Source organism: Cyprinus carpio, chromosome A17, assembly GCF_018340385.1.
Source record: "Cyprinus carpio isolate SPL01 chromosome A17, ASM1834038v1, whole genome shotgun sequence".
NCBI classification, from domain to species: Eukaryota; Metazoa; Chordata; class Actinopteri; order Cypriniformes; family Cyprinidae; genus Cyprinus; species Cyprinus carpio.
In genome coordinates, this window is record NC_056588.1 from 20,486,031 (window position 1) to 20,556,376 (window position 70,346).

The 70,346-nt window shown below is 37.5% G+C and overlaps 2 protein-coding genes, 1 long non-coding RNA gene and 2 pseudogenes across 3 annotated transcripts; 2 read left to right on the plus strand and 3 right to left on the minus strand.

Moving 5' to 3' along the window:
• Positions 1-10,633: 10,633 nt before the first annotated feature.
• LOC109107267 (exocyst complex component 5) lies at positions 10,634-22,443 on the minus strand. The gene is made up of 18 exons (XM_042774574.1): positions 22,416-22,443; positions 21,974-22,067; positions 18,812-18,959; positions 18,454-18,648; positions 17,206-17,270; positions 16,197-16,225; positions 15,994-16,103; positions 15,840-15,884; positions 15,593-15,733; positions 14,914-14,996; positions 14,537-14,746; positions 14,258-14,405; positions 14,036-14,144; positions 13,546-13,666; positions 13,364-13,450; positions 13,132-13,240; positions 12,754-12,969; positions 10,634-11,467 (listed from the first exon to the last, which is right to left on the minus strand). Exons 1-18 carry the CDS (start codon positions 22,441-22,443, stop codon positions 11,279-11,281), a joined length of 2,127 nt encoding a protein of 708 aa, XP_042630508.1. The 3' UTR covers positions 10,634-11,278.
• Positions 22,442-27,103, plus strand: LOC122148234 (annotated as a pseudogene).
• Positions 27,104-30,875: 3,772 nt separating this feature from the next.
• On the plus strand, positions 30,876-36,852 carry LOC109107270 (N-alpha-acetyltransferase 30-like). The gene is made up of 4 exons (XM_042774384.1): positions 30,876-31,894; positions 33,385-33,508; positions 33,775-33,830; positions 36,283-36,852. Exons 1-4 carry the CDS (start codon positions 31,094-31,096, stop codon positions 36,418-36,420), a joined length of 1,119 nt encoding a protein of 372 aa, XP_042630318.1. The 5' UTR covers positions 30,876-31,093; the 3' UTR covers positions 36,421-36,852.
• Positions 36,853-42,904: 6,052 nt separating this feature from the next.
• On the minus strand, positions 42,905-43,903 carry LOC122148275. The gene is made up of 3 exons (XR_006162222.1): positions 43,754-43,903; positions 43,065-43,132; positions 42,905-42,984 (listed from the first exon to the last, which is right to left on the minus strand). It is a non-coding gene; the product is annotated as an uncharacterized LOC122148275 (long non-coding RNA).
• A 6,428-nt stretch (positions 43,904-50,331) lies between these two features.
• Positions 50,332-58,067, minus strand: LOC122148235 (annotated as a pseudogene).
• Between the last annotated feature and the right edge of the window lie 12,279 nt (positions 58,068-70,346).

Sequence of the window (70,346 nt, forward strand, 5' to 3'; positions counted from 1 at the left end):
TTCAACAGCACTATCAGTTGTACAGGAGAAGAGAGAGTCAAAGAATGGGAGAGTGAGAGCGAGGCTCTGGATTGAGATCTCTGGCCCGTCTCCTGCTGACACTCATGCAGGCAGATCACAGGCTCATCATGTCGCCCGTGTTTGCCCAGAGCCTCCTTCATCAAATGACACGTTTTCCACACGTTTATCTTTATCAGATCTGCAGAGAACCAGAGATGAGAGACGGTGAGGGGGAGCGGAGGACGAGAGCTATTGCCTCTCTCGCTTGCTCTCTTTGTACCCGCCATCGCCTGGGGGCCAATTACCTTCTCCTCTGACAGAAGCCCCCCTCCCCTCCTCTCTACCACTCTCCCTCGCTCTCCTGCGCTACAACACCAGAAACATCTGCCTCTGAATATGCAATCAGCTTGTCAAGGAATCAAGGAAACATATATACATACAAATGTAGCGGCAGGCATAAGGCTAATATTTACTGACATCAGATCTGTCCATACTTATTCGCCTCTCATCTCATGCTGGAGGGAGAGATCTTGAACTCCACCAGGACTGCAATTCTGAACCAGATGTCAAAACCTCCTCTTGTTCTCTATCCTCTATGGCTGTACTGTATTATCAAATCCAAAAAGCTTCACTGTTACCATTTCTCATACTTTTTGGTGAAACATAACAGTATTATGTGCCCTTCCAGAAATATCATAAGTCATATTTACAAGCAGGAAACTGAACAGAATTCTAGATGACACACGAGTGATGTCATAAAGGGTGTTGATTTGAAATATGTCAGAAAACATTTTTTTTTTTCATTTACAATTTTACATGCTGTACTGGCACGATATACAGAACAACTTATAGACAGTTAAGTGTACTATAAGTGTATCATCTCTTACTTTTCACAGTTTGCCTTTTGAAAAGTAAATTTTGTTACCGTTTTTGTTAGATACCATGTATGAGTGCTTATATTATCATTCTGATTTCAGGCTTATTTTCCTGATTTGAATCTGTGACGTCATAATAACATGGTGTTGTAGTAATGTAAAGATGCACTTGAAGGCATTATTATAGTTTAGTATATAACTCATTCCATACTGTTTGTTTTGAATAGTACCTTAAGTTGTGTGACTTGAAAAACAGAAAAATTTAACTCCTATTGAGAGACCAGAATATAGCAGAAAGTGTGCAATCAAGCAATCACTCAGCATCTACCTAAAAAACGCCCAAGCAAACACCTGTTTAAAGTTAACCAAACATGCTAAGCACTGGTTAAAGCCAGTTTCAACAAATTGTAAAATATCCACATTTTTTCCTGACGAGCCTTCTGCATTTTGAATTATGGGTGGCACTTACAGTTTGGGGAACTTCTGTTGAAACTAATCATTTCAGATCATAAGGTTGCCCTAAAAGATTATCCATCTGTTTGACTGAATGAGCTGTCAATATTCCTTCATGTTTTATTTTCAGACATCATGAGAATAACGTAAAGCTTGTTATTTTAACGTGAAATTTTATAACAAGAATATCTATGGCAAGTGCTCTTTTCAGTTGCTGCATTCTTTTCCTCATGATTATTTTCTTTTTTCCCATTGCATTCCGCTGTAATAGTATGCCAAAAGGACAACATAAACTGCACATTTGTGATCGGTTCTCCCAATTTAATTTATGATATATTCCATTAATAATTCACTGTAATACATCTGTCAAAATGACGGACATCACATTGAAATAGTATCATGCAATGCTGAAGTTAATTAACATTTTTGATTAAGGCAACAAATTTTACATAATACAAATATATATATTACAGTGATATTTCTGTTTTTGGTTTTTGATGTGTCAAGTACCTCAGCAAGTTCTCTGACAAGAATGACACTGCTTTAACAAGGCATAACAGGAAAAGGTTCTTCTATGACACTGCAAAAAATGTTGACCTGTCTATGACATCACAAAAAACGTACAAAGTTTGAACTATGGCATCAGGCTGTGAAACCTTTGGTTTTATTTTAAGGGTGTAGTTTTATTAAACCTACTCTGTTGAATGGCAAACTCTGAAAACTGGTCATTCTAGTGTTGATTTGGAAAACAAAAAGTTTTGTTAATACTGCATGCTATGTGAGCAGTGAGGAGCAACACAATGTGTTTAAGCGTGGAGCTTTTTCCAGCTGTCAGAGTGAAACTGAAGAGAGAGAGAGAGAGAGAGAAAAAAAAAGAGCGAAAAGAAAACAGACAGACACAGACATAGATGCAGATTATCCTCTCTCATTTCACATCCAGAGATTGCAGAAGCATCAGCACCTCAGAGAGAAAGAGAAAGAGAGAGAGAGAGAGAGTGAGAGAGAGAGAGAGAGAGTGAGAGAGAGAGAGAGAGAGAGAGAGAGAGAGAGAGAGAGAGGGAGGGCTGGGATGACAGGAACAAGCCGTGTTTTGACAGCTGTCTCTTTTATGGGACCCGTCACAATCTCATCCTGCTCTGAGATTAGAGAAACAGAGAGAAGGAGAGATGAGAAGAAACAGAGAATTCTATTCTCGTAAAGTGTATGAAGTTCAGGGACAAGTGAAGAAAAAAGACACACAAGGACATGCAGAATGATACACCATCCTGTGCTACTCCTATGGCTTTCGTTCAGAGAGCAGAATGAAAAAATAAGACACAGAAAGACTGAGAGAGGAAGACAGCAAGAGAGAAGATATAGAGAAGCATTTGCATAATGTCCTCCACCACAGTCGGACCCCGAGGCTAGCCGCCCAGGATAACAGAGGGCCAATACTCTTAATTCAATCTCGTTATTTTTTTCTAATACTTGAGAAATTAATCATTCTGGCCCCCGCCTCTGCAAACCACCATGAGCGCTGAGCATCACACAGCTGCCTAAGTTTGTAACTTTAACCCAAGCAATTGATGTGGGGAGGCCCTTCAGGCAGACCTACTAATGAATGGATTGCATGTGAGAGAGGGAAGTTAAAAGATGGTCTTTTATAAAGTAATTTAAGAAAATCCTGTTAGCTGGATCAAGTACAAGAGTTTAATTTCTCAAAATGGGGGAATAAGTGAAGGTTTTTTTCCCCCCATGTCTCCTTCAGACTCAAGAGATATGCTGTATAATGCACACACACACAACACAAGCGCACAGACTCAGTTTTAGTAAATAACAAATTGGGTAAGTGTTAATCTGTGTGGATGTGGAGAGTCTATGTAGAACTGAAACCACAGTCTAGTAAACACTGGATAAGTTACGGGAATTCAAAGCTTAGACAGATAATCATCAGATTAGATTCATCATACTTCCTACAGCATCTGCAAGACACTCACCTGCTCTCTCTCTGACACACACACTTACTCACTCACACTCTCACACAGTAACACACTCTCTCTGACACACACACACACACACACACACACATACTGAAAAGTGTCTCGTGCAATGTGTTGTCCTTCATGTAGGATACACACTGATTCAGTGTCATTTTCAGTTTATTCATCTTTTATTCCACTGTTCTTTGACCAAATATTATCCTAAATTAATAAATAAATATATAAATAAGCAAGCAATGTTAATTCTAATAATTGTGTATTTAACAATACTATGAATTAATTAATAGGTTATTATTAAATTATTTATTTATTTATTTATTTATTTTTACTATATTTGGTTTAATTCCATTGGTACTTTACCAAAGATAAATAAGTAATAAATACATAAATATATATGCAATATTAATTATAATAATTATGTAATTTTGTATTATTTAACAATATAATTATTCATATCATATGCTACATATACTACACTTACATTATATTCGCTTATATTTGACTGCAGATCATGTTCAATAAATAAATAAATAAAAATACAACATTAATTATTATTTTTTAGTATTATATAATATATTCTAATTATTATTTATATTGGCTATTATTACTTAATGATTACTGCATTATATTGGTTTTAATTTAATTGTTGTTTGACCAAATGTCATTACACATTAATAAACAAAAACATAATTATATATGTATATTTAAAATATTAAAATAACATTATTATTGTAGACTATATTATATTACTTATTTAATAGTTTTTTCTGATCTTTTCTTGGCCACAAAGGCATTTAACTGACATCTTTAAATAACGGATTATTTTAAATATAAATCTGCATTTATCATTCAAACTGCAGTGAACCTAAATGGATAAATCTGTCACACAACAAACTGTTCTGTCTGAATGACTGACCTTTTTGTTTGAATGTTTGGACTGTAAATGTTTGACCTTCTGTTTGATTGTTTGGACTGTAAATGTTTGACCTTCCCTTCGCACATAATGATATCATACAAAATTGCAAAAGTTTTCAATGTATGAAACCAAGACATGGCATATGACATTTTTTTGCGATGCATTGAGGAAGGCAGTTGAAAATATACACAGAAAATGAAGGTCAGATACTATTAGTTCTGCTGTTATGATTTCATTTTTTTTTTTTTTTTTTTTTTTTTATATTGTGTATTCAATGTTGTTTTCAGACTAACAGCCTTTAAAAAATTATTTTGCATGCTTTCTACTTTCAAGCTATAAAGTAGCCTTCACCTAATTTCCAAAGGTTACAATTGTGTTTTAAATCATAATTCGTCTGTCCTTTTTATTTGCAGGTGTCCTATGTCTTTCTACGTTGTTACCACAAATGACTCATTAATTAAGTTAATGCTAATTTAGCCTTTCTCCTCGTCTCTCTCGTCTGTGTGATGTGCCTTGGGATGCATCTTTAGAGCTGGAGGGCAATTGAGAGATACTGAAGTGGCTAGATGGCAAGGACTGACTTTGGTACACACACACACACACACACACACACACACACAGTCTCTCTCACACACAGTTATCCTCACTCCTGGCAGACATACACAAACATTCCCAATTTCTAATCTCTCTCTCTCTCTCTCTAATCTAATTTTCATCATTCTCTCCTTTGCTCTTTCTCTCTCTCTCCTCAGTGCCAGCCAACTCTCTTTTCTAAATTCTCTCTCCTCTCAGCTCTCTTTCTATCTCCTGTTTTCCTTTTTGTTCTCTCTCTCTCCCTCTCTTTTCCTCTCCTCTCTCTCTGCATCTCTTACAAAGGCAGCAGGCAGTATGCCTCCCCCGAAAATGAGGCCATGCACGGCAAGTATGCAAATGAAAGCAGTGCTGCTGGATTAGAATGGGACACCATATACCCTAAATCATGATTGTCAATCATGGTGAGGGATTAAGGGATACGGGCTTATAGACCTAAAAAAGCAACACTTCCCCCCGGGTGCGCTTCCATTGTGAAAGAGAGAGTGTGGGAGAGAGGGCTTGTTGGGGGGCTGCTTTAGTGCACTACTGCCCTCTGCCTTTCCATCAAGTTTACTGCAGCCTCCAGTTGTATGCGTTTCAGAGCAGCATTTGGGTTTTGGTTTTTCAGGCAGGGTTTGGCTCAGTGGTTTCCTGCTCAGTGCCAAGAACCTTAAAACATTTAATGTATTGTTTTATTTTAAGATCATAGAAACACATTATACAGGAAATGAAAATTTTGGTATTGGATGTGGATTGATCATTTGAAAGTCATTTCAGGCTATATTAAATGATGGAAAAAATAAATATATATTACTGAATGTATAAAAATACATTATATATTCTATATATATATATATATATATATATATATAGCCTATATATATATAGTATTATATAATAAATATATACTCTCAATGTGTAACAAATCTTAAATTATATACTGTATATGGTCACTGGTTAATTGCATTGATGCATATTAGATTATTTTTCATAAATACTTATAATACTAATATATAAATGAATAGAGGATTTTTATATTGTAATGCAGACATTTCTTAAAGAATAGGTTAGTTTAATCTTAAAAATCATATAACAATAATAATATTATATATATATATATATATATATATATATTATATATATATATATATATATATATATATATATATATATATATATATATAATTTGTTGAGCCTCTTATGTAAACAAAACTGTGTATATGATACTGTTGAACTTTCACAATATGTCATAGAAAATGAAAATAATAATTAGAAATAAAATAAAAATGCTGTCAGCATTACTATGTCTTCAAGTTTTAAATAGATAGTTTTGAATGCATGGAGACAAAAACTTGCAGACAGCACAGGTAAAATAAAATAACATAAGAAATAAATCCAAATCACCAACCCTGCGCAAGATTCATACCTGTATTCTGCTATTTTTACATATCCATTGTGTCCCTCACTTAGCATGGCACCATTGGTTCTTAGGACTTGGCATGGGATAAAGGGTGCAGAGATGGGTAAAACAGAGGGCAACATCTGCTTCACAACTGGAGACGGGGCTGCCACTGTATTACATTTGCATGCACAAAATAATAAAAAATAATGATGAAAAAAAGAAGAAGAATGCTGAAGAAAATGATGACAAAACCTGCAATCCAATCTGAGCTCACAAAATTAGAAAGAACATTCTAATTAAAAATTCAATTAAATTTATAACATATTTAATATTACATTTTCTAATGGCAAGAATTTGGCACTCTAATCTTTCTTCAAATTCCAAAGCAAGTGTTTTTTTTTTTAAATAAGAGAAGTAAGTGTACTGTACAGTGCACCTGAAACTCAAATACTGTAATGCACCAGAGCTTCACCTCAATACACTAACAAACAAACAAACAATCACTAATTGATACGAGTCTATCGACAGCCATAAGAGCAAAGGGCTAATCGTTCAGCATCATTAGGTGAAGATTTAGCTTAAAAGCTTTGAGCTGGCATTAAGCAAAGCTGCTGTTGACATGGATTGAGTGCTGTAATGCATATTGTCACTGCTCCAGGAGGCAGAGAGAGGGCGATTTGAGAGAGTGATGCGCTCAAGCTGGGATTTGTGGGCTGCCATAACACTGGAGGGCACTGGAGGCAGCGTGGACCAAACGAACGGTTGTGGGAGCTCTAATAACGCTGCGAACAATACTGGATTTACTATTTAATAACTAATTAAGTGTGTGTGGGTATAGGCTCTTGTAACCACAAGCTGCAGTAAAGTTGTTAGAATATGACCAAGGAACATCAAGATGGGTTTGAGCTTTTATGTTTCAGTTTGGGGCCCAGAAAAGTGAAGTGAAAAGTTAACTCTGAAAAACAGCAACATGAGGATGTGAGGTGTATACCTGGTTAATACAAAGCCTTAAACAATGATGTATCAGATTTGATACATATGTTTTTAAGGCCTCTAAAATATCAACATGATCAAAAATTGCTGGAAAATCTATTTTACAAAATCTACCAAATGTCTTCTGTTTTCTGTTTGATAATTCATACTTTCCAGCAAGTAAAATCTATTTTAGTATCATCCTAAAAATGTCCACTTTCAGGTACAGTGTTTCTTTTCTTTTTTTTTTTTTTGTGAAATTTGTAATTATTTTTATAAAGTAAACTCAAGTCAACTTACAGGACTGAAGCAGTTTATGTTTACTTGATTATCCAAACACAATTTTTTTTATCATGTTAAAATGTGAATTTATCAATTATATATTACACAACAAGCATTAGAGGAATGTTTATTTATACCTCTCTCAATCATCATTGTATTGCATTGCATTCTCACTTTTGCACCCACAATAAAAAAATACTACAGAGCTTTAATCATAAAACCGAGCATTTAAATATCATATTATTAAGACATATTATTAGGAGACATAGATGGACAACTGGTATTTATATTCATTTTATAGAAGTAGTCTGCTATACTGTGAAAGGACACATTACAAGCTATCAGAATTATAATGCATTTCATAAAATGTATATAAATATCATTTGTCCATCTAATTAATATATATGTTGGGGGCTTGACTGTAACAGAATTTTTAACAACTACTTTGTTATTTTGCACCTAGCATTTATATTTTAGAATTATATCGTTTCTGGTAAATAACCATTTTATCATATTACAGTATGATTTTAGTTTGCAAGACTGAATATGATACAATGTCCTCTGCAGTGAACATGTTTTTACTTGACACTATAATTTGCCCTTCAAAAAATTTTTAATTTCATTATTATTTAAAATTGTTATTTATTGCTAAAACCAGCAATATTCGAATTAGATGGTATGTATAACTAATGTTGCTCATGTTTATGTGCGATATTTAATAGCCTAAATCACGGAGCAAATGCGAATATATTTCATAAGAAAGTTTGGCTCGTTTGTTTAATGCAAGTTTTCTGTGCCAAAGATCTGAAACAGTAATTTACATAAAATGTAAATTAAAATTAGATTTAAGCACAGCTAATTCATATGTACACTAGACTGTGTACAAAAATTGAGGCTATTTCTTCCAGTCAATATCTCTTAAGGTAGTTTTATTTTTTAAAGTCAATTTATGTGAAAATATAGAAGGTAACATTCAACCAATATCTAACCACTGTTTTTGTATTTGTACAACTCGATAACATTTAACCATATACAACTTGTCCCACACAGACATTCACAGATAACACTCCTGTCCTTTGAAAATATTACATTGGTGACATTTGTCTAATTCCTTGCCACTGTTATTAAACACTATACAACTGTAACAGGTAACCCAAATGGCAAAAGAAAAAAGAAAAAAAAGAAAAAAAAAGGAAACTGCTGCTTGGGTCTCAGGGGATTAAAATACTAGTCTAATTTCAAAATTGATGCTAATGGAGAACTTTCCTGCAAAGATTGCTACATTTAACTATTGTACCCAAATGTGGGATAAAGTAGACTTGGACGTCTAACAACTTTTGGATACTGATCCACAACTGGAGAAAGATCACCATTCCTCCTGAGGAAACGTCTGTGAACGGTTTCCTTCCCCCAAACAAACCTTACCTCTTCAGATGTGTGTGAGAGTGAAATGCTAAAATGATGAGCTCTAATGAGCAGACTGAGGAGAGCTGCATCCAGCCTTCAGTGTCGACAGCACCGCTAATCCTCGCCACCTGCTCAAACACACAGGCCTCAATAAACAACAGCAGCGGTCCCCGTTCACACTCACCCTGAGTCAGCCGTTCCCTCTCAATGGTTATCGCCACGCAAAACAAATAGTTCTCAAATGTTTGGAAAAGGCCGCGCTGTTTGCACCGGGGCCTAACAAAATAATTTTTACAAGCTATCCAGTTGTGATTAGGGCTGAGAGAATTGAATTTTCCTGGCAGTAATCATATTCATATTAGCCTAATTAATAGTGCTGTTTAACTTTGCCTGTTTGCTATTGTAGAAACGGCACACTGTGGTGAAAACAGCTCGGAAGCGTTTCTATCTCTCTCGGCCTTGACGACCGCACACATCTTAAACACTGCTGGGCGGTTCAGCTGAGCAGTTTTCTCCCATTTTGTCTTTTAAGTCGCGGGAATCATTTTACTCCTTTGGGAAGAAGACATTACCCTAAATCTTCAAGGTCAAGAATACACGATGCGTCCTTAAGAACGGTCTATTTTTTTTTTCAAAGACTTATCAAGTCTGTTTCAAGAAGAACATATATTACATTCATTCTCCTCTCCTTCATGTACTTTGTTAATAATACTTGCCCATTTTTCACTTAAAACAATGGGTGAATAGATTGGAAAACGAATAACGATGCTCACATGAAATCTCTGAATGTGATCTTAAATCATTTTTAAAATCATGCTTTTATTCAGCATTGAAAAATAGACTAAAAATATTTATATATATACAATTTAACTGATTACCAATTACAACATTCTCAGAAAACTGAACAAATTCAAAAATGGCAACATCTGCTCAAACCAAAGTAGTGAAATTGTTTGAAATTCACCCATATGTTCACTTGATTATTTATATAAAGAAGTTTAATTATATTCTGGATCACGTTTTATCTAATTTATTAAGACATGATTCAGACATGAATATGTACGGCATAATAGTAAAAACCCACTGGCTTTGAAACCACCCTCAATAAAACATTTATTTTACTGTTTATTGTTTCACACATTTTATTTTTTTAAATAACTGATTATAATAAGCAGCTTGTACACAAGAATCAGCTCATACAGCATGATTTTGACATAAATTCATGTTTGAAATCAGTTCAGAATAACAGAATCAAGAATCAGACCATCTAATCCTTTCTAACAGTCTAACACACCAAAGTCAAAGATCTTGACCCCGGCCTCTTCAACAGAGGTTAAAGGTTAGAGTTCAACTAGTCATATGATATTACTGCATTCAGCTCATCCCTGTCAGATGAAAGTGTCTTGGATTAATGGTTTGTGACTGGTGGTAACGCCCACATTTCTGGTCACCAAGCTTCAGAATATCCATACAGAGTTAAGAATTAAAAAAGCAAAGTCCTTATTAAGAATCAGATCATCAGTCCTTAAGAAACAACAGTATGTGACCTGAGCCCTTTGAAACCTCATACAACACTCAAAACTAACCTTCAAAGCCAAACAATTTTTTTCATTAATTATGTGAATGTTATATGATTGTATGCAAATATCACTTTGATTTTTGTAAGCAGCAGGTTGTTATCACAGATGGAATATTTATCTTTTAAATCTCCAAAATAACATTGGAAAGGTCAGCTTTGCAGGTTGTAGGACAGTTTGGCAATTAAACTTTTTTAAAGAATTCCTTGTTAAACAGCTCTAAATGAATCTTAAATCAAGTGTGTTAATGTACTCGGTTTAAGAGTATGAAACGAATTTAGAACAAAATTACCTTTCAAAGCATGGCAACATTTGTATGACACCTGCATTGTTCAGCTCAAAACAGTAACTGTCTTCTCTTTGAGGCCCAATGTGTGCACAAGAGCCTGAGTGAAATGAGCTGGACAAACTCATTGATGCTTTTTTTCTTCCCACTAGAGTCACAGAGGATGGATTTGGCACAATCAAAATAAAAGTCTCTTGACCACCCAAGTCCAGTAGCAGAATCATTCTAACTGAGATGATCATCCTCTCTCCATTAGAAGCCAAAGACACAGCGAAAAAAAAAAAAATGTACAAAACAGCCCTCTACCTTCATTATACATCCTTTTAAAATTATATCATAAACCTGCATACAGAACAAAACGCGTAACTTAAAACTGAGCAACCTGGGAAGTGCTGGGCTTTAAAACAGCTGCAGTTTTGTTTGTTAAACACAAAGTTTAATTTCCACACTGAATCACAGACAAAAGCCACTCAAGATTGGCCACTTTTCTTTCTCGCAGCTCTGAATGGATGTCAGTTCTGCAGGCCGTGTGGTAATTGAGCAGGCCTGCCAGTCATTAGCTGAAATGCCGTCCCAGTCGGGCTGAGCGATAGTCTACTCTCAGTTGGACGAAAGCATGGAGGAGGTTCTTGTCAAGGTTGGTCAGCTGCTCTCCAGAGCACACCTGTTTGAGATTGTCCGGGGCAACAACCAGGAGGTTACACAGAGCATGAAGCGTGTCGAAGAGCTGGAGCACGAGAGGAACCTGTGGAGGATTTGGACGCAGCTTTTAAGTGCATACCTAATATATCTGGAGAAGTATAAATTGTTGAATTGATCCATTTCTCTATGAAAATACTTTAATTCACAATGCTGTTCAATAACACCACACACATGAATAACTTTCCTGCAGAGGTATAAGTACAGTTTATGTCAACTATTGAAGCAAGCTATTATGTCACTGTTATGAACCATTTTTTTTAATAATTGCTGGTTGGTTGTGGTGAGGAATGTATTAAATGTCTCTATTGGAAATTTACTTTTTTTTTTTTTTTTTTTTATAAAAAAGGCAGATTTTTCAGATTATTTGATGAACAAAGTTCAAAAGAACAATTATTTGAAATAGAAATCTTTTCTAACATTATGAAATCTCTTTACTGCCACGTTTGATTAATTTAAAGAATACTTACTACTGAATTAAACTAATAATTTCTTTAATTTATTTCTTTTTTAAATCTAAACCTATAGAATGATTGTGCAACACAAAAATATTAAGAGGCAAAAACTGTTTAAAATAATTAATTGTATAATAATTAATACACATTTTTCGGCAAATAACCATATAAATAGTTGACATTACAACCCCTTTATTCATCTAGTATTTTTTTTTTTATAAAGAAAAATAAAATGGTAAATACTAAAATAAGTGAATTAAGGCATCACCACACATGAAATCCGCTGTAGAAAAAGTATACTGCATTCCTAATCAACAAAGTGTAGTATTCAGAGCATTTTATCTCATTTTTCCATATATGAATTCATTTAAATTAAGATTTTCTCTCATAATCCATGCAGAAGACGCAAAAAACCTTCCCAGATTTGTGTGGATCTGGTTATAATACAAAACCAAAGACATCTCTTCTTGCATGTTATACAAGCATGTTTAAAGTTCCATTAGGTTCCTTTTTTTTTTTTTAAATGCTTTTATGTGAATAAAATGTAAAAAAAAAAAAAAATTACAATTTTTTTTTTCATCACATTCAAGTAATCTTGTCTCTTCAAAAGCATTTGAATCCATCCATTCAAACATATGACTTTTACAATGTCTTTATGCACCTTTTGAAGTGGTAAAGTTTTGAGAAAATTTAACGGAGGGAAAGAAATCTCTCAGGTTTCGTTAAGAATATCTTCATTTGTGTTTCAAAGATAGTTTTGAAAGTCTTATGGGTTTGGAACAAGATGAAGGTGCGTAATTGCTGACAGAATTTTTTTTGGGTGAAGACATTTTAAAATAAAATATACATAATGCCATGACCTTTGACCTCTCCTTACCCTGAAATCTTTGGCAGAGCGGCGGTATTCTGCCACATCACAGATGGCTAGCATACCACCCATGGAGCTGTAGCTGAACTGCTGCAGGTGCTCGTGGATCAGTCTATGGAACCGCACTCCCAGCTCAGTCAAGACCGTGTCCACATTCTTACCATCCATGGACCGCCGCACACGCTCCACCTGCTTGCTCACATAGGCACACACCTTTGAGCACGCCGAAGAAAGAGCACAGGAAAGATGACATGTTACACACAACAATATCAAGCAGGATGTGGCTACTAATACTAAAAATTCTTCTACAGAGTTAACAGTCTACAGAATCTTTTCACTGCACTGATACAAGTTTCACAAGACAATTACATGGTTTTAAGATCTTACTGTAGTGTACTGTATCATGACATTGTTTTCATCTTCTGGCTTGAAGTCGGTTTTCTTCTGTTCAGTCACCAGGATGTGCTTCATCTGGCCTACCATGCAATTTAGTGTCCTAAAAACAAGGAAACATAAGAAAAGGTCACAGAAATTGCATTTAATGGCAATGATGAAGTCAAGGATATACTTTGATAACGAAGCTCCATTAAACAGAGATTTCTGAGAGTTTTGAACCAACCGATCAATCCCGGTGTCCAGCTTCACCTCCATCTGTTCGATCACCTCTTTCTTCTTGTGCAGGCACTCCGTCAATTTAGGAGAGGAGCTACAGGGGTTAGAGTTCAAACAAATATCATGGTGAAGACACCAGTCAGCGGTCGCAGAGACAAAAGCTAGTGAAACAAAGTCGGTCAAACTCACCTAATAAGAGGCATAAGATTATCATTAAACTGCTTATCAAAGAGGTGAAAGATTGTGTTGGCCTGCTGAACCACATCCAAAAAGTAGAGGTTGGCATTTTTGGCATCTGCAGATGGGATGGCTGTGCAAGTCAAAAGACAAATAAAAGAGTATTGTCATGTAAAGTCCACTTCAGATGCATTCATGTGATTTGGTGCAAATGTGTCTGATTAGCAGTGGAGCTAATGCTGGCTTCAAGTCATGTAAGAATGATCATATTTACCACATGAACAGCATCACAATGTTGGAGTAAGGAACTGTAAATTAACTCTCATTGCCTCTCTTGGCTTGATTTTTGTGAATGCATTTATTTATGTCAGTTAAAAACTTTTTTTAAAATTAAATTTTCTACTTTTTCAGTTTAGTTTACGATAATAACCTTGATTTGAACAAACCCTTAATTACATTACAGTGCAACATTTTACTATCAACGGTTCCATGTTTTCCATACCTGACAGCCCAATCTCAAGCGCATAGTCTATATGGTCCACACACAGGTACTCCACCAAAAGCAGGAAAATGGAGAAGGCATTTTTCGGTAGATCTGCTGGGTCTGACAACTGCAACAAAGACAGAAAAAGGGTCTATCATGCTAATATCAGCCCACAACTTCCAACAGAAACAAAAGAGTAGAGGTGTTTTTGTACTAAAGTAGTGCTTAAAATTCTTATACCTTGTTGCATCTCTCAAAGGCATGCCGGGTTTCCTGCAACAGGTTGACTACAACCTCTTGTGAGAGGAAAGTCTCTCCATGTGTGTCAATACTGGGTCCCAGAGGCAGGTTAGTGCGTTGTCTGATCCTCTCTTTTAGCTCCTGGATACTGTCAAAATGAGGACAAGAGATGGCAGTAACGGTAAGAGATCTATTCAAGACATGTATCTGAAAAAACAGCTCTCTAACTCTGGAAAAAGAATGAGGGAAAAACAAACCAACCAACCAACAGTTCCTCACCTTCCAGTGCCTACGGCCCGTTTTTGGTGGTTCTTAGAGTCATAATAGCGCTGAAGAATCAAGCCACTGCGGTTTTGCAGATATTGTCGCTCCATGTCTATGTAGCTCTCCAGATAACAGGAGAATATATTTTTTATCAGTTTAGATAGAAAAGTGTGCTTGTCTGAGCCCAAGTTAAAGTCTGTGAGCTTAGCAGCCAGTGCCGTTGTCCTAAAAACAAATGGGATATGACAGTTCAAAGCTGGTGTTCAGTAGCAGTAAAGTAATTTGAAAAACATTTGAGACTTTAAACCATTTCAGACAAGACAAATAGATGGTTTTATGAGAGTAAAATGAACAATTGTAATAATTAATAATAATGAAATTCTGATTGATACCGTGAATAGAGGTCATAGAGGTTCTTGAGGTATTGCTCCACATCAGAGTGGCGTGTCTCCTCTAGTCTTTCTTTGACATGAGCCTAAAAGTCAATTCATGAGTCAATTAATATTGATAGGCAGCGGTTTTCAAATACTCTCACATGTATTTTCGTGCGCGCTCTGTAAGCACCATCAAAAGTTTCTGATTACAACATGTTTTGCAGTATATATTAGTATGGCAATATGTTTCAAAAGTTTTTCCATAGTACCAAACCTGGTACAGAAAACTGTGAAACTTTAATGATAATGGTACATACTACTGAAATTTTTTGTATTGTGACAACACTAAATAAGTAAAATAACAAAATGCTAGATTTAGAACTAGATTTTTTACATGTTCTGAAGTGGAACTTTAATGTTTATTGTTGATTCTGCAAAACTCAGAGCCATAATGCTTGACTATTGCTACGTGGTTGATACGGTGTTCTGGTTAGTTGTTTACTGGCCCTCCTCAAGTCTTTACTATAATCTGATCCTTACATATAGCTTATGTTCCTCCTTTAAATCTACAGTTTTGTTTTATTGCTCACCAGGGCAAAATTTCATTTGTTCATGCTTCTTATATAAAGCATGAGCAACAGCCTTAGCAAGGCCAATTACTGTATATCATTTGTTAATGTGTACATGTGTTACGTACCTGTATCTTATTCTCAAAGATGCTCTGAATGAGTTTAGCCATGACAGTCTCTGGACTGCAGAAAACCTCTCCCACCTGTTTATTAACCCGCTGACACAGAATGGCAATGTCTTCAAATACATCAATCCGCATGTACGCTCCCTACAAGCACCAAAAGACACCAGTGATATAACAGACAAACATTTGGCCTTTTGATAGATACGTAAAAAGAACAGAAACACTCTCAGTTTTAGATTCAGTCTGGTACCTCTTGGCATTGCTTGATGTAGACATCCACACAGTGGGCATAACCCTGTAATAAATAAGATAAGAAATAATAATGTCATATTATAAATGGAACAAATGTCCAAAATAAAAAGTATTATGATACCGAGTGCTCTTCGCTGTATCTCCCAACAAACCTTAAAATGTAGCAGGACTGCTGCCACCTCACGCATGCGCCCAATCTCTCCCCTTCGCTGAGCTGCTGTGAACTCCTGGATCAGCTGACGCTCAAGGTCATGATATTTACCTTTCAAATAAACACAGGTCTTATGTTAAACACTGCATATTTAAGCAGATGTGTAAATAACATTGCTGTCTTGTTTAGTCTACAGCTGCTTACTTGCTATCTTGGCCTTGACATCAGAAAATCTGAATTGGGACATAGCGAGGAAAACAAGCATGGAAAAGAGAGAAGAACAGAGGGAATTTTAAACAAATCTCTTTTCAGACCACTAGCAATGATCAGTGAGAAAATATCACAACAAGCATGTTTGAACTTTTGCTTAGATCTCAGACTCAGTCAAAACAAACTATGTGAAGGAAGAAATGTTCACTTGTTATGTCTCGGCCAATGCATTACCACATTTGTTTACTTTGAATTTTGCCTTAAAGTTAAAATATGAGCAAAGGCAGATGAGAGAAGTGTTTGGAAACCTGTTTGACTGCAAAATTGTTGCAATTCCATTCAGTGACGCTAGCGGTGCAGAACTTCCACTCTTCTACTTTGAAAGTATACTTTGACTTTTACATGTACGCTAGAGCATGCATGCAGTGCACATGCATTCATTTTTTCATCAAAATAGGACACGTGCAGTACGATTATTCAAGGTCTCTCAGGTTGAACATGCAAACATAATTTTTGTGCCATAATTATTTGTTCTGCAGAGATGGCAACATCGACCCGGGCTGTTGTTTCACAGTCGAAATGGTAGAAACAGAACAACAACAGGTACCAGAAACCACAGTAACAACAGAGGGCAGTGTTGACAAGTGCTTGTGTGAGAGGGTTAAGAGATACCTGCAATACTAGTTAAATCATGTACTTAGTCATTTTATTGATCATAATGGAGAGAAACAGCACAGATACTGGAGAAAGCTGAAACTTTCTACTTTGCATATGTTGAGCGCCTGTCTACGTGCATGCTATCAAATGGAGTATACTTTGAAAGGTTATGTGTTTGGTCTTATCCATACACTAAGCATATACGCATTAAAAACCAAAGTATACTATGGCCTTTAACGTGTCATCAATGCTGTTTATACGATCTCTTGTCACCAGCACAAGATTGTACACTGTTCCCCAAACCTCCAAGATGGCCTAGACTCCATCAGCAGGTCGCTTACGTTACCTATCAAACGGCAGCTCCTGAGCAATCAGGTGCAACTTCTGAATGATGTCTGCAGCTTCTTTTATCTGTTTGGGATGAAAACAGACCATGGTGAGAGAGGGAAAATGGTCACTACAGGACAGGCACCTTAATACACAAACATAGGCCAGAGGCAGCACCCTTAAATCTAGGGATCGGCTTACGGTAAATCTGTCCCACTCTTCTTGTCCACCATGAGGATGATAAGAGTTAGCTCAGCCTCTCACACCTGAACCTCATCATCATCAGACCTTAACTCCCGTCCATCAGCCGCTGCCCAGCCAACACCTTATGCTCACTCATGACTATTAAGAATGGACTAGGGCTAATCCCTCAGTAAATCACCTCCCATAATCTGTCCCCCACAGGCAGGTAGGAGGTCTGGGCAAAAACAGGACCCTGACAAGAACCCCCACCTCTCCCTTTAAACCCGATGGACGAGGAGAAGAAAAAGGCGATCCGAAAAGGCCATGCCGTCCACATATCCTCTTTTCCAACTCTACTTTTCCTGCCTGCCTCAGCTAACATCATTATTGTGCTCCCGTGAGGTGGATCCATCCCTTTTTCCGCTCTCCTCGTCGAGGTTTTCTAAGTATCTGTCCCCCAGCTAAGATTAGCTAAATCCCATGTAAGTGATGTAGCCGTCTCCCAGCAGTAGGGGGTTTTACCGGTGCTTGTCTCCTCGCTGCCTGGGCCCAGCCCTCCCTTTCACAGGGATTAACCCAGCCTTCATTCCTTCCATTTCCCTTCCCTCCACCCCCCCCAGCTATTCACCGGCAGCTCCTCTCACTTCCCCTCTTTTCTCTTCTGGAGGTGTGTACGTCTTGAGAAATACTGAAATGTCTGGCGGGTATATTCCCACATGGCTCTCTGGAAGCATGTTGGTGGCCTTATGCTAATAGCACTCAGAAGATGTAAGACTTGCCACATTACCGAGTGACTTGAGAGATTAATTTATAAAGTGGCATTTCCAATTAAGTTGGCGTACATCAACATCTGAGCAGGCCACATATATAGGCCTCAGGCATCCATTATGGTTGTATGCATCACAAAATTTTATCGGCTTTGGTTGCAACAGTTGTTTCAGGTACAACTTCAACATGGAACTCTGTCTAGAAAGTCCAGTCCCCCCCCCCCCCCCCAAAAAAAAAAAAAAATCTGTAATCTATAGGCAACACTGATATATACCCAAAGTTACTCATCTAACCCATTTACTCATCTAAATCTGACCTTGTCTGGATTGTTGAAGACATCACTGCGCAGTTCTCCATCCAGGAACTCGTTGAAGTATGTCATGAGTCTCTGAGCCTCCACTGCCCTCTGTCTTGGAGTATTGACTCCTTCTAGCTGATCTCCCAGATGACACACCTTGGTGGCCACGTAACTGATATGTTCGTCCAACTCCTGGAAGTGCTGGAAGGCTACCTTTGAAACAAGCATAACAAGAAAGTGAAGGTCCTACAGGGTACATTTATAGGCTCCTGTAATGTAATTCAGTATGAAGTAACATATGGCTACCCTAATGGTTCAAAGATCCCCTTGTCTTTTGACATCTTAAAATAAATGCTAAAATGTATAGGCCACTGACTTGGTTGCTTCTTTGCAGGTCTTGGACCTTGTGGGCAAACTCCTTGGCTTCACGGTGACATTGCTGCTCCAACTTCTCCACCTTCCTTTGAATCCTTTCATCCAGCTGTTTTAGTTCCTCAATGTGGTTCACAAACTCTTCCAGCAACCTGGAACCAAAGACATGACATTAAAGAACTGCAGGCAGCAAAGCACAATTTCAGTCTTGACAAGCATTTTAAAACACATTAAAGGGAATACAACACTACACATTTGTAGCCTTTAAATTTTCCTCCTGAAGTCCATTTATAATGTCATTCTTGGTGTCTTGCAGCACAAACCTAATTTAGTTTCACAACACCTTTGTATTCTAAAACTTGTAAGAGTATAGTACATGCAGTACATGCATAGCCTACATAATGATGCACCATTACCACTTATTAATAATTTATTATTACGTACTTGCCACATAAGCCTTGCAAATAGGCTTAAACATAACGGTATGTTGAAATTTGTTCATATATCCTACATGGATACTAGTTAACCAAAACGGAGGAGAATCGCTGACAACCAGAACTCTGGAGTAATTTTCACACATGAAAAGTACAGTAGAGCGGAGGCTTCGGTGAGCGTTCCAAAGAACACTCTTTGTGTCTGATTTGCGCGATGTAGGCTTACGTCGCAAATTAAGTTAGCTTGGCTAGCATGTAATCTGTGGGGAAATGTTATATAAAACCTGACCATCATCAAATGAAAAACGCCTGAAAGCTCTGTCCCCCCCCCAGATCCTGAAACCAGCTCAACAGCAGGGATCAGTATATGCTGGGCTGAGATTCATTTATCTTTCATGAATGCTTCTCCAAATAGATGCTGAAAAAATCTTAGAGACTGATCTCAAACTGTGGGAGCGAAAAAGCATCCAGGGAGAGCATCTTATTTGTCAAGATCACATAAGCACTTACCTCGGCAGCAAATCAGCTAATGGCCCCTCCTGTTACCATAAATTGTGGTACTTCATAAAAAGAGTCTTTCGGTGCAGTGTGCGCCGTACATTAAAACATCACGTATACAACCAAAAGCTTCGTCAGCTGCATTTTAAAGAACTTGTAGGACAGCAAAGTCAAAAGCTCCAACTCAGCAAGTTTGGATTCTCTGGGTGGTAGCAAAACATTCTGAAGTGATGAGTATATAATCTCATATCACCGTAATTCCCTAAACGCCGCTGGCAGCTTAAGTTCTTTTTCCTCTCCATCTTTTCCCCTCAAATTTGTTCTCTTCCATCATTTGTAAGTCAATGGTTTGCCCAGCTCACAACAGCCTCTTCATGGTGGGTTATTTGAGCGCTTGGTGTAAAATTTGGGGCGATGTTTTTGCTCTGGCAGTCAAAAAGCACTTTTGCTGTGTCCGTGTGTGTTAAAGTAAACTTTGTATCTTTTTTTATGCTTTTGTCTCTAACAGTGAAATGACTGTCAAACCTAGTCAAACTTCAACAACAAAATGATATGTTGTGATTACATCCACGCTATAAATTTATTAAAAAAGGATCTTTAAAAAGCTTTTGGACAATTTTTGAATTTCACTGCATTAGAAAATTAAATATATGTGGCAAAACAAGTGGCATTTGCAAATAAATCATTTATATGTTTCTCTCAAATAACTGTACTAAATGCACTCTTCTAGTTACTTTTAACCAATTGATGTCAAGGTGATTTTCAGCAGATATATGAAGTTAGTTAAGTTCACACAGGTGTCCTAATAGAGTCACCATAGTGAAACAATATTGTTTTATCTATTTAAACTTCTTTTATTTTACCTTAAAGGCTTTGTGCTATATTTCTTTAAAAGTATATTTTTATAAGGCAACTAGGCTACTTTATAAATACTGTAAGTATTTAAATGCTTTCTAAAGATGTGGTAGAGCATTGCATTAGCAGCGCAAAAACGTCATGGGGTTCTATTCCCAGGGAAACACACTTACATAATAATAAATGTATAGCCTGAATGCACTGTAAGTCACTTTGGATAAAAATATCTGCTAAATGCATAAATGTAAATGTACTTTCTTGGGCCACTGTATGCATAACTAGGCCCCAGAATATGCCAGATCTTTTCCTTTTGCATTTTCTGCTTTTTTATTTACAAAAAAATATATATTTAAATTGAATTTAAATAAAAATGTGCTAAATAGGGCTAAGACTATTAGGATCTTTTGGCTGTTTTATTTAATTAGCCACCATATTAAGACTGTGTCTTAACGAACTAGTTTGACCAACTAGCAGTTGCCAAGGGGCAATCAATCTTACTTTTCCAGCTGCAAATAAGAACAATCTATCTTTTCATACTGAATTTAAAAAAAAGTTATGACCAGTCTTGAAGAGAAAAAAGTAGGTGACTCAAACTTTTTAAGACTAGTTTAAACATTTTTATGCAACAGTCCCTGGTATCTAAAAGCATGAAAACGCAATTTGGTGTTTTTAATAAACAAACAGAAATCTGTTCTTAATGTGTACAAGTTAAAAATTACGATTTATATATTGCATACACAGCATGAATGCGCTTCACATATATTAAATGCATATAGTCTTCTTACGATTTTAAATAAAGCAATAGCTGCAGAGCTGAAAATGAATAAAATCTACAAAACTACACAACCAATCAAAAGCGTATGTGCATTAACTCCTACTTTATTCATATTTTTCCACATTGTAGAATAATATAGTATTAGTAAAGTAGAATCAAAACTATGAGATTCCATAACAATCATCTCTCTCTCAGTCTATTTCTGTGTCTATCAAAATGTGTTTATAACATGAAATAAAATGTTTTATATTTCAGCTTCTATAAGGTAGCTAATAATTACAACTGCACGCTCCGAGCTTCTCGTTACTAGTTTCATGAGGTTGCATCTTAAGATTATATTTGTACAGTATTTACAAGGGCTTGTCATCTACACCCACTGACACCCTTGTTTTCAATTAGAAGACAACTCAACAATTTCAAGAAGAAAATCATACATATGCAAAAGCTTGTTTGTTTAAAAAAAAAAAAAAACTAATTTAAAACATTTAAGCATAAGGCTTTAGATCAAATGGTATTTAATACAGATGATGATAAACATGCATTTAAAAGTCAAACGGCTTGTGGTGTATGTTTTTAAGACCTTTATAAATATTTTTGACTCAGCTTTTTTGGGTCAAATGCCTCTGCACCTCCTTTGGACCCTCCTCCAGGCGTTCTCCATGCCAGTCTCTCAATGTACTCATCAGCATCAAAGGTTCCTGTTAAGATCACAAAACAATAATGAATAATAAGCAAAATGTAATTGCTAATTGCATGCACAGAAAAATAAGCTTTAAAATATAAAAATCAGATGACCATCTGGACCGTTTATACAAAGGAGGTCTAGCAGAATCTGAACGAAGAGTTGCTGATCGTCTAAAAACCCAAAACCAGAACAGCCTTGGCAGAGTCTGGCTCCACGTGACAGCAATGCTAATCTACTGTCTGCGTGCAGCATGTCTTATATATCCAAAACTAAACAATGACAATACTGCATGAGAAAAACACACTTACTTACATGATCTAGACAGTTTGTCCCTGAGCTGTAACGCAAAAGAGAGACCTACCTCGAATAACTGAGCTGTCGTAAGCCATGATTTCAAAAGCGTCAGAAAAGCAAAATGGTAACTCCTTTTAAACGGCGTAACGTTAGTTCCGAGACTATGTTTTGCTCCTTGTTGTTTATATCTATTTTTGAAAACAGGTCGCTTCCTGCATCCAGCTGCTGCCATGAACTGCGGCCGGAAAATAGAAAGAAAGGAACGGGGTGAGGAGGAATAATGAGGGCTATGCGTTTGAGAGCAGGTCTGGGACATTTTGATATTCTACTCCAACGTGTTAAAAACAGCGTATTTTTTTACGACTGTAGGGGGTGTTTTTTAGGGGGGGACCTGATTTTTTTTTTTTTTCCTGCGTCAGCCCCGTCGCATCGGACCCCCTGTTTTTGGCCAACGCCCCAAAGTGTGTCACGTATCGTTTGGCAACAGGAAGCACAAACTGTCCACGGCTGGGAAGAACATGAAAGAGGGGCGAGTTCCTCTATTTAGCTTATCCTTTCTTCATTTCTTTGAACATGTATGTTAAGATCTCAAGGTTATATCGGTCACACAGTGTCGCACTGTGACAAAAACATAACTTACTAATAACAATCTTTCGTCATGACCGCGTGAGCTAACACAATTGGAACACTTCACTACATGGTTTTGGCATGTGAGACTAGTTCCCCACTCATCCAGAGGGCCGTGACCAGCAGCAGTGAGGGCATACGAGCACTATGGGTTGTCTCACACGAGAAAAGGGTGCAATCTGCGAAAAGTGCGGTTTTCCAGGTAGACATTTTCTGTGCAGGGATATTAGCGTACTGCGTACTGCCTACTGTGTGAAGTATGTACTGCTTACTGGCTTTTACTTTTAAGGCGGCTTTTAGATTACCCATATACTACTGTTTTTATTAATATTTTTCCCTGCATCTTGTACTGTATTTAGTATTTGTACCTTGTACAGTATGCAACAATTTTTCTGCATGGAATACTTGGATGAGATACTACATTTGTCAAATTGTGGAGTATACACTGCCAATTGCCAAATCGTATGCAAGAAATAGTTAGTGTAGGATGCTGTTATGAATTCCAGCAATAGTTACACATAGCTTACTGTTTATGCATAATGTCTATAATGTATATTGCAGTTATCTATATGTAGTAGGCTACCTCCACTCCAAACGTATCCCAATAAAACAGCATGCAGCATGCTGTAGTAAACATCTGCCGTTGTATTCCTCTCAGTTTGTCAACGTTGTTGTCAATGACCCCTAGTCCTGTCTCAATACCCACACTTGGGCATGGCCCAAGTATTTAGTTTGTGCATGAAGACCACAAGTGTGTTTTTAAGCTTTGATGACCTGATTGGGACACAACTTACACAAAAAAAAAAACTCATAAGTGTCTGTAACAATTCATGGTTGACCATAGCTTGATATTCCATCTTTTTGCAATACTTGTGTTCACTTTCAAATAAACTTCTGATTGTCATGTTCTCTGATTAAGTTTTACTACCCTTCAGTTTATTTTATTTTTAACACGGGAAAGTGTTTTCATGCATGGAATCCTGAACGAAATGTAATGATTTGGTTATGCGTATGGCCAATCTCCCCTCAAGGAGGAATAACTTTAACCGATACTTGTACAGGTTTCAATTATCGCCTTTTCTCAACATTCTATGAGAATGGTGGAAGTCCACACGATATAACAAAAGCTACTGTTCAGAACCCTTTTGTTTGGAATCATATTTCATCCAGAACATTTCTTTTTCCATCTGATGAAAGGATAAAAAAAAAAACATTGACAAGCCAATCCATATCCATTCAACTTGACATTTAAAGTGGGCAAATTAACGTAACTGGTAGCACGTTGCTTATTACTACAGAATGTTATCAGGCATTGTTGTGGTGATGCTGATATAGGTGATTCGTGGGTGTAGTTATCATTATAGTTATTGATCCTGGGTGTGAACACGCCTTCTAAGCAAGTGACATACTTGGTAGCGTAACTGTCCAGTCCAACACTCCCGTATAGCAGTAAATGATAATAATTGGTAGAACAGGTTATCTATGAAGATGTTGAGTTAGTTGTGAAGGGTCATTGTGGGACTATTGGCAGATTTCCTGTAGACCAGTTATCTGCATTGCGTGTATATACTTCTGTGTCGCGTACAATCAACTCTCACAACGAGCCAGGACCTGGCGGATGTGGGAGATTATGGGACAGGCCTAGGTATTACCACTGTGTGTGGACAGCCCATGTGAAAGTCACGTAGGAACCACATTGCAACGGTGGCATACAGTATTTATTACAGCTTATCTGGTTGTTGCCATGAATAAATTCAAGTATAAATGCAAAGAGCCCGTCTTATCTACAGAAACCCGTTTGATTTAAATGCTTTTTCCGAACATATCCACCTGTTTTCTTTTTGATTTTTCTTTTGTTATGTTTTTCTGATTCAGAGCGCGTATGCCCACAGTTGGAGTTTCGTTGCCAAAGCTTGGCTGGACTTCAGTATGTGGCCGTTCCGGAGGGACCCGCGTCATACCCAGCTTCTGCTGACAGAGTTGGGCCTGGTGGATCCTGACAAACCTTATGTCGAAGTACGGGACGACCGTGCCCGTCAGCACCTCTCACCGGCTGTGGAGCTCCCGTCTGGATGGCCCGGGTGGGAGAACCCTCTGGCCCGTGCTCACAGTCACTCAGGGGTGTGTTATATCCTAGCTGCCTTCCTCTAGTGGATAGCACCCTCCTGAGCCTCGGCCACCTCTCCCCAGCCTGGCCTCAGTCTCTCAAGGGCTTAGCTCTTTTGTTAGGGCCTGCCAGGATTTCCTTTGTGGCCCTGGAGGTAAACCAGAGGCCTGATGTGCTTGGCCTCCCGTTTGGCTGCTCTTCCCGCCGTGCTCCATGCAGAGTTTGCCCTTTGGTGAGGCCACTGGACACCCCGCCTCCTGCTGGATCAGTGCCTGCTGCTGTGGCTCCAAGCCCAGGGGGGGCTCAAAAGCAGCCAGGCCTGGAAGGCAGGGGTCCATCGAGGAAGGGCTGTAGTAAGTGTGGCCCTTTTTTACCGACCGAGAGGTGAGGTCCATGCAGGTACGGCAAGAGTAGGTCAACAAGATTATCTGGGATGTGTACGGCATGGTCATGTGCAAAGTTAGTCCTCATCCTATATACTTAACATTGTGTTATATTTGGGTTATAAGCTTGCATTACATTTATTACTTCATGTTTTTCAGTGTGAGTTTGAAGGTGTTCTGGCCCAATGTGATCGTCCACCCTCACACTCCCACACAACCGGTTCGCCCCTGCAGGACATTCTTGTCCATCCCTGTGTGACGTCTCTGGCTGCAAGCCTTCTACCACCCGCCTGCCAGTGTGGACGATAAATAAACGGTTCCGCCTTTTCCCAGGGCCATACAAGTTCCCTTTCTCACCCACCTCTGGAGCTTTTCAGACTCTGTAGTTACACCTCCACAGTTACAAGCCTATTCTGGCAATAGTTTGTCTTATGTTTGTCTCAAAAAGTTACCATTAAAAAAGTGTGGGTCGGTAAAAATGTTTTAGACAAAAGTCTCTTATTTTGATCAAAAATATACACGTTTACTTTTAATCAATTTCATACATCCTTGCTGAATTAAAGCATTTTTTTTTTTAAAAAACAAAAATTGAAACAAAAATTTTGAAAAATTTTTTAGTTTTTTTTTTTTTTTTATTCTCTCTCATTATGACACACACACACACACACCACACACACACCACACACACACAACTAAAAAGCTGTAGTGTCTTTAACTGACTTGGTCTTATAACTTTTTTTGAGGTACCTGTGCCACCAATTCTTGGCTCCTACAAGCTGAAGGCAGAGGAGAATCATTTGAAGGTCATTGTTGTCTTGACAGCTCCATGAAAGTGTCAAAAACAGCTTTGAGTACTGCACTGCACACATTCCATTTTTCAACCAGTAAGTTTGTAGTAAAAACTTTTTTTTTTTTAAATTCCTATACTGTAATGGTGTTGGGATGGTGTCAGCATTTACATTGTCAGATATTTATAATGGCTCTTTTATCTAGTTGTCTGTCTTTAGCTGGTACTGTAGTGCATATAAAATGGTACACTGGCTGTTACAGTGCCTTGTATGTGAATACTTACAGGGAATCTCATGGGAAATGTGGAGGTCAAAGTGAGCTCAGGACAGCTTGAGGTGTCTAAAAGAAGAACCTACTGGTCTGGGTCCTTGGTATGTACAGTATGTTCTCCTAATATTCAATGATATTTCATTTTGATATTTCAATTTATTGTTATTATTTAGAATTATATTACTGAGATATGTCGTTTTACCCTCCTCCAGGGGTCAGAAGTTTTCCCAAGTCCCGTGAAGCCACACCTGGAGGGAAACTGTTCGATTTTTCAGGGACTGTTGCTGGAACCGACAGACCCTCTGTGCTCAGGACTCACTGCATATGTGAAAGTGAGCGTGAATTCAGGGATCAACTGATTTGTTTCTTTATAAGATACTAAGACGTCAGTTTAATGCACAGGATGGTCTGTATTAATGTATTTAATAACAGTTCATGTCATCTGTCACTGTGGTTCTTTCCAGCTGTATGTTCCGTGTCCCAGATTTGACTTTGTCTGGTTGCTGTGTGGACCAACACTCCAGTGCAGTTTTACTCATCTGCCAAACCAACGTATTGTCCACAATGAGTGGTAACTAAAACTATCAGAATCATTTTTGTTAACTTGAAATAAAATAGATTATAAATTTTAGACTCATTTGATACAAAATGTAGATATTAGATAAAAAGAAAAAACTTGAATATAAAAATGTTGGCCTTGCTAGATAAGTGAAATAAAAATAAGTTTTAAACTGAAGAAACTAAAATGACTAAAACTAAAAATGAAATAAATGCTAAATGTGTAGATATAATATATAATTTATATATATATTATTATATATATATATATATATATATATATATTATATATATAATAGTATAATATACAACATCTAAAATAACACAGTTCGGTGATGATTGCTTTGAAATAAGGTTTGTTGAATAATGTTGAAATGACCTATATACCTTTTTTTCCTCTAGCACCGCGAGCTAGTCTCCTCCGAATTCAAATAAAAAAAAAAAAAAAAAAAAAAAAAAAAAAAAATATTACATTAAAAAAAAAAAAAAAAGACGCCCCTGTGTCCTCTGGACTCATGGTGCTGTGACAGCATCTCATTGATGCACATCGACCTTAATAAATCATTTGTAAATATTTATCAAGCACTAAATGATATTCTGTATGGAAATGTTGCCTCTGCAAATGTTGCTGTCAGTGTTAACTTACATTTACAGTGTGACTTTCATATACAGTATGGCTTTTCTAATCTGTCAAAATATAAAATACTCACAGAATGTGTCTTTTGTGTGAATATGACTCCTTTATTTAGCTGAAAATGGCCTGATATATAATGAACGACTGGTCGGAGAACCTCATCAACATTTATTATATTAATCGTATTATTTTTTCAGTGTAGAATAATATATTTATAATTAACTAAGTGCTTTTCAAATATAAAGATTTTTTTTTTTTTTGCACCATTTTTAGTTAAATGCTCTTTCATCTTCACTAGTAAGAAGTACATGAAGAATTAAATTCAATGAACAGTTCTTTTATTTTGCTTCAGACAGGGGCCCCAAGTGTTTACTGGTGATTTCAGGTTTTGGTTTTCCTCCCTGTTAGTCTGTTTCAGCTGGGTTTATATAGAGGACCCCTTGAGCTCACTTACAAGAGGACTGGGGGGTTTGGCCCTGTGGGGTTGTTTGATGAGTTGAAAGAGTGTATTTTGATGGGAGAGAAAAGGGAGAGAGGATGCGCGAGATTGTTTGAGGAGCAAACATACCAGACTGGTATCCAAAGAAGGTTCTTAATTAGTTTTCCAAAGTGCCCATAGAGGTACCCACTTAAGCTTGTCTCGGCCTCTCTCCTGCCCAAAAAACCCCCACTTAATTCAAGACTTAAAAATACCAGCCATCCAACTTGCAGCTAAAGGACCCTTTACTTCTGGTCTTTAATTTGTTAAATATAAATCAAGTTATGCAGCCCATGTTATACGTCGATATTTCTGTTTTGACTAAATGTTATAAAAACTAGAATACAGGTGCATAAATTGTGCTTCACCTTAGATAACATTGTACGTGGTTCTGGACAGAAAGCACCAGTTTCTGCATAGCTATAAATAGCAGCTGAGTTGCATTTGGCTGTCAATTATGGCTGATAAATTCCCTGGAGAAGACAGCACGATGATGATGGTTCAGCTGGAGCAAACATAAGAGTTCTCCTAGAAGCAAACCATTAGCGCTGAGAGATTCGAGAGGGGGATTGTCTGCCACGTCTAAACTGATTGCCTTGCTGTGTCTCTGTAAGAGGACAAAGGCAAGGGCTGGGCATTCTCACAAGGATTTCCTCTCTTGACGATCACCGAGCGTGATCAACGTCCCTTTATGGCTGAAGTAAGGTCCTCTTCATTCGCTTTATGCGTCTGTCTGTATTCAAAGAGGCTTCTCAGAGGATTTCTACTCTTCTTCTTTAGTATCCCAACAGGCTCCTGGATTCAGTTGGGTCATAGCCCATCATACAGTTATATTCATTCTAAAGGAATGTGTTCAAGATTCCTATTGGAATGTCTACAATAATTACCCATCATAATATAATTTTTTTTTCTCAAGTCCTATTGGATATTAGGGGCTGTTATATTATATAAAAAAAAAATGTCTTCCAACATTGTTGAATAAATAGCTATATGTTAATTTTTAATAAATTAAATGACTCTTTTATGTTGGGTAACACAAATAGTAAGAGGTATTGAGAACTGTGTGATTTTATTTGTCATGTCGGAATTATTACAGTTAACTAAAAAACTAAGACGCATACAAAAGAGATATAAAAAAGGTAACTGCAAATAAATAAATAAAATAAAAAACTGTAAACGTTTCAGATATGTTTTTTCCCATTTCACACATTTACTCATTTTCATTTAGTTTAAACTTGATGTTCTAAAAATAACTAAAACAGAAATTCAAATATAAATCCATAAATAAAAAAACCACATAGACAAATAGAAAAAAATCTAATAGCTGATAATAGTGAATACATATAACATCATTAGGCTTCTAAAAATTTAGTAAAAAGTGACTTATTAAAATATATCTGAAAACAAAATATAAAAAAATAATTCTGAATTATACATATGAAATTTCCCATTAAACTGTTTTTTTTAAGGTAATCAAAAGAAAATGGTTTCAATTTAATAAAACATTCTCAAAGTTTATTTTGGTGCCTTTATCTACTGAATTGGTCTACTGAACAGACAACATTATTTCAGCATACTGTAGAATTATAAGAGAGTACTTATTCTTCACCAAGACAATTCTCCTTTAGCATATCTGATTTTAAGGAGCGCACACTCAAATTACTCTGCATCAATGAACACCCACGATGTGCCCCTGGGGCGAAGTCGCACATAATTGGATGTATAGGTCCATCTAGTGGCCCCCCCCCCCCCCCCCCCTCATCTTGGGGAATGCTTTTAGGACATCCTTGATGTATGTATGTATATTAACAAAAATGGCGCTTTCCTGGAATTTTATAGCGGTTTCTTTTTTTAAATGGCGTTTTAGACTTTGTTTGTAGCTCCATGCCTTGAAGAAAATTCAGCGTTTTGTATTACAACACATAATAAAAACATTCAATATAATACAACATATCCATACCTCAAAATTGTGAAGCCGCTGATTTAAAACACAAGTTACTAAATTGCTATAGCTTGGTCGTGGTGTTTTCAACATGCAGCGCCCATGAGTTTCAACGGAGTGCCATTGTTAACTAAAAACTATGTAAAATCGTTTTCGTAAATTGATGTAGCATAAATCTAAAATAAAATAACATTTTAAGAAATTAGAAATGTTGTCTTGGCAACAAACAGAAATAAATAAAAAATCTTCCATCTCAATGAATAGGCTACCAAAAATTACAAAAAAACCAAAGATAAATAGGAAAAGATAAATAGAAAAAAAAAAACAATAATAAAATAACACACACGAAGCACACAATAGAAGCACATTAAAATGACTAAAACTTAAAATAAAAAGAAAATTGAGAATATAACAAATAGCTAGTTATTTAAGAATATTAATAAATAGGACTACTATAATAGTATATAGATAATACTAAAAATATCACTGCTTTGGGGGTTGACCTGCTCGAATAAAAGTTTTTTTTTTTTTCTAGAAAGACTGATAGGTTTAGTGTAGCTGTTCACGTGATACGAGTGTATTTTAAATGTGTTAATAATTTATTCATGCAAATAAATACATCAATAAATAGTGCACATTACATTTGAATGAGAAGTCAGGAAGTATAACCAATGCCTGTCACTGTCAATGTATTAGAAACTCAGTTTCCCAGCATCCTTTACTGAAACGCGCCGACATAGTGTCGTAAATCATCCGCTCTGCGTTACGGCAGATACTAGGCCAGTGTGGAGTGAATTGAGTAATGGCAGGAACAGACACGAGATAGTCCACGAACCTTACGTTATTCGTACATTTATCAGGTACCGGCAGCCGGACGGGCGTCTGTCCTTGTCGTCGTTCGCTGTGAGAGGCTGATTCTGACCCCGTTTTTCTGTCATAGTAACTGTATGCAGTGGAATGGCTGAAGTGCAGCCTGGGCCTAACGCACTGCCTTCATCCCCGAGCGAGATCTCACCACTGCCCGTGGACGGGTGCATCTTACTGGGCCACGACGATGAGGGACGGGACATCATCATCAGCCCCGGCGCGGGACACCAGCACGCCAGCGACTATAAGGCGATCGTCAAATCCAACCAGAACAACGTGCATCCGAACGCATCAGCCGCCCAGTTCCACACAGCCCAGCTGAACGGGGTCCAGTGCAACCACTCTCACCTCCAGAACCACGTCCAACAACACCGGCCGTCCGACAATCAAAACGCCGCTTCCGATCACCACCTGGACGGGATCGGTGAAACACAGGGCGATCACACGGAAAACAACAACTTCACGAGAAATAAACGATGTAGCGTTAGTGATAAATCGCAGAGCCAGTCGCCGCCGAACAACGGGATAAACTGCACTGACAGTATGGCGATAACGGAGAGCAGCTCGTGTCGACTGGAGAACGATGTAAGTAGCAGGACTGGTTCGGGGGATCGGGCTCGAGCGGCAGCGGCAGCGCTGATGGACGGGGCTGAGTCAGGCCCAGGGCCGCAGCGCGCTCGAGTAGAACACGCGGCGGCTGACAGCGCTCCGGTGGCGGGGATGTCGAGACTCGCGCTGGAGGAGCACGACGAGTCCATCCGATACGTGAGATACGAGTCTGAGCTCCAGATGCCTGATATCATCCGACTCATCACTAAAGACTTATCTGAGCCCTACTCCATTTACACCTATAGGTACTTTATTCACAACTGGCCTCAGCTCTGCTTTCTGGTATGTATGCTGTCATTCAGTTATTCTTGATGGTGTTGAAGAGATCAGTATCAAAGCCCTCAGTATCATCTCTGATATAACAAAATGTTTAGCGTGCATGTATAAAATATTACTAATTAATTAGCATTTTAGTTTATCTAGGATTTCAAATGATATTCCAATGTGCATCAGAGAATAGTACGGTATTACCATGATTGTAAACACGTTACTATAGTTAGTTTCCACATAAATAAATAAATAAATATTTTTTACCATGGTATGTCTTAAAAAAAAGACCATTATATAACCATGTCCAAAACATTATACTATTTATTGTTTTATTTTTTACACGTTTGTTTATTTTTTTTCCCCCAATGTCATATTGATTGAAGTGATGGCCTGCCCTTTACTCCTCGTCATATTTAAACACATTAAACACATCTGAAATTTTACCATGGTTTTACTGTAGTAACACTACTATCTGTCTTCTATTATTAGTAGTATATTACTATTTTTACCTTTTTGTCTCTCATAAATAATCATTAGATAGTATCATCAATATTAGAGCATCCAGCATCATCTCTAATATGATAATATCATGGTATAGTGCTATATAAAATTTTACTGACTGACTAACATTTTTGTATGTCTCGATTGTAAATGCTATTCCAATGTATAACAAAGAATAACATATTATCACCCTGCTATGTGTCCAAAACATTGGCATGACCATGTTTCCGTGACTGTAATTAACATAGTATTGATATAGTACGTGTCCCCAGTGTAAAGTATAAACAAAATATACATTTTGTAGCATTGTATGTCAAACCCCCCCCCCCCCCCCAAAAAAAAAAAAACATACTGTTTGTTTATTGTATTTGGTATGTATTTTTAAATGATTGTCCATTTTTTCCCTCCAAATGTCATATTGTTTAAAGTAATAATTTAGTTCGTGTCAAAGGACACACATGTAGTAACATGACTATATATTATTGTAATGTATCTTTTTCAAGAATGATGTGTCATATTAAATCAATGAGGGGACCAAGAAGTGTCATGGTACTCCTGGTTTGTTATTGTTTTTTTTTTTTTTTGTAACAAAGTGTACCATGTTAATACCATGCATTTTGGACAAATGCTATGGTAGGTTCATCATTTTTTTTTTTTTTATATAATAAAAAACCATAGTTTCTTTCATAGAAACTGTAGTTATATGAATCTAACCATTGTAATGAGGAGCATGCCACATCATGGTTTTTACCTGTGGTTACTATGTCCGCAGTTAAAAGAAATACCACAGTTAAACTATGGTGACTATGGCAGAACTATGGTACATTCAGAGGTGTCAGAGTGTATTTTTTATCTTTATTAATGCTGCCAGGTCAGGGGTGGGGTTATTAGCACAAACTGAGCCTAATAATAGAGATATTTGTCATTATTTTGCTCGTAGTTCAAAGGCCACAAGAGTAATTGCAGTGTCTTGAAGACTCTGTTTCTGTGATGTGTCACAGGCAATGGTTGAGAAGGACTGTGTTGGTGCCATTGTGTGTAAGCTAGACATGCATAAGAAGATGTTCCGTCGCGGATACATCGCCATGCTTGCTGTGGACTCCAAATTTCGCAGGAAAGGCATCGGTAAGAGCCGTGCTAGCATTGTAGCCCTCATCTCAGAATGGCAACAGAAACAGATCTTTTTATAGGACACACATCTGCTTCAGTGTCAGCTCATGGATACATTTTAGTGCCTTTGAACTGCTATGAATCAAGGGTTTGTGTTGAAGGAACCCAATCATTCCATGTGTTTTTCTTTTCTCCATTCAGTGTTGTGTTATTTACCATGTTCAACAGGTTTTTGTAATATGTGTTATGAATGATTAAAGGTTGTACTTATTTTTTATTAGGCACCAACCTTGTTAAAAAGGCCATCTATGCTATGGTGGAGGGGGATTGTGATGAGGTAAGACATTAATCTTGTGAAGATTTCACGCTATGGGTTGTTTTTCGGAATGGAGCACTACTACAAACTTCACGCTACACAGTCGAGGTAGACTTAGAAGCATGGATTCTCCCAGGCGAGACTGAAAATGCTTTTCTTCTGAATCATTCCTCAAGTTATTGTTAATAGTATTACTAATATTAAAATAACTGTTACATCACATTTGAAGTTATTGATTTAATTTTAAAATAGTAAATTAAATATTTGTAAATGTTTTAAACTGCCTTATGCTACGTTGTTGTCCTGTGAACCAACACTGGATGGTTTTTCACTTATCTTAGAAATAAATGCAATTCATCATTATATTGTTAAATATGATTGTGATGCATTTAGAATGAGCATTTTAAAAATTATTATTGTTTTGTTTGTTTTTTGTTTAGTGGAAGATTGGTTATATTACTTTGTGAGATACATCATCCCAGACTAAGCAGTCAGGTTGTACACTGCAAATGTAGTATATGTACATGTACTCTACCATTCATAAGTGCTTAAATTTACTTTTATTCAGCAAGGATGTATGAAATGAATCAAAAGTTACAGTAAGGACTTTTACCTTATTAAAAATGTATTTAAAATAATTACTATTTTCAACTATTCATCAAAAAACTTGGAAAAAAAAATGTATCACGTTTCCACCAAAATACAGTATTAAGCAGCACAACCATTTTCAACATTGATAATAAAAAGAAATGTTTCTTGAGCAGCAAATCAGTATATTAGAATGATTTCTGAAGGATCATGTGACACTGAAGACTGGAGTAATGATGCTGAAAATTCAGCTTTGCGTCACAGGATGCATCACTGTTGCATCACTGTGATAAATGACATTTTATTTTAAATGGTAAGATTTCACAATATTACTGTTTTTTTACTAACCAAATAGTTCTAGTGAGCATAAGAGACTTCTTTTAAAAACATTAAAGGGGTCATATGATGCTGCTGTAAAGAACATTATTTGGTGTAATGAAATGTGTTTATGTTTTTTAGGGTTTAAGGTTAAAAAAACACATTATTTTTCCACATACTGTACACATATTGTTTCTCCACTATGCCCCGCCTAAATGCTGAAACATTTAGTTTTTTACAAAGCTCATCGGGTCTGAAAAGTGAGGTGTGCACTGATTGACCAACTATCCAATGCGTTGTGATTGGCCGAATGCCTCAAGTGTGTGACGGAAATGTTACGGCCCTCAACACTGTGATACCTTGTCTCGCAGTGTTGCCAAGTCTGCATTTTTTTCCGCGAAATTGAGCTACTTTAACACTGTTGCCGCGGGTTGTTTTTCATGTCCGCTGGTTGAAGCGACCACAATAACATGATATTTAGGCCTGAAATGTGAATTTTACCAGGGGAACCCCACCAAAAAAACATTTATTTTACTCCTGGAAAGCGATTTTTTTTACGGGGGATCCCCCTCTAAATGCGATTGTGCTAGTTTTCAGTAGAGATTGGCCTGGTTTTTGTTGAGAAACCTGGCAACCCTGGTGTGTCCGGTCTGAACACCGGCGCGACAAGACAATAACAATAAAACCCATCATTAACGTAGCATTTGTTGCATCCAGTCGGGACTACATACATAATTACTGATTATAATGACTTATACTGTCTTTTTACGTGTTGCGTTGCATTGCGCAGCGTAAACACAAAACCATGTCTGCATTTGTGATCGGAGAAACGACAAACAACAAGCGCTACTCTACACTACTCAAAACTCCTTTAATCCTTTAAATATGTAAACATACTTACAGACTGTGAGTCAGAAGTGCGGGCATTGTAGTCTTCACTCTCAGGAAACAGTCCTCCATAAAATGTGCTGCTCACATCTGAATATTTGGGTTGAACTGTTCTGGAACAGTGTTGTAAATACAACTTTAACCACTGATTTCTAGTTGTTTCCTTCTTTTGGAAGACCAAACAAAGTATTTTCACTTTCACAACAAAACACACAACCTCTCCATGACATGGCGGCGGCAGCAACAGCAAGAATCAAAGTTACGCCTTCTTTCTTTGCGTGAACATTTGGGCAAATCTTTCCACATTGTGACGTAGGTATGTGGGGGGGCGTGTTTTAAACGAGCCGTTTTAGGAGGGCGTGGATAAGTCTTAACTTTTATAAAGAATATCTCTTTGGGTTTGAGACTTTAATCTTTGCAACTTTAGGGATCTTATCTATTTTACGAACAGCTTGTAACACTTCAAAGAGAAAAGAAAACTTTGAAATCGCCATCATATGACCCCTTTAAGAAATAGTCTACATAAAATTCAAACACTATGTTCCAACTAAGAGTATGTAGTAGTGCCATTCCAAATATGCCACAACTTCTGTCTTCCCTCATCTATGCTTTATTTGTAAGTGCATTCCAAAACCTGTACTATGCCCATTTTGTATACATGCTTTGTTCTCATCCTTAGGTGGTGCTAGAGACGGAAATCACCAACAAATCGGCCCTGAAACTCTATGAGAACTTGGCTTTTGTCAGGGACAAGCGGCTGTTTAGATATTATTTAAATGGAGTGGATGCACTTCGGCTCAAACTCTGGCTTCGCTAAATCAAACTACGGGGTCCCTCAACTCTTTTCTCCATCCCTTTGGCCTCCTCTTCCTCCGCCGCAGTCGTCTGGCTCAGATCACCTGACTTCCCATCAATAGAAAGACACTCGACCTCTGCTGAGCCATAAAGGGCAAACTCTGAGGGAAAATTCAACCAATCATAATAGTGTTTTAAGAACTTTTGTGCGAAAGAAAGAGAGGTTGTTGCGAAAAAAAAAAAAAAAAAAGTTGGGTACTAATATGACACTGACACGGAAAAGGAAACGCGGGAGCTTCTGTGCTCAGGTGTCAATAGCCTGACTTAAGACCTCTGTGTATTTGTGTTGGCCAGCGGAGATGAGCTGGGCCGAACATGTTGACGGCATCCGTGAAATGTATCATGCCGAAAGTAAACAATGCGCCACACCTCTGTTGGTGTTTTTTTTTTTTTACGAACAATCACAAATCGAAGGATGGAAATGTTTAAACCAACTACTCAAATCAATTTTTGTTTTACTTTCTTTTTCTTCTTTTCTTAAAAAGAGAGTGCACGGGAGCATTGCAGGTTGCAATTGTGTTGTAGCCTGCTGCTTCGCGTTGTTTTGTTTTTGTTAGTTTTTTTTTTTCCATACTGGGGTCTGTGGTTTGTTTTATGCGTTTGTAATTTTGTTTTTTTGGAAAACACTGAGCAGAGCTTTGTCGGCTTTAGAAGTTTGATCTTTGATAAACTAACATACGCAGATTCAGAAACGCTTTAACCTGAATGCTGTGAAGCAGTACAGATGGCACCTCTGCTCTTTTAAGTTGGTCTTATTAGCTCACGTTATGCCATATTGGTTTATGTGACTTGTGATTCTAACACAAATATCGTCATCTCACCATACAAGATGTCTCGATGGTTTCTTCATGAGTGTTTTGTACTACTAAATTGAAATGAATAATCTAAATGGGCATAAAAGGAGAGTATTCCCTGTTATTTGAGGACTTTTTACCAGAGTCATCATCATAGATTCTCCCCTTTCCATGTCTTATACAATGTTTGGATATTCAGATATGCTGACCTAGACAAATGAACCTCAAACGGACGCATTTCTAATTTTTTGCACTGATTAGATGGGGTATAATTTCCTTGTCCGCCACTGCGTTAGTGGACCAGTAGGGGGGCAGAATACAGATCTCACCAGCTCAGTTGCTCCAATGGACTCATGCAAATAGTTGCTTTAAAGTCATGAAACAGACTGATTTATATGCAAGATGATCATTTTGAGGTGTTTTAAAATTTAACGGAGGAAGTTCCTGGAGGTTAGCATTTTTATGGGTTTGTGTTTAACAGTAGTGTGCTGTGGCAGGTTGTACCATCACTCATGTTGTATGTAAGTGTTTCTATGTCATTGCCAATAGACCCCCATTTTGCTTTGCTGCTGGCTCATGAGTTGTTTTTGGAAGAAAACCTTTTCGTTTTTTCAAGTTTGGAGTGGGAAACAAGTTTTTTTGATTTGCTAAATGTACATATGGAAGTTTGATTTGTAGTTTTTGATTGTCATTGGAAAAGTTCCCCATAGAGATGCTGCTCTCAGTTCTTGAGAAGATTGATGGGTTGCTTTATAAATTCGCGCTTAAATAGACTGATTTTGCTGATGGATTTATGGGACGAGGAATTAATGCATCTTTTTTTTGGGGGGGTTCTGTTTAGTTGCAATTTTTTAAAGCCCAAATTGTAGTACATTTCCCAGAAATGTAACGGCCCCATCAATACCCTTTGACGCATCAGACCGTGTGCTGTCTGTCAGCAAGGCTCAGGTGTTTGGTTTCTGTTCAATTCTACTTTCACTTGTCAGAGGCTCCTTTCAAGGTCCCAGTGGTTATTAACAGCCACCTTGTCTTTGTAAGGACTTTATTCCTTTTGATTTGTGGACAGTAGCTGTTAAAGATGGAAATTTGAGAGCCTTTGAGTAATTTTCATCTAAACAGGCCATCTAAGTCAGTCTTTTCAATTACAGATGTAAATTAAGTCTGAAATCAAGAGATAGTTTAGATTCACATCATTTACTCACCATCATATTATTCCATAATTAATGCGTGTTTGTGTTCTGTAGAACACAATAGAAGATATTTTGATAAATCAGTTTTTTTTTTGTCCATGCAGTCAAGAGTCGCCCAGGTTCAAAACAACAATGGAACCCACTTACTTTTATTTGATGGACAAAAGCAGTTGAAACGTTCTTCAAAATATATTATTTTATGTTCTGCTGAAGGAAGAAAGTCATGTAGGTTTGGAACAACATTAGGGTGAGTAAATGATGACAGTTTTCTTTTTTGGTTAAGTGTCCTGTTAATAAAATTCAAAACCTTTCACAAGCTGCCAACCTTGACAGACAATAATGCATTTCTGGCTGTCGATCTCTCATCATTATATGCTGCCCATATTTTTGTATCGATGAATACTTATTGATTTTAAAATTGTGGTTGGCACAATGATGTTGTTTTGCACTGCCAATATCTGACTTTTGTGGATTATTTTTGTAAGCTGTCCCATCAAATGTTATGGCCATTTAACAGCTTTAGACCGAACAGCTGGCAGGTTCTAGCTGGATAAGATCACATATTTAGATTATGTGGACACTAATCTGACTGGCTTCTGTTTTGGGGAATTATTCATTGATGGGACTAATTTTGATTCTGCACTTTGTGGTTAATTCTCATCCCTGTAAACGGTGGAGTTTATGTTGTAGTTAGTGTACTTTCAGCTAATGATTTGGACAAGCGAGACAATGCTCTACAAACATGGATACATTTTGTTGGGGAAAGAGCGACCGTTTGCATGTTGATTAAAATTTTCTCCACCCTTCTTTCTCCCACTTTCACCCCTGGCAAAATGTCTTGCAAAAGTTTATTTGTTTTCAAGTGGACAACAGACCTGGTTTAAAAATTATAAATAAATTATTTGATTTTTAAGCAAATGTAGTAGCTTGTTCTTTCTGAAAGGAGACCTGGGGACTTTTATAACTTTTCATTTTGAATGTATTGCTTTTCATAAAATTTTAATTATGTGGTTTATTTTATTGATTAAAGGTTAAGTATGTAAATATGTGCTACTAGTTGCAACCAAGCCAAACATAGTGGTATTTTTTTTTAAGGCAGAGCTACATATTTGGCTACATAATGGTAGCCAGGGAATTGTCAGGAACTTGTTTGCAACGTCATTTTTAAAATTAGTTTTGATGCTGCTAGTAGTGCAGAAATTAGAAATTTGACTTTTAAACCTTGCTTACTCCAGTATAAAAAAAAAAGTAATTGCAGCAAAAGTGACAAAGTTTGACATTAGCTGTGCTCAGATGTAGTTTTATTTATTTACCTCATCAGTAGTACTTGATTATCCATGGGTTTTAATTTGAATAAGTACACTAATTTAAATCTGTTAAAATTCATTTTTGTTGTCAAGAGGAGGCAGCTGTACTCGAAACCACCACAGTGTTTATTTTAACATGATAATTGCACAAGACCAATTTACATGACACAATTTTTTTTTTATATATTCCTCAGACTACATCCAATCCTGTTTTTTACAGTCACATCATGTGTGAGGTTTATACCATTTTTAAGTTTATGTATAAAAGGTCACTTCATTCTTTGTTTTTCCTCATGGTTTTATTGAAAAAGTGCAAATCTCCCTATTTTTAGGATGGTGGGTTAAAACTGGGCAGTTCGTTGCCTAATGGTTAGAGATTTGGACTTGTAACCCAAAGGTCATGGGTTCGAGTCTCTGTACCAGCAGGGATTGTAGGTGGGGGGAGTGCATGACTGAGGTGAGACCCTTGAGCAAGTCACTGAACCCCCAACTGTTTCCTGGGCTCTGCAGCAAAAATAGCTGCCCACTGCTCTGAGTGTGTCTGTGTGTGTACTCTTGGACGGGTTAAATGCAGAGCACAAATTGTGAGTATGGTACACTATACTTGGCTGCACGTCACTTCATTTCACACTTTGATAGTTCACCCAAAAATGAAAATTTGACTTTAGGCTGAGGATCCATTGGTGAGCAAGTGATGCTTAGTTCTTCTATTTTATTTTATTTATTTATTTATTTATTTATTTATTTATGCCTAGTTAAAAAAGACAGATTCCCGCAGAATAGAAAATTATCATAAACATTGCATGTTATTGGAACACCTTTTTATATTGGACAAAATAATGGGAGGAAATGGGTTTGCAGGGGGTTTGTCATTTGGTTGCAGGGGGATTATGATCTGGTGACATAAGGGATTCTGGTTTTTGGGATTGTAGTATTGTCTTTGAGTAGATTGTAGTTTGAGTCAGGAGGACATTCTGTGTCGAGTGCTTCAGATTTCTCCACAATCTAAAGACATGCGGGACAGGTGAATTGCAGGTGAAATTGCCGCTCATGTGTGAGTGTTTGTTAGACCTTCGATGGACTGCATGATCCAGGGTGTTTCCCTGCAGCCCGAGATGCACAAATAGGCTTTAGCATCACCACAGGACAAGCAAATTTGTAAAATCGGGATTGATGTTGCAACCTTTTTCTTCAGCAGCCCAGGTAGTTAACATTACGCTTTCACTATTGTGGAAGAACTATTCCAGATTAAATTGCTCCAGTTTACACCTGGCAAGAAATGGAAGGATCAAAGTTTATCTGTAAAGTACTGTTGACTTGCACCTGAATTCTGCAGACTCCACAGGAATTATAAACAGGTATGGCCTGCTTGTTTGTTACGAAGTTGTAGTTGTACTAGATAACTACTGTAATCACATCTCCCTCTCATTTATGAACTGAAGGATGAGTTAATGGTTTCTGTGTAATTGACAACATACCACAGATGCAGTACAAATTAGATTGAAAAATTATTTAATGTACACTTGTGCTCGCATCCTCTCAGACTAACTGTGCTTTTCAGAGTCTGCCTGTAACAAAGGCCTCTTTTTAATTTCCCATTCTTCCTGTAGATAGATTTTCCTGGATAAACCAGAGTAATGTCCATGCTCGTTTTCAGTATGCCAAGGTAACTTCACGTTTGCATTGCAAGGCCTTTGCACAGTTTCTGTCAAACCACTGTCCAGATCTGTTCTACTCCTTGGAGAGTTCTTGTGACAACATTCCTTCCCCAGACCTCTACATTTCTGGTCTTTTACCTCTGGCGGAATTCCATTTTCAATTAGTGGTTTGTCACTCATTGTGTCTCCCATGTTTTGGTCTGTCAACTGTGGACTTGGCTGCAGCAGCTCCCTTACATCCAGAAGCCGTCCTTCAGACTCATCCCAGAAGATGTTTTGTTGCATTGGCCTGGACACAAGCCGAACCCTCTGTCTTCCTTCCATCACATCTCCTTCCACTGTCACATAAGACAAGACATCAGTGAGGTTAAGTACTTAACCAAAATGGAAAGGACCATTTGGGCAATTCAAAAATTGGTAAAATGATTGAACTGAAGGACTCACGATAAGTGGTGTATACCCTCTTCTGTTCCCCTCGACTTTCCCTAAAGCACCTCTGCTGAGCTTGCCACTTCTTGGTTGCTTGGCGACTGAGCATCGTCTGTGCCAGCAGGAGACCTTTCATGTGTCCCTGCGAAGGTCAAGAACGCTTGAGTGATCCCCCTAAAAATAGCCTCAGTGTGTAAATGTAATTCCAAGTGCCATTTTTAAGTAGTTGCTAAAATCTTGTCATGACACTTCTTGAAGCCTCAATAGAAAGTGTCCTACCTTTGGTTTAAAGATTGAGAGACTGAGATATGGTTTCAGTGATGCATTTATACAATTAAAATTGACTGGAAAGGTTGGTTAAGAACGTGCAAGTAAAGCTCTCTCTCAGTGTCGACGGCACTGGGATTTCCAGGGTTGTGGAGAAGGGATCTACTCCTGGTCCCCTGTACCCTGATGATGGATCCCAGAGTTGAAGGTAACACGGATGCACCCCCCAGCATACTTTTCCACTCCAAGAAACACTGTAATCAGATCTAGTGGGACCACGGGGCAAGGCTCAGTGCTCCACCAGCTGTCAGTCTTCGCCCTCTTTATCTACATCTTTTAGTCTTGAAACACCATCACAAACTCTCCGTTCCTGAGTTGTCACAGATCCAGTGATCAAGGTTGGAGCTTAACTCTGCATTAAAGTGGATCTTGAGGGCCAGAGTTGAGAACCTCTGCTGTACATTATCCCTTTCATATCTTAAAACCATACAGCACTATCCCGTCAATGAATTTGAATTGAATATATTTGGTTTAATGAATGTTTTTATTTTAAACGTCCACCCCTGAAAAAGAGTTGTATACCTGTAGTGTTTTGCTTCTGCCACAGTGCCCCCCAGGGATGGGATTGGAATAGCAGTGGACAGGCCCATTTCTTGACTCCCTGTCCTGACAAAAACAAAATGTATGATGTTCATTAAAAGGTGAGATATTAGCTGCTCTCAGATTTACCCGCTATAAAAACAACTTTAAAATAATTAATTCTTTCAAACAAAAATGAAAGAACATTGAAAGACCTGAAATTCTGTGGATTTGTATGCCACGCATGCATGTTTGACAGGATTCACCTCAGCCCTTATGGCAAGGGTCATTGATTGCCATTCCTGTGAGTTGAATGCACGTAATTAGAATCAAAATTAAAATAATGACTTGAAAGTAACTATACAGTATGTTCAGACCGGACCTTTGCTGGTTGTGGTGGGTGAGACTTAATAATGCTGTGACAAGTTTTATCACAGACACTCTGAGATCCTGTGGGGTGACATCACAACTCACAACACAAGCATGAATGAAATAACCATTTAAAACAAGGCTCACGGACATGCTGTTGTTTTAAAAAATGTTAGGATAAAAAATAGATTGTTAAAACTTAAGTGTATAAAGTGTACTCCACTAAGCACCAAAAGGAACTGCACTGTAAAAATTTAACTTTTAAACAGGTTTTCGGAAAACTTCCCTCATCTGCCATTGGTCAAAACATTAAAATGATTATCCCACCCAGGATGAATTCAGAATAACATACTACCATATTACTCTTACCTATAAATGCTAATAATATACTAGTATGCTAACCTAAATTCAGCCTTATAGTCTCTGCATACTAGGCTGGGATATTATGTAAGAAATTTACACTTCAACCTTATAAGACTTTTTTTGCACTGTGTAATACTTTTTGTCTGAACATTTAGTTAGCAATGTCATAAGTAGACTTTATAGTCGATGCTCTATTTTGCTGAAATTCAAAAGGGTTTAAAATTGATGTCCTAGTTTCAAAAGGCAAAAGCATGAACTGTAGTGCTGTGCAACATATTCATATAATAATATTGTTCATAATTAGTGCCAAATATAAAGTCTAATGATCACAGTACTCACCTGGTTTTAAATTAACAGAATTAGGTATTTTGTGTCTTCCTGTCAGAGGCAGCAGATGGTTTGTATTCCTCTGTCCCACAATCCCTTTCTCTTGCATCTCTGCACCTTTAACAGCAGTGATCATCCATGATGAAGATGGAAACAGAGAAGGTTCATTTGCCCATTGGTTGACAATGAGATGGTGCAACTGGCAAATCCTTGGCCTGGAGCTGCTATTCCCCATAGTGCACTTATACTCTCAGCCAAAGTTAGTTAAATATCAAAATAGGTTCCTCAAGGAACTGCATTAAACTCCATTTCTTGACCTTTTTTCCGAGGTGCAATCCAGGCCTAACTCTTCACTCCATCTGAATGTTGTATCCAGGGCTCCTCACATTTGGTCGAATATGTAACATTGAAGATGAGGGTTTGTATTCTTCAAAAAATGTCTACTTGCATCCGATCCATTTAAACTGTTCGGTTAAGTTTTGACTTATCCTAAACAAAGAGTATTGTCCCTTAGTTCTGCTTAACTGTACAAAATTAAACTCTGGCAAAGTTGTGTTGTGAAATGGCAGGTGCATGCCCCCCTCTCTCGCTTTATATTTCTTGGTTTTGGCGTAATGAGGCAAGTTTCCATGGTGACTGTCCCCACAGGTTACTTTATAACTGTGTGTTAATGCTTGGACGGCGGTGAGAGGGCCCTTCTCTCCACTGATTGCTCAGGCATGCGACTGCTCAGGGGAACCAAGCTTGATGATTGACAGAATTAGTGACAGTTTTCTGTTTGGCTGATTACAGTAGGTATAACTTGATATTAGAGGAAACAAACTTGGCTGGCTAATTTTTTTTTTTTTTTTGAAAAGCTTTTTTTATTTCCATATAGAGATTAATACATATTTATTTTTTTTATATCATTTTCACCAAAAATGTAAATTGTCATCAAATTAACAATAATATAGTTCCCTCTCGATACTTCACTCGTACTGCGTCGCTAGATGCTATGGGAAAAACTTCTTTTTCTCAGAGGACTGAAGCCTTTACAGTCACGCAGTGTAACTGCACAGCCATTGGTTCACAAATGTTTGCATTCTAAAAGAGCATTGTTTCAAATGCCGCACCGTCAGGATTGCACTGCACGCTGACGACGGCCACATAGAGTGCATTTCCTGTCTTGGCAAGCCCCACGCAGAAGCCGCTCTGACCGAGATGGAGTGTTTGTACTGCGTGAACATGAGTCTCGCCTCTCTGCGCACTCGGATCGCTTTCTTTTCAGAGATTAATTCCACCCCTCATGCCCTCCTGTTTTCTTCCTCCTAGGGACCTGTGAGGAAAAAAACAGCAGGGCAAGGGGACTAAACACTCGGCTACGAGCAAGCTCACCCTGGCACAGATACCGCATGCCTCGCTCTCGCCAAGCAGAGAGGATTCTCCCGTCCTATTTTAGGACTTAGACAAACGTCTCTCGGCGGATGCGAGCAATGTGGACTCGTTAGGTGTAATGGAGGATGAGCTATTAGATGACAACATGTCTCTAATAGCATCCGATGCGGAGGAGATGTCGGCCTCTACTATCCCAGCGACGCCGAGCTTTTCTGTGTCCGTGGCACACTCCCTACTCGGCTTGCCTTTGCACATCCTCTTCTTCTGCGCTCTCCTCAGTGGATGACACTGAGGAAAGAGGCTACAAATAACTGCCTCCTCTTGATGAGCCAGGCCTATGTAACAGCTCTGGCCCCTTGAAAAAACCCACAGTGGTTCAAGCAGGACGTGACTAAGGGCTTGATTGACAGAAGGAAGGTTGTCTCGATGGATCCATCCAACATGAGTTGGGGAGCTCTGTGCGAAGGCAAACCGAACTTCTGCTTCTGGTCGGATGCAGAAGGCCGGCTACACATCAACTGCCTCAAGATGATGAAAGTATGTTGAGCCCTTCATACCTTCTTACTGGACCTGAAGGGACACCACATGCTAGTCAGCTCAGACAGCATGACACCGGTGTCCTATATAAAATTCCAAGGCTGGCTCACCTCGGAATGCCTATTCGAGATGGTAAAATGCCTCTTAGAGTAGGCACATCTCAACCTGCTTTCATTGAGGGCAGCACATGTGCCGTCTATGAGACGCCTCTATGACCTTAAGTGGTCAGTCTTTTCTGCCTGGTGCACAACCCGTGGCGACGACCCAGTTGCACTACCTACTATTGTACTACCTACAAGAGCTGTTGGACAAGGGCTGCTCCCCTTTCACGCTCAAGGACTATGTGGCAGCTATAGCAGTTTCCCATGCTCTTATGTTTGGACAGTCTGTGGGCCAGAACAACTTAGTTGTCCGTTTCCAGAGAGGATTCAGGAGGCTCAATCCGCCCTGGCCCCCTGTGTGTTCAGCCACTACAGTCTGCAGACTTGAAAACCCTTTCGTTGAAAAACGCTCTGCTACTGGCTTTAGCATTGGTTAAACGAGTAGGTGACTTGCAGGCTCTCTCTGTAAAGCCGAGTTCAGACTGCATGATTTTAGCCCAGTTTTTTGGCTCGCCGACAGGTTTTGAGAAATCGCCGCCGACACAAATGCCCGAAATCACAGGCAAATCAGTGCTCGTTCACGCGAGAGTGACAATCACGCAGTGTGAACGAGCAAAGACGCGATCTGAGAGAATCGCCGATGAGTCGCCGATGCCCGTGAGATATTTGGCATGCTAAATATCAGGGACTTGTCGGCGATTCAAAATCATGCGTGTGTGAAAAGTGTTCTGACTGAAAATCTACGTCGGCGATGACCGACACCAAATGAGAGAGCAAGATACAGAGCAGCAGGGAGTTCGGGGAGGAGTTATATACCACAATATCAGCAAGCATGGCTTCTTTTCTTTTTTTCTTGTTTTCGCTGCAATCAGCGCACAGGCAAATTCGTATTGCAAGCTTCTTGGGGGCTACCATTTTTAATAATAATCCCAGTCTCACGTGAGAACTCTGGTTTTGCACGTGTGATATCGCATTGTTTTCTTGTCACATCTCGCGTGTGTTTGGTTGTGAAATGTAGTTTGCATGCCAGGGCTTGTTGGGTGTCGATTCTTCCTATTTGTAAAGTCATGCAGTGTGAAACCTTCTGTCGCCGATCCATCGTGCAGTGTGAACACAGCAGCGACTGAATGCTGGCCAAGATAGTCATGCAGTGTGAAAAGAACAGTGACCCGACTACTTTGAAAATCGTGCTGCAGTTTCTGAACTCGGCTTCAGTCCTGCCTGTCTTGAGTTTGGGCCTAAGGACTCCAAAGTTGTCCTAAAACCAAGACATGTGTACGTTCCTAAGGTGCTCTACACCCCGTTTAGAGCCCAGGTTATTAATCTCTCTGCACTTCCTCCTTCTGAGGAGGACCAGGAGTTTAATTTTCTCTGCCCGGTTAGGGCGCTAAAAATTTACATAGAGTGTTTCGTTGTGCTCTATTCTGGTGGTCGAAACAACTTTTTGTTTGCTTTGGTGGCCGCACCAAAGGATCCCCGGTCACAAAGCGTGGCCTCATCCTGTGTGTTGTAGCGGTGTGTCCATAGCAGATATTTGTACAGTGGCCGTCTAATGGGCCTCGCTGTCCACTTTCGCCAGGTTCTAAAACTTGGATATTCTGGCCTTACAAGCTTGGATTCTATCTGCTTAAATAGATACGCGCCTGCCTAAGGTGGTCTAATACTTCAGGCATTGCCTGTTTTTTCAGGTACGCTCTTGGCCCTTTCAGTAGTGCTGAGGCTGTACAAAACCGTTGGAATGATTATCCAAAACTGGGCTGACTTCAGTTCAGCCTCTTGCCTCCTGCAGGGCTCACCCTGCATATAATTGGTCCCTCTGAGCCTTTTATGCTCAAGTCCAGTTCATTTCAGTCGTTCCTCTTTTGTTATTTTTCGTGTTGTGTTGGTTTTGTATTGGTTCTAGCGTAGAGACCAGCGACGCAGTATCGAGGAGCATTTGATTATTTTTTTCATTTATTTAAAAAAAGGAGTTTTTCCCATAGCGTCTTGTGATTGCAGTGCTCATTCCCATATCTCAGGGAACCGAGGTTATGTAAGTAACAGAGTACATTTTCTTATCTGAGTATGTTATATCTTCATATAGCTGATACATGTAAGTGTATACAAAGTTGACAAACATACACTGTGACCAAACTAATATATATTTTGGCCAGTGTATTTTTTTAAGCTAATATTTTTATATTATGAATCTTATTAATTTCTGAAGCATTACCTATTCAGAGGTAATACCATTTAACATGCATACAGTATATGTATGTTCATTTAAATATCAAAGTATCTATATATTCATCAAAGAATAATGAAAAACATGTATCATCGATTCCACAAATTAATTATTTAACATTGATAATAAAAAATGTTTTGTGAGCACCAAATATTGGAATGATTTCATATTAGACTGAAAATTCTTCAGCAGCCATTGCTCCAGTCTTCAGTATCACATGATCCTTCCAAAAAAAAAAAAAAAAAAAAAAAAAAAAAAAAAAAAAAAAAAATATATATGAAAACTATATATATATATATATATATATATATATATATATATATATATATATATATATCTATATATATATGTGTGTGTATATATATATATATATATATATATATATATATATATATATGTGTGTAGATATATATATATGTGTGTATATATATATGTGTGTATATATATATGTGGTGTGTATATATATATATATATATATAATTATATTATATATATATATAACATTTTTTAAAATATATTAAAATACACAAAAGTTAATTTGTAATAATATTTCACCATATTGTTGTTTTTACAATATGTTTAACCATATAACCACCCTTTCTGAGCACAAGACGCTTCTTTTAACATTAAAAAAATCTTACTGACCCCAAACTTTTGAATAGGTCATAAAAAAATACTGTAAATCTTTGTTGAACTGTGTCAGCATATGGCCTGTTATCGCCACCTCCCAGGGTGAACAAACTGGGCCCCATAATGTGGGATTTAAAGACTTCCTCTATGCCTTTTTATACCTCCCCTCCTGTTACCCATCACTTCCTTTTCTATGCTTCATTTGCTTTAATGGGCTTCTCCAGTGGTCTGAAGATGTTCAGCCTGTCCACTCAGCTAATATCTCATTACATTTCCAAGGAAAGCAAGGTCGTTATATGCATTGACACAGAGCGGCTGTCACAGGACTGTGAAGGTGTCCCAGTGTATTTATTGCAGGGAGAAATGAGGGAATGATGAGTTTGCCTTAGTCCTTCAGTATGTTTGTGTTTCATGTTTGGATTCAGAATTGCAGGTTTTTTGTCACAATGCTGAGTTCTTTTCTCAGAATTGTGAGTCGGCAGTGTTATATGATCCTTCAGAAACCATTTTAATATGTTGATTTGTTGCTCAAAACATTTCTTATTATTATCAATGTTAAAAACAGTTTAACATTTTTGTGGAAACTGTAATACTCCCCTTTTTGTAACAGTGTAAATGTATTAACTGTAAGTTTTAATCAACTTAATCCATTCTTGCTGAATGTTTTTTTTTTTTTAACATGTCTTTCACTTTTAAATTTATTCCAAAATATTTAGACATACATACATGTTGTTTGAAAGTATAGAAGAGTATAGAGTATCATGGCATCATGTGTTCCCATTTCTGTCTCCATTATTGGTGGATATCTTTAGGATTATGGGTATTGTGGTTCTTCACCAAGAATCTGAATATGAAACACTTGCGGCTTCTTTAAAAATATATAAGATCACCTACGAATCTCAAAGCTCACGTTAGGTCTCTCTTAAATAATGAGTATATATATATATATATATATATATATATATATATTTATATTTTATTCTTCTGGAATGTGACTGTTACACTATATTTCATGTTTTGTTTAATTATTTGGTGAGTGCTTTTCTTTTCAGTTCTTTTCTTTTTTTTTTTTTTTTTTTATAGAAAAAAGAAAGGCTTATTCATTAAAGCATAATATATTTCTCCTACATGTATATTACACACTACGTACAATGCACATAATCCTCATATTTCATATACATATATATCCGAATCTCTGTATGCATTCATGTAGTGAGCCAAACTGGACCCTGACAGAGTCTATATTCACAGAATACCATTCCATGGGAAGGGCTCTAGCAGAGGGGTTCAGGGGTGCGGGGGGTGTGGCGTGGCAGCAGAGGTGGAGACGAAAGTTCCATTTCTATGGATATGGATGCCGTATATCTTCCCATAGAATGGCAGGGAAGCCAAGAATGCTAGATCCCTTCTGTAAAATAAGAAAAATACTGTCTGTAAATATCCCTGTTTTATTGGGACGCTCTCGTCAGAACACTCAAGCCTCTGCTTTGTGATCTCTATTAAAGAGCAAGACTAGGATGTTCTGTGACATTTCTTCTGATTTGTTGAATGTTATATGTTCTTTATTAAAGAAAATACTATCCGTTTCTCTTCACTTTGCTTATTCTCTTTTGTCTTTCTAAAAATACAAATAGAATCAAATTGCCCCCCTTTTTTTTATACATAGGCTTGCCACAGGGTGGATCAGTGTTTGATCGCTGGGCTATTCATTCACAGGTCAAAGGTCATGCCATGGGGATGGATACGGCTCCGTTGGCTCTAACTCCGGCTGCGTGTGTTGGACGCTGGAGTTCTGTGAGCTCCCTCGCCGTGCTCCTCCGTCTTCTTGTCGGCCAGGGTGGTTGAGGAAGCGCAGGGTGACCTTATCCCACTCCTCAGGGAGCAGCAGCAGCAGTGAAGCCCAGGCAGATGATGCAGGTGCACGCCAACGCACCACGCTGAAGATGACCTCATGCTTCAGCACGTCAATGGCTTCTCACCGCAAAGAAATAAGAAGATAGAGAAAGAAACAGATCTTTTAAAAAATTTAGTTTAAAATACATATGCAAAGTTCTTTTCACATGGTTTTGAAAAACTTTTAATAGTATTTTTCAGAAAAATACTATAGAGTAAATAGATTTTTTCTCACTATATTTTTTCCCAATTACCCCCCACACTTTTTAAAAACGTATTTTAATTATTATTTGTTTTAAATGTAATAATTAATAAATATCATTGTTTTTTTTAAGTTTTCATAGTGCATCAACAAATTCGTGTTTCAATACAGTAGATTTCAAATATTTTGTTGAAACTTATTGACCTGCAGGGGTCCTCTTTATGATATCATTTCCTGTTTTAATGCTTCCTGTTTTTTTTTTTTTTCCCTACATGTTTCTGCATTATTGCTTGCACCGCATTTGATTTGGTGGACTAAAGTTTTTTTTCCAAAAAATATTAATGAAGCAGTAAAGCCATTTACATTTTTTTTTAAAGAAAATACTTATACAATTAGGGCAAACTATCATAAGGTTTCCTGTCAGGATTATCTATTGTTACCAAAAAAAAAAAAAAAAAAAAAAAAAAACCTTTCTTGAAATAAAAGTAATGTTAACTAAAATTACATACTATTTTATAAACTATAACATTTATCTTTTTATAAGGTCTAATTACAAGTACTTAACTTTTGGAATCTAATTTGCAATCCAGATGACGTAATCTGTTACTACATGCAGCTAAGTATATATATATATAATATATAGATATATATAAATAATTTTAAGCTAGTTTCTTTAGTTTAATGTGATGTAACCAAAATAATTAAAACTAAACACTGAAATAAATAAAAATAAATACTAAACTATAAGGACATTAAAAAAAACCAACAACAAACAAAAAAAAAAAAAAAAAAAAAAATCAAAAAATACACAACGGAATGTACTAAATTTTAACTAAATAAAAAAAAATAAAACAAGAAAATACAAAAATCTAAATATTTAAAAAAAAGTATAATGGACCTTGATATGTATATTATTTAAATATTTTATTTAAATTTAATTAAGCTTTTTTCTGTGTTGTGATATCAGGATCATCTGTGAAATAATCTAAATATATTTTTACTTAAGAAATTAAAAACATGAGTCACATACACAAGGTGTTTTCTACATTAGTCTAAAACATCCAAGGTATTCCGATGCATTGGGTTTATATGTTTGACTCTGTGGGTTGGCTAGGTGTTTGTTTTTTGGGGTTTTACTAGGGAATTTGCAAGATGGTGTTGTTGCTTGCCTGGTTCATTGAAAAAATGGGTTCCCACTAAGATTCTCGGTCCATAAGAGCAAAAGTCTGTCTCAGATGTTGTTATACCCATATGATCATTGTTCGTTCAGAGGCTATTGCTTAGAAAAACTAAACAGGAACAGAAAATTCAAGTGCAAAACCATTCAGTTAATTCGGCATAAATGATTTTATTAACCACGCTTGGGGTGACAAACTGTTGTACAGTAGTTTTACTGATTTAGCTTAATGGTCAATTTACCGGTTGCAGGGTTGTTCTTCTTCTGACTGTAACAGCTGTTTGTTAGCCATCTCCCTTTAATGTCATTACCTATACCACAAGTGAGATTGCTGTCATTAAAGCGTGGCCTGGGGCCCATACCGTGGTAGCTAAACTCACCCAAGAATCGCAAGATGAATTACTGAATCTAAGCACCAGTCCTCTCTGCCCCACGCTACCAGTTAACTCCAGTTGAATGAAATTTCCAGTACCGTGACTGAAGGAAAAGCGTTTCGAGCCATTATTTGATGATATTTTAGGGGGAGGAACTCTTTATATGAAAATAGTAAGTGTAATCCCGTTGCTGTTTGGTGACTACAAACTGAAATATAACTTGTTTAGTAATTGAACATTGGGTCTCATATAAAGACACCAAAAAAAATTGTATCAAGTGTAATAGCAGTGGCTCCCACCCTGGACTTGCCTAAGAATTTGCTAATATATGGTTAATAATAAGTAACAGGTAACTATTAATTTTACATGCACACTCCATTCAAATGCTAGTACAGCAGAACAAAACATTAGTAAATTGTCATAGAAAGAAATCACAAATTTAAAAATCGACATTTTGTCTTCCAAGTGAATCATATTGTTTTTCTGAAGAAAAGCCCACACATGACTTTAATAAAAGAGTCCTCGCAAGACCAGGACCTTTTTTTTTTCAAGCCAAAAAACCCTCCTTCAAGGGAATTTACTGTCACCTTGGCAACCTCACCACCCCTTTGTCATTGTTATTTCACCCCTAAACTCTAAAGAAAACTGATAATAAATTGCTTTGGTCACCAGAAGCGACGCTTGCGTATATGGCAAAGTTTTTCTTAAAACGCCACCACTGTTGGTTCTCGCTATTAACAAACCATTAACTATGACTTTTGTCCTCAATAAACTTCTAATAGCTAGTAAGGTAGTTGTTAAGTTTAGGTATTGATTAGGGATGTAGATTATGGTTATGCAGAATATGTGCTTTATAAATACAAATAAACAGCCAATATGTTAATAACAGGCATGCTAATAAGCAACAAGTTAATAGTGGGAATTGGTCCCTGTATATAAAGTGTTACCAGTTGATTTTGTATAAAAGAAAATTATGCCTATATTTATTTATACTTGCCTTGTGACATTGTTTTAATGTCAGTTAAGCACATTTTGCACACAAATCCTCATTACCATAATGCAGGAAAAATGAAATGGTAAATACTATTAATTATAATTGTAATAAAATCTTTATTACAGAAATTATTTTATTGCAATATGTAAAAATAATACTGTATTACACTAATAATAATCTAATGAGAATCATCAATAATTATAAATATTATGATGACAATGACAACAAAACACCAAATTATGTTAGATAGATAGATAGACAGACAGACAGACAGATAGATAGACAGATAGACAGACAGACAGAGATAGATTTATGTTAGGACAGACAGATAGATAGACAGATAGACAGACAGACAGACTCACACACCTGCATTGCCTGGGACACTGAGTAACGTCCCAATGGATATGAGAATAGGATACGTGAGTACCACTCCTACATTGACCAGGATGTTAAAGACTATGAGAGAGAGAGGGAGAGAAAGCGAAGTAAAACAAACAAACAAAAAAACAAACAACCCAGGAACTTTATATTATGGTTTGGCCATATAGCATCTTTTTTCATTCAGTCCTCTCTAAGTGGCCAAATAGACAGAGAACTTGACATGATTTGGACGAGTGACAATAGTTAATGGATATCATATTATCCTTAAAACGCCTCTCGAGATACACAGCTCCACTTCAGTTTTAAATATACAGTAAATATAAATGGTTCTGTTACTATTATGCTGTACATAGACTGATGCAGCACATATTGGATATCTAAGAAATGCTACTTCGAGGTGTAAACTGATGATTCTAACCTGATTTCTCTCACTTACTAAGCATTTAAAAGCACTCTTTGGAAGTGTACTTAAGGGTTGTATTTGTATCCACTACAACACTAACTCACATCTGAACCAGCAGTGATCAAGTGGTAAACTGTCAGCAGGATTTAACTCCAGTACTTGTGTACAAACTGAAGGCTTTAATTATTTATTTATTCCCCCCCCCCCCATTTGTCATTTAGTACTGTAGATGGTGCAACATTACTTTGCCAAAAACATTTTTCTCTACAGTTTTTAAACAACTAACATATAGACTATTTTTCAAAAAAGATTTTCTTAGAAGTTTATGAAAAAAGTCTCCTGTGCTCCTGAAAGTTGCATTTATTTGATAAAAAATACAGTACAATAATAATATTGTGATGTATTCTTACATTAGTTATTTAAAAATAAACTATTGTATTTTTACATTCATTTTAAAATGTAATTTTAGTCCCTGTGATGGCCTTCAAAGATCATGTAAAGCTATTACTCTAGTCTTTAGTCACATGATTCTTTCAGAAATCATTCTAATATCTGATGTTTGCCGCTTCAAGAAATATTTATTATTATTATTATTATCATTCTTGAAAACAATCGTGCTGCTTAATATATATGTATAAAAAAATGTAATAATTTTTTTTAAGGATGCTTTGATGAATATATAAAGTTAAAATCTTACTGACCCCATAAACTTAAACAGTAGTGTATATCACTAATATTTAATTATGTTTACCAGTGCCCGAAACATAAAAATCACAGATATTTCATTAGATTATTGTAGATTATTATAGATGTGGATGGCAAATGTTGCTAAATTTGGTCAGTAATGTATTTAAAGTAAGGCTGAAGAATCAGTTTCCATAATTTCATGTTACCTAGCCAAAGGCCGGCCACCCCGCAGAGGTAACCCCAGGGCAAAGAGGAGAGGGAACCCCAGTGCTCCACTCTGGTGAAGTACAGGATGAGGGGAACGCAGGAGATGAAGATGAGATTGAAAAAGCCCATCGTGGAGAAGAAATGAGCAGCCTCGCCCAGATTGGCACTGCCGAGGAACATCTTAAACAGCACCTGAGTGGTACAAATAAAGCATATCAAAAAGAAAGGAGTCTTAATGTCATCAAGGATCTTCTGGGAATCGTTATTTTCAGCTGCACTCACCTTGTAGAGAGCAGAAGTGGAGGCGGAGCCGACTGCTAAGGCCACACCCATAAAGGAATCTCCATGGAAACCATCAGCATATGCCATCTCACAAATGCATGTGATAGCCATAAGGGTCAGCACACAATCTAAGAGGAAAGACTCACAAAAAAGACATGATTATTCAATCAAAGCTTTAAAAAATGACTTGAAGTTCATAACCCACATAAAATACCAGTGCCAAAATTCAGGGCATATGAGTTTTCTGGGGAGTAAATTCGCAGATACTAGAAGAAGTTATGACGTCCAGAATGCTGAAGACCTCAAGGTGCAATGACAGCAAGATTTCTGTCGTAAGCATAAAAAACAGCTTTCCGGCAAAGCAAAGCTTTCTATTTATTTATTTTTTTTATATACTTGAATCGGAAAATTAAATTCTCATTGAATATACGTTCCACACTTGTTGTCTTCTATATCAGCCATCAAGCTTCTGTTTAAAGACAATTTCAGGAATCACTTGTGATACCCCATTAAACAGGTAGGGGCTTGTGAGTGTAACTTTCCCCCATTTTGTTAGCATTGCACTCAATGTTCATTTAACACACTGTAACTATTTACACGGTAGATTGAGTTCCCTCTTAATTGCATGTGATGTAAAGGGGAAGCGGATATTGGGTATATCAGCCAGTCACTGTCACACAATAATTATGCCCTGGCTAGTGTGAACAAAGCCCTCCCAGACAAGGGTTTTTTTAATAACCATCCGGGTTTGTTTATTTTAGCTTTGATACGTCACCAGCGTGACTTATTACATTATCCTGCTAATAAATGACTTCTTGTACCAAAACTACACGTAAGCACAAACAGCAAAGAAATTTTTGTGGGCGGTTTTCAAGAACATGTTAGTGAAATTAACATACTCAAAATGGCCAATTTTGAAATAGTGAGGTCATGCCTTAATTGTGGAATGTGCCATTTTAAAAATGATACGTTTTTTGTTAGCTTAGGCAAAGCTTAACCATTGAAAAATTGATATGAAAATCTTGGACATGTATACTGACCAATGTCTCTGTAATGTACCTTGCTGTTAAACAAAGAAAATTGCATGTGCATTCACATAAAAATACAAATTCTAATTTATAACTTCAGTATGTGCAGTTAGATATGCATTTTTGGTCTTCGTCCTTGTTTGTTAGACGTATAAAGCAAATGTTTAATTACCTTATGTCTGAACAAACATATTTTAGATCCCTTAATTCCTATACCATACCTTAAACTTAAAAAAGTACCTAAAAATGGTTTGGATTGCTAAAAAGTAAATGCACAAGAAATTCGCAACTTAGTTGAGTAATAATCAGGGTTATGTTCTACTACCCGCACACCCATGAAGCGATCCTTGAGGAACCATCCACGACAAGAGGAAGACAAAGGCCTCTAGCTGTGGCAGCAGAGTAGAGCGCTGTTGGAGACGTCTGTAGCGCAGTTTAATTTTCTCACATGCTAATCAGGTACAGGTAGTTGTAAGTGTCCACAAGATGGAGGAAAGAACAGCAAGGCGCCGTTCTCTTCAGAAACACATTCAGAGACATTCCGTCCTCCCCAAACAACCCCCGACTTACATTCCTACACAGTGCAAATGAGAAACAATAAAGGTTTTTGTTTTGCATGCTTACCTTGATAATGAAGTTACGTAGTACCTACTAATGGCTTAGCCTAGAAATGACAGGTTTAGTTAGGTAACCAAAAGGTTGCAGATTTTAACTCTGTATAAGGGGTTATCTTGTGGGCTAGGTAAAAGGTTCAAACCAGATTTGATGTCAGTGATGGCAAACGCTGGTTCTCAGGTGTCTCGTAACCAATTGTCACATGCCAATTTTAAAATTGTTAAGAGTTACAAATGAAGCAAACTTAGGTCCATTCCAAAAGCTTTAGTCTGAAAGACACCCAAAAATGAACCTAGAATTGTTCAACACAATCTAATGGCATTTTGTACTTGATGAATTGGTGGCAAATTCATACGCATTCGTATAATCTCATTCAAACATTTTTGTATAATCTGCTAACGCTTCCCTGATGGTTAGGTTTAGTGGTGGACCTACATTGTACATTTGATTCATATGAAATTCATACACAATCACCAACTCGTAAAATGCTTTTTCATGAGCTCGAGTTGGAACTGTTTGTCGTACTGAATTGCAACTTGTCAAATATTTTACTTTTTTTTAATTTATTTTATACATTTTTATTATTTTGAGTTTTTTTATATAATTGAAAAAAAAGGATCCAAAAAGAGTTATTTATTATAAAGGTGGTCCTTATGGCTAGGTGCTTTTATTTAGACAATATATTAAAAAGGATCCAAAAAGACTAATTGATTATAAAAGTGGTCCTTATGGCTAGGGGATTTTTTACTGAAAATCACACAAATCTCCTTGTTACATTCATGAGAAAAGTAGCAATGTTCAGTTTGTCTAACAGATCAATTTCAGTAAAGTGTCAGCTAAAGTAAAAATGACTAAATGTTTCATTTTTACAAGTTTACAGCTATTGTACTTCCTACACAAAGTTCTGCTTTTCACATCACATCATAATCCACCAGTCATTCTGACTTCACCTGAATTTCTGAATGGGTGTCTGTTTTTCTCTGGTAGTGGCCACATGCCCAGAATAGTAGAGGGGGAAGAAGATTGATGAGTACATGATTCCAGTTGGTGCTGAACCATGTGATGAAAAAGGGACAGGAAAAGGATTTGAATGTGAGCTGGACCACCTGTGTGATGCCCACCCAGCACGAGGAGACACACAGCACCACCAGCAAACCCCCCAGCACCTTGAGCACTGTGTTGACGCAGGTATGTGCTTTATTTTTATGCAGTGCCATTCTCCAACTTGTTTCACTGACTGGAGTCTCTGCATGTGATTCTGAGCCATCCTCTCCTGCAACACACAGATCAGTATTGCACCATTACAGCACACAATATACTTTCTTGCCTCATTACATCCCAGGTAATAAAATTGGATTATGAAATCCCTTGTGTTTTTTTTTTTATTCTGCACACTGTTTAGCGTACATATTCTATTCATGGGATAATAAAACTGCATCTGTATACATGCTTGCCTCATTACATCCCAGGTAAAATGTGTTAGCATTGATTATCTAAATGTCATTGCACACCCAATTAAAATGCATTATTATGAAAATGTATGCGTAATGATGGCCATCAGATTTGAATCCCATGTCCTTTTGCACAACCACACACACACACACACTGGGTTTTACTACCAAATTAAACGTAATATCTAATTATTATAATATTCAATTTACACTGTAAAGGTTTCTGCGACATTGTGGGAATTTATTTCCAGATAAATAGTGTGCGTTAAGGGCACTGCGCTTTGGCATTTTTAAGACCCGGGACAGTCTTGCGCACTTTCCTGTTGCATGGCCCATGCTGTCTCATGTGTATTTTAGATAGGCCCAGAAGGACTGCTCATGCCCGCGAAGTTTACTTTGTTTTTACACAAGTTTCCGGTGTACAGTGCCATGTGGATGCAAAATTTTGTACCAGAATAGTTAAAAGTGTACTGTACTTTGGCAATGCCCAAGGGTCGCACATGCACATGACTGATTTGTTTTTGTGCACTAATCAATTGTTTGCAACACTGGAGGTATGAAAAGACACCGCTTTAGCATTTAAAAGGAGTACAAAGCTATTTTAAGATGTATAACTTTATGAGAGAGAGAATCGCGGCCGACTCAGGAACTAAGATGAAGCTTTTTCTAAGAGCGCAGGGTTGAAAGCCGCTGTGTTTGTGCACCCAGTATCAACTGGAATATACGACTGACGGGGCCCTTTTTGTGAGCAACCTTGGCAGACGATACCCACAACTGCTCCCCGGGCGCCGGCAGCATAATATGGCTGCACACACTGCCTCCGGGGGTGTGTGTTTCACTAGTGGGTGTGTTGGGTGTTCACTGCTGTGTGTGTTGCAAATTGGCTGGGGGATGGGTAAAAAGCAGAGAATGAATTCCGAGTATGGTTACCATACTTGGCGGTAGTGTCACGTCACTTGCACTTGTTTACTTGGAAAGGATCTGCTACTATAGTTTCGAGCTGTCTGGCATAGGATGTGTGTACAAGTACAAAAACAAAAGACATTTTGGTGCTTAAGTTGGAAAGCTGATATTGACATATTCACTCATATTTTACAGGCAATGTACAGATTTAAAAGACTGATTGGACTGAGATTGTCCAGACTTCAACAAAGATCCCAAACGACCATAAAAGTGGTCATTATAAAATGTGCTGCATATAATTTGTTACTGTATTCTCGACTTTGCTATCCACCTTTATCCCTGTTAAATTTACTAGTTCACTCTTAGCTTCTCAGCACACTCCTTAGTTTCTCTGCTCCTTTGCAAATATACTTTAACTTTCTGCTCCTTATCCTGCAGTATTAACAAAAACACGTTTCTGTCTCTGTCTTTTTTATTTGGTCACAAAAATTATGGGAAACAGTGTTTACTGGGATATTTTTAGGCAGGTATTCGGAACCTGACTCAATGTACTGTTGCTGATTTCGAGTTGACTGTGTTTGATTCATGAGAAATTGACCAACCACTTCCCTGTGCGGCTGCCCCTGATGTTCTCTGCCGGTATACGTAGTACGGAAAGTTTGTATCGATCCGTAGCTGCAAGAGGGTTCATGTTACCTTCAGGTGAAGAACTTAAAGACGGACAGTGTTTGAAATCTGCCTACGTCGCACAGACAAGCCTCTGTCAAAAATAGCTCCACAGGGTCATGTAGAAAGACGCAGAGGACCATTCAGAATTCTATGGGATATACATAGAAGCCACCACCAGAGGGCACCCACCAAAAAATCAGCAATCAGAATACATCATGCCTGTCATCAGTCATGACCTCCTCATAGGCTTGTACTGACAACACTACAATCAGTATGCTGAAGCCAGACGACAGAAGACAGACAGACAGACAGATCGATAGATAGCTAGCTGTGATAGATAGGATATGAAGTGGTGGATTGGGGGTGATGGGAGATGAAACAGAGGGGAAGTGCGCTCGTCATCACAAAGTCAAAGATCCATTATGTGTAGATCGAGGTAATCAATTTAAACCAGGCAGGAAATAAAAGATGACATGCGCTGGTGCCATGGTAACTAGTAGTGTGATGGGTCAGCAAGAACCGTCTAACACCCACCACACACACAACACACACACACACACACACACACACACACACACACACAGCCGCCACACCACACAACAAATCACACACTCAACGCACGCGCGAACACGCACACACAACACCCCACAAACCACTTTGTCGTTGTGATCCCTGCTACTCAAGCACATGGATCTCAACCCGACTAAAATACCTGGAAAGACTTTATGATGAAAATTAGGTTATGAAGCTGGTAAATGATAAACCAGACTGGAGTACGTTGTACAACGAATATACCAGTTTTATTCTTTCCCTATTTTCAAAAATATCATGTTTTAATTCACATGTGTTACATGGGTTTGGTGGAATTACCTCTTTGAGTGGTTTTATGGTTAATGGTGATTATGTCAAAGGCATTAATGTGTTCAAAAATTAATAAAAAAAAAGGTGACTCATACATACAATCACTTGAATGACACATCTTATATGGCAAAAATGTTCTGTTAATCACTAAGAAAAAAAAAACACTTGTTGTAAAAGGAATTAAATTATTGAAAAGACAGGTTTTGCATAACAATTTATTTCTTAAAAGGACAAAAAAAAAAACTTTTCTTGCTTGATTAATTGTACTAATTGTCAAAAATTTGTCAACAAACCCAGTTAATTGAGAAAAATAAAAAAAAAACATAAATAAAATAGGAAAATATACCAAAGAGAAAACCCAAAGCTCAAGCCACTATAAAAATATATCTACGTCTCTTAAAATATATAATTGCCATTTGTAGAACAGGCATGGCATTTCAACTAAAAACTGAACACTTTTGATGTGATTTGGCCATTCATTTACAGGACAATGGTGTTTTGGGGGTCTGATAACAAAATAGGTTTAAGGTTCAGGTTTCATGATTTTAAAAATGATAGTGTTATCGCAAATGTGCAAATTACAGAAAATGGTAACATCATCATGGCCTGTTCCGTCTATAGGACTAGCGTAACCCAGATCCAAGCATGGTAAACAAAATATTTGTCATTTTAAGAAGTCATTAAATTCAACAAAAAAGTTGTATAATAATACATTTCCGTTTAGTCATTTAGCAGTTGCACTTCTTGCTGCGACCAAAATGAGGGACAATGAGGACTTAAACGCGACTTACAATTAGGCAAATAGAAGCAATCAAAACTCCCAAACGAGACCCAACATGTAAGTGACCAGTCTCGGTTAGCCTAGCCACTAATATTACCTTTATCACACACTACACACCACACACACACACACAACAAACAAAGACAACCCCAAGCTATACATAACTGCCAGCAAAAAACGCTAGTGTTTTTTCAAATAACAAAGAGAGATAACTAGATAACGTCGAAAAAAAAAAGAATTAAAAAGAATAGAAAGTGCCCGTATAGTTCAAATTAAAAGGAAAGGAAAGGGTCAAATACACAGAGTGGAACAGATGTGTTTTAAGTTGTTTCTTGAAGATGGCTAAGGACTCAGCTGCTCAGATTGAACAGTTAATGAAAAAGTTAATGAAAATGATTTTGTGCCTCTTTGAGATGGCACAATAATGTGTTGTTCACTTGGAGAACAGAAGCTTCTAGAGGGCACATAACTCTGAAGTAATGAATTTAGGTAAAAGGGTGCAGAGCCAGTGGGTGTTTTCAAACATCAATGCATTGAACTTTTATGCGAGCAGCTACTGGTAGCCAGTGCCAATTGATGAACAAAGGTGATGAGGCGGCGTTCTTTTCGGCTCATTAAAGAGTTAATCTTTCACACTGCATTTTGATTAATTGTAGAGGTTTGACAGAAGTTGGCTGGAAGACCTTCCACGAGAGCATTGCAATATAGATCAGGCACTGGATAGTACACGAGCTTGAACAAGGATGGATGTGCTGCAATGTTCTACGAAAGAAAGGGCTGATCTTCCTAATGGTTGTATAAAGCAAATCTGGCAGGAACGGGCAGTTTTAAATTAAAAAAAACAATTTAGGTCTGAGAAATTCAGTTTATCATCAATCACAACTCCAAGGTTTCTAGCTGTTTTTTGAACAGAGTTATGGTTGATTGAGCCTAAATGGTATGGTGAAATTTTGATAAAGTAATGGGTTTTGTTGAAACCACTAGCAGTTCTGCGTCTTAGCCAGGTGTGAGTGTGACAGTTGATGGTACCGTCTTCTAACAAGAAATGGTCTTTTAGACCATGCTGAGATGCACGAGCTAAGCTAATTTTCGGATCATCAAGATGGAATGGAGAGGTAGAGGTTGAGTGTCATTTCAGCATAGCAACAGTGCTCTCTGAAAAGCTATGTTTCTGAATGAAAGAACCTAGTGATGCAATGTAGACAGAGAAAAGAAGTGGGTCGCAAGAACTGGAGCCCTGAGGCACCCCAGTAGCTAGAGGTTGCGGACTTGGAAACCTCACCTCTCCAAGATACCTTGAAGGACCTATTCTGAGAGGTAAGACTCAAACCACTGGCGTGCGGTTCCTGAGATGCCATTTTCTAATAGGGTTGACAGAAGAATCTGGTGGTTCACCATATCAAAGCAGCAGTGGAACCAGATCCAGTCAAGGTAAGTATAGAGAAGATTTTGAAGCCGCTCTTGCCAGTCTTATTAGGGCTTCAACAACTGAGAGCAAGGCAGTCTCACTCGGTCGAATGTCCACTTCTGAAGCCAGACTGGGTTGCTGTCCAGGAGGTTGTTCTGTGTGAGAAAGGCAGAGACTAGGTTTGAACACAACTTGTTTCACGTGTTTCTTTTTTGCAATAAAGGAAGAAGGGAAACTAGTCTGTAGTTCTCTAAGAGAGTTGGGTTAAGAGTGGGTTTCTTAAGAAGTGGGGTTATACGAGCCTGTTTAAATGTTGAGGGAAAAACACCAGTGTGAAGGGATGTGTGAGTGAGTGCAGGTACAATGGCACGAGAAATGGCTTGAAGGAGATGAGATGGAATGGATCAAGGGACCAAGCGGATCAAAGTAGTAGGATGATTGGGAAAGGATGAGTTAATCATACACAATAATAATATATTAATAATTTAATAATACACATTGAAAATTATATAAAGAATAATATACATAAGGATTTTACCTTTTGTTTATCATAGACATTCTCATATGGCATTGACCTCTTTATGCTCAACAGTGCACCAATGTCTGATTCGATTCTAACTTTATAAAGATAGAACATATTCAAAATGATGGTAGTTATTCCATGTGGTTATCTTGTTTGCTTTTTAAAATGTAAGTATTTTAATTTACACACATTAGAGAAACGGCCTGTACAAACTGAAGGGACACTTCGGGAACACGGTGTAAACGAGACACTGACCTCATTTTTGCATTATTGATCGTTCAGTTATTCATATTTCATATGTCCTTTTCACCTTTCAGACAAAAGGTATATAAATTCAATGATGTTTAAAGAGCCTAAATGAAATCCTGCAACACCAATAAACTGCCCAGTGGAGTAGCCACAAACCTGCTTTAATAAATCCTCTTTCATATCAACACTTTTATTAAATAACTTAACCACAAAACTACCTGATGTTCTGAATAATCTAAAAGCCAATGTTCACACTAAACAAAAACATGATCATGGCCACAGGGACCATCAATAGGACTTTAATCAGGAATGAACTCAGCTAACAAACACATTTATTTTATACACCTTTAATACAATTATTTTGTAAAACAAAGATTCTGCAGTCTGATTCATACTTGCATTGTAAAAATACAGTCCTTATAACATCAAGAGTTATGTGTTATGAAGTTGTTACTCCAAGACATACTTCAGATATGAGCCCCTCTGTCCTGTCTGATGTGAGCAATCCAGATGGTTTTTGACACAGTTGCAGCTAAAAAAACCACAACTCAACTCACATGATGTCATTCTTAAAGGAAATAAAAAACCTACCTGACAAAACTTTTTAGACATATTTTATACTGAAAAAGGGCTCCCACAGTGTGCACCCACACTGACAGGACTTTTTATATCCCTGCGCATAGCTTGGCTGGATAGCTTAACAACCTGCAGAAACCAACAACACCAGGCAACCGCAGGTCCAAGATGTGGAGGCACAGAAATGTCACATCAATGGTAAATCCCTGGTTTACCACCCCTACATATTTTCACAGCGCGGCACAAAATAAGCATTGCTGGCTAATGTTCCTTCTTTTTACCTTTGTATATACAGGTATTTTATGAAGGTGTAACACTTTACAAAAAATGGTTCATTTGTTGACATTAGTGTAACTACTTAAGTTAACATGATAAATCAATGATCACTAATTCTACAGGCAATTTATTAGTCTTAGTTAATTTTTATGTTTAACATTTAATAAAGACATTTTTTAAATTTTAAGTTGTATTTGTTATCATTAGTTATTACACGGCTCTGTGGAATACTTGATTCTGATTGGTCAGTCACGACATTCCGAGGTATGTTATCCCTGGATAACAACCTTAGAAGCTAATAACACAGGCTCATCCGGGTAACAGCAGTCTGCGCTGTACTCTTGCTTGAACATTTTTGTTTTCTTGGTGGAAGCTTTGCATTGTTTTAGCTAATAAAATATTAAAACTTGATTCAAAATGGTGTTCAACTTGTTTAATTAGTCATCCTGGTATTGCAGACTCACTCTCGTTTCATACAAAACCAGCTGCTGCCATTTTGCTACGATTGTTTTGTACGCTGTAATGGATTATAAGAGAACTAACAAGCTGGTAAGGTTTTAAAACATTTTCGTCTTAATTATTTTATTGTCTTAATTATTTTGTGGTGAAATGTTGAGTAAACGTGGTTTGACTGCACCGTTTCCCTTAAATGTCAGTTTAGTTTGAATTTGCCGGTTGTTCTCGCAGAATAAACCCCGACAGGGTGATCAGGACCCCAGTGCGAAGCGGAGGGGTCTTGTATCAGCCGGAAGGGGTTTATCATGGATGTACATTATCTATTACTTAATGCACTGAACTAACATGAATAATGAACAATTGTAGTTTTATTAACTAACATTGAGAAAGATTATTAAATGTTGTAAAACAAAAGAGTTAAATTGTAAAGTGCTACCCCTGAAAGACTCAGAAAAACACAACAGCACCCTGAACCTGCATCGTACTAAAATAAACAAACAGTGCATCATTAAATAAAATGTAATTTAATATTGAAAGTGTGATATAAACTGCTGACCTGAGATTACGGGTCCTTTTCTGCTTGGTTGCAAACACACAAATTTCTGGAAACTGACACACACACTCAGGGCCGGCCCTAGCATTTTCAAAAGAGGTCCCCCCATCGTACATTTCTTACACTGACACCTTACTGTAAAGCAATGTTATTTGCACTTGTTTAAAATTACAAATGACTTGATCTCATTGCTAGTTTTACTGTTCTTAGTGCTGTGTTCGACATCATAGATCATGACATACTCATAGATCGATTACAATACTATACAGTTTCAAGGGCAGGCTTTAAAATGGTTTAGATCCTACCTGTCCAATCGCTACCACTTTGTGTTTATTTAAACGGGAGTCATGCTTAATTATCACCAGTAAATATAAAGTGCCACAAAGATCTGTCCTAGGTTTCAACATTCAACCCGTTTCACCAATAATATGTTTTCTAATCTATCAATTACTCTTATCTTTCTCACTTTCTTTTCACTTTTTCCACTTCTCTGCAGCCATCACCTTCAAAACATTAAACACACGCTTATTATCGACGCTATTATTACCGAGTAAGAGAGTAATATCTGAACACTGACATGGGCCCCCTGGTAGCCACAGGCCTCTATGCATCGCTTATTAGGTCAGGCCGGCTCTGCACACACACATAAACAAACACTTAACACATTTCACACCATACTAACTTAATTCTACATATGTCTAATTTTTCACTTTCTTACATCATCTTCCTTACATTTCTGCTCAAACACACACAGTTTAGTTTAGCTATCTAAATAAGAAACCTTCTATCGTTTTCATTAAAAGAGTTAATTATAAATACTAGACTAATTTATGTTTGTTATTTAACCGTAATCATAAACCACACAAACATTGCGTTTTTACCTTCAGAGATGGTGGCGGTGAGCACCTGGGCGCTATAGGAGCTGAGAGGGGCCACTCGGGCCGAGTGTTTCTTCATCCTCTCCTCCTTCCTTGGGTGTCCTGAGCTTTTGGAAGCGTGTGTGTGTGCGTGTGTATATGAGCGGCACGGCTCAACTCCTCCAACAAACCCACTTCATCCCCACGAGCATCTCTCCTGTCACTCCCACAGTCTCTTTCTGGTTTCTCTTGATATCTTTTACTTTGCGGTTCTCCTGCTGTTACTTCTCTCTTTTCTGCTAAGTGACAAACTTACTTCTCTTTCTCTCTGTCTCACACACACTCTCAGCGTGGCACATATAATCGTACTGTCGTGCTCTAGAGTAGATGTTGCACTGTCATGCTGCTATCCTGCGTCTCCTAGGGAGACTGAGCTTCAAGTGTGTGTGGAATGCAGTCATCCTCTTCATATCTCTCTCCCTCTGTTTCTCTCTCTCTCTCTGTCCCCGCCTCTTCTCCTGCTCAGAGTATCCTTTGCTGTTTTTGGAAGGTAACCAAGCAGCTCAGGCTAATTATGCTGCATAGGCCCCTCTCCCCTTTTTCTCTTTCTCCTCATCGGTTCTTTCTGCTTTTCCCAATCTGCCATTTTTTGTTCAGTCAGTTTCATCTTTGTCATGTTAGATTGATGAGGCAGTATGATAAAGATGAGTAATTTAGTAGAGTAAGAAAGTAGCTTTTTTCTTTTTCTTCCTCTCTCTCCTTGCCCAATCAAACACTTTCCTTCTTTCATCAGCACTTGTGCTCCACTTGAAGGCCCTTCACTGCTCGCTTTAGCAGATTGTCTTGTCTTTCTGTCTAGCCTCTGTTGTGTTTATGTTAATGAAACAACCCAGTATAGAGCCTTGGGGGACTTCATAAAAAGTCTTGTCTCTGAAAATTCAGTTTGTTCCTGGATGAAATTATACAATAATGATACACATGATACCTGTTAATCTCTCAAAGTGTCAGGAAGTGGGAGTCTGGGAACTGTACTTTTGTTTAAGTGGGAATTGCTTTTAGAATAGTTGATGTTTAACAAAAAACTTGTGGAAAAAATGAAAATTCTGTAATCTTTTACTTGCACTATTTGGTCTTTCTTCCTGCATAACACAAAAATAGATTTTTGAAGTATGTTAACACTGTACATATTATGCAAGGATACAGTGACCATAACAACTATGTCTTTCTTTTTTCCGTGGAATACAAAAAGAGAAATTTTGCAGAATGTTAGAGCTGCTCTTTTCCATACAACAAAAACAGTGATCTGGGTTAATCAGGACTAAAACTAGAGGTGCATCCCAATTTATGTACTTAGGCACTATTCTATGCTTAGTATAAATAGTGCAAGTAAAGTGCAACAAAAAGTGCACTTCATATACCAGATGATGCCACTTTATTTTAACTGAAAAAAACAAAGTATGTTGGACACTTCATGCAGTACCAGTATGGAGTACATAGTATTATAAGTGCGTAGTTGTATAGTGCATTATTTGGGATTAATACAACAATATTGTTTTTTGTTAACAATATATATATATTATATATATGTTATACACACACACACACACCCACCCACACACACACACACCCACCACATATAGAACCTATAGATATATATATATATTATGACTAAACTAGCATATTTTTATTTAGCATAGTAAGTTTCACAGAAAGGCCCATTCAAACCAAGACACATTTTCTGCAGGGTGTTTGCAGTTTTTACTCTTTGGTCCTGAACCAAAACAAATAAATCATATGCAAAATCAAACTGGAAATCTCATACAAAATGGTAGAATATCAAAACATTCATAATTATGTCTTTTTATCTTATACTTTTTTATTGTGAAAATTCTGACTTTTAATCTCAGTTATGATTTTATATAGAAAACAACAAACAACCATGCAAAACATTTGTGTTGGTTGGTATGAACATTTATGTAGCCTTTATGTAGAATTCAAATTTTTAGTTTTTTCCTCGCAGAAGAGCTATGGAATGGCTTTGTGGTCAAACATACTGTATCTGCTGCTTTGCTTAAGGGAAAAGAGCAGCTTAAACATTTAACAAGTATATCCTTTTGTGATCCTTAAAATCCTTTGAAATGTCATAAGTCATGCTTGTGAGAATTTATTTTTATGTTTTGGTGACACTATTTCATAAAAGTTACTTTATTGTGTGAGCTGTGCGGTCCTGGGATTTTATCGGACTAAAGGGGGTCTTTAAATCACAGACCAGTTTGAGTATCAAGTACCCCTTTAGTAGGCCTGCCTGGTCAGAGCAGGGTCCATTAGGGACCCTGCTTGGTTTTCATGGCCTTGCATTTAATATGTCTCAGTGATGCTTGTTCCAGTGGTCCCAGCCATGCATTCGATTAGCGAAACACCCACCTACATCTGTTTCTTCCCATTTCACACAACAATACATATACAACATATATACACACACACAAAAATAAAGCCTTCTGCCTCTCATTCATTCACATTGGCTTGATTTAACACCACACACACAAACACGTACTGCATTGTGGTCCACCAAATACTCCTGAACTCAAATGAAGCTTGTTTGCTTAGCCAGCACTCATTATACTGGCAAATTTGTAGCAGGTTTTTAAGAAGAGGGTCAGATTTCTAGGATGAGCTCAGAGCGTGTCACCTAGCAGCAGCTCTGGTTTTGTGCTGACTGCCAGGAAATGTAAATGCCACTATGTTTGTCTTAGCGATTTTGATTTATTTTCTCCTCGAACAAACAAGTTTGATTTTCTATCCTCAATTCCTAATCCTAATGTTACAGAAAAAGCTTCCTAGATTTTGGCAAATTATTGAAAACATTACACAATTTTTAAATTATTATTATTATTAAATGTGTAAATACTATAATATATACAGGTGCTGGTCATATGATTAGATAAAAAAGTTGATTTATTTCACTAATTCCATTCAAAAAGTGAAACTTGTATATTATATTCATTCATTACACACAGACTGATATATTTCAAAAATGTTTTATTACTTTTATTTTTGATGATTATAACTGACAACTAAGGAAAATCCCAAATTCAGTATCTCAGAAAATTAGAATATTACTTAAGACCAATACAAAGAAAAGATTTTTTAGAAATCTTGGCCAACTGAATTCAAAGTAATGAACATGACATAGAACAAAAAGTATGAGCATGTACAACACTCAATACTTAGTTGGGGCTCCTTCTGCCTGAATTACTGCAGCAATGCGGCGTGGCATGTTGTTGATCAATCTGTGGCACTACTCAGGTGTTATGAGAGCCCAGGTTGCTCTGATAGTGGCCTTTAGCTCTTCTGCATTCTTGGGTCTGGCATATCGTATCTTCCTCTTCACAATACCCCATAGATTTTCTATGGGGTTAATGTCCAGGCGAGTTTGCTGGCCAATTAAGAACAGGGATACCATGGTCCTTAAACCAGGGTACTGGAAGCTTTGGCACTGTGTGCAGGTGCCAAGTCCTGTTGGAGAAAATTAAAATCTGCATCTCCATAAAGTTGGTCCAGCAGCAGGAAGCATGAACTGCTCTAAAACTTCCTGGTATATGGCTGCGTTGACCTTGGACCTCAGAAAACACAGTGGACCAACACCAGCAGATGACATGGCACCCCAAACCATCACTGACTGTGGACTTAAGCAACGTGAACTGTGTTGCCTCTCCTCTCTTCCTCCAGATCTGGGACCCTGATTTACTTTCATCAGAGAACATAACTTTTGGACCACTCAGCAGCAGTGTCTCCTATTTTTTAGGTCTAGGACTTCTGACGCTGTCTGTTGTTCAAGAGTGGCTTTGACACAAGGAATGCGACAGCTGAAACCCATGTCTTGCATACGTCTATGCGTAGTGGTTTCTTGAAGCACTGACTCCAGCTACAGTC

What these genes read in the sequence shown, in the direction of transcription:
- LOC109107270 (XM_042774384.1), top strand. Translation starts at nt 31,094, where the DNA reads ATGGCTGAAGTGCAGCCTGGGCCTAACGCACTGCCTTCATCCCCGAGC. An exon ending in GGCCTCAGCTCTGCTTTCTG is followed by an intron (nt 31,895 to 33,384) that starts GTATGTATGCTG and finishes GATGTGTCACAG; the next exon opens with GCAATGGTTGAGAAGGACTG. An exon ending in TGGAGGGGGATTGTGATGAG is followed by an intron (nt 33,831 to 36,282) that starts GTAAGACATTAA and finishes TCTCATCCTTAG; the next exon opens with GTGGTGCTAGAGACGGAAAT.
- LOC109107267 (XM_042774574.1), bottom strand. Translation starts at nt 22,443, where the DNA reads ATGGCTTACGACAGCTCAGTTATTCGAG. An exon ending in ACCTGCAAAGAAGCAACCAA is followed by an intron (nt 18,649 to 18,811) that starts GTCAGTGGCCTA and finishes CTTGTTTCAAAG; the next exon opens with GTAGCCTTCCAGCACTTCCA. An exon ending in TCTTCAACAATCCAGACAAG is followed by an intron (nt 17,271 to 18,453) that starts GTCAGATTTAGA and finishes CATCCCAAACAG; the next exon opens with ATAAAAGAAGCTGCAGACAT.